This window comes from Cervus canadensis, chromosome 5 (genome assembly GCF_019320065.1).
Source record: "Cervus canadensis isolate Bull #8, Minnesota chromosome 5, ASM1932006v1, whole genome shotgun sequence".
NCBI lineage: Eukaryota > Metazoa > Chordata > Mammalia > Artiodactyla > Cervidae > Cervus > Cervus canadensis.
This window is the reverse complement of record NC_057390.1, coordinates 54,350,559-54,422,647: the sequence shown is the minus strand read 5'-3', so window position 1 is coordinate 54,422,647 and position 72,089 is coordinate 54,350,559. Positions and strand designations below refer to the sequence as shown.

Genomic DNA, 72,089 nt, shown 5'->3' with positions numbered 1-72,089 from the left:
TTCTAAGTCATCATAAAACTGATCACTTTCAGCTTCTTAGGCATTGGTGGTTGGGGCATAGACTTGGATTACTGTGATATTGAATGGTTTACCTTGGAAATGAACCAAGGTCATTCTGTCATTTTTGAGGTTGCACCCAAGTACTGCATTTCAGACTCTTTTGTTGATTATGAGGGCTACTCCATTTCATCCAAGGAATTCTTGCCCACAGTGGTAGACATAATGGTCATCTGAACTAAAGTCACCCATTCCCATCCATTTTAGTTCACTGATTCCTAAGATGTTGATGTGTGTTCTAACCATCTCCTGCTTGACCACACCCAAGGAGAAGTAATCTAAGGAGACAGAATCCCTTCTTTGTTTTTGGTGCTATCCAGTTGACAGATTAGTGGACAGGCTTAAAAGTTGCTCAGAAATGTCTCTGTCCTAAACATTTCCAAAAGACTCCAGGCACTACCCTGTCTACAGACATGGGCTTCCAAACAAAAAGAATTCCATTCTCCTTTGGTCATTAGAGCAGAAATTCCCCCAGGTCCAGCCTCAGCTCCTTACCACTTCTGTTCCTTTCTGAGTCAGGGCTGTGGGGCTATACCTTGCTGGCCGTGCAGCTGGACACTCTTTCCAACCACTCTTCCCAGTGTTTGTCTTATGAGATAGGAATGTTCCCAAAGAGGACTGCCATTCAGCCACCTCTCTGGAAGCTGAGCACAACCCAGTACAAGCAGTCTAGGTTGGCCCTAAGCCCAGGCCTGACCCTGCAGCCAGGATTCGATCCAAGGGCCAGTTTCAGAGCATGAGCCTCTGCATCCCTAAAGCAGATTCCTGCGTCCTGTGGTTTCTAAGACTTTCCACTGTTCTGTTCTGTTCCCCAAGGCTGGCATTTAGGTGGTGACCAGGAGCAAATTCCACAGCTGGGTACCACCTGCTGCAGAAGCTCCGTGCACATATCCCAGAAGTATGTGTGGCAGGGTCTCACCATAACACCCAGAAACCCAGGGTCCAGGCCCGTGATAGCCCCTTATTGCCTTGTGAGCCTACTTTGCTGTTGTCAGTCTCTCTAGGCCTGTTCTCTTCTGGCCTCTGAGATGACCAAGTCTGTGACCTAAATAAAAAGTGAGGTCCTAGAGAAGAGATCAGGCTTCCCAGGTGGCACCAGCATTAAAGAATCCACCTTTCAGTGTAGATGTAAGAGACCCGGGTTCAATCCCTGTGTCGGGAAGATCCCCTGGAGAAGGGCTTGGCCACCCACTCCAGTATTCTTGCCTGGAGAATCCCATGGACAGAGGAGCCTGGTGGGGGTCACAACAGACATGGGGTCGCAGCTGTCCTTGGGGTCACAAAGAGTCAGATCACTGAAGCGACTTAGAACACACACAAGTAGAGAAGAGATCAGCATGGCAGAATAGGAAGACACTGAGTTTACCTCCCGTCACAAACACATCAAAACTACAACTTCATACAGAGTGACTCTCCCTGAAATCTACCTGGGGGCTAGAAGGACAGCTCCTCTCCAGCCAAGATTGTGAAGATTAATCCACATGGAGTCCAATGGGAAGGGAGGAGAAGTTGTTTCTTCAGGACCGCAGCCTTTGCAGCGGACACAGACAAGCAGGAGGTTATCACAGACTAGTGGATCCTCCCCGGAGAGCGTGGAGTTCAAGCCACATTAGGCACCCCAGTGCTGGGGTCTAACACCAGGATGATGGGATCCCTTAGCTGGTTTGAAGACCAGCAGGGCTTACCCAACGCCTATAAGAAACCAAAACTCCACTCTCAAAGAGTGCGGACACAGGCTGGCTTTGCTTATTCCCAGAGTCAGCACACTGACAACAACTTGGGGGTCTGATTGGCTTTCCAAGTGCACCCCAAGTCTGCACCAGGTTCCTGCTCCAGACCCTCTTGATCCCCACTAAGACAAAGGTTGCTGTTGACAATGGGAGTGTGCAAGCTTGCAGGGAACAGAGGCAGCTCCGACCCTAGCCTTGCCTCTGACCAGAGCAGAAGCAGCCATTGCCAGCTCAAGCAACCCTGCAAACACGCTGGGGTGGAATTGCTCCAGGGTGGAGACCACAGTGCAGGGGTACCCTGTGCAAATGAGGGAGGGGGTGGGACCCCTCAGTGGTGGGACACCAGTCAGCCTCTAACCAAGGCATGCACCCTGGAGAGAAAGTGAAACCAGTGCAGCAGGGCAGCCTCAAGCCCTTAGGCTCTGATTGCATCCCAGAATGAGGTGGAAACTACCATCAGATATGGGGAAAATCCAACACTCACAGGCTTCCTGCTCCAGCCCCTCAGACCCTGACCCCATTGCCAACAGGGTGGCGGAGGTCATTGAGCATAGGAGAGGCCTCAGCTCAAGCCTGACTCTGGCTCTAACCCCTCCAACTCCAGCCTTATCTCACACCAAGGTGACTGCTGCCAGCAGACCCTGGGGACAAATACAGCCCCTGCTCACTTCAGATCCAACTGTCCCTCCAGAGACACTGGGCACAGGCCAACTCCATAGGGATGATCCCACCCAAGGACACACACTCTGGACTGAGATAGGTAAATGTGTCCCCTAAATTCAGATGCCGAGGAAGTTAAACAAAATGAGAAGGGAGAGGAAGGTTTTTCAAATGAAAGAACAATAAAAAGTACTGAAAGAACCCTAATGAAACTCAGATAAATATACCTCAGATAAATATACCTCATAAAGAGTTCATTGCAATAATAGGAAGAGTGCTAACTGAACTGGGGAAAATAGACAAACACAGTGAGAGTTTTAGCAAAGAACTAGAAAACTTGAAAAAGAACCAGTCAGACCTGAATAATACAGCAATTGAAATTTAAAATAAAATACACTGGAGGGAATCAACATATTGAGATTCAATCAGTTCAGTTCAGTCGCTCAGTCGTGTCCGACTCTTTGTGATCCCCATGAATCGCAGCACGCCAGGCCTCCCTGTCCATCACCAACTCCCGGAGATTACTCAAACTCATATATTGAGATTAGGTGATACCAAAGAATGTGTAAGCAATCTGGAAGGCAGATTAATAGAAATCACCCAGTCAGAAAAGCAAAAAGAAAAACAGACTTTCAAAAATGAGAATAGCTTAAGGGACCTCACAGACAACCTAATGCATACTAATATCCACGTTATAGGTATTCCAGAAAGAGAAAAGATAGAGAATGGTATACAAAGCACATTTGATAAAATTGTGGCTGAAAACTTGCTGAACATGAAGAAAGAAACAGGTATCCAGGTATAGGACTATAGAGAGACTCAAACAAGATGAACCCAAAGAGACCCACAGCAAGGCATATCATAATTATTAGTTAAAGATAAAAAGAATTATAAAATAACAAGAGAAAAATAAAGAATTACATACAAGTGAACTCCCATTATACTATCAGCTTGTCTTTCTGCAGAAAATTTGCAGATCAGAAGGGAGTGGTATAATAAATTTAAAGAGCTAAAAGGAAAAATTCTACACCCTAGGATATTTTACCCAGAAAAGTTATCACTGAGAAGTGAAGGAGAGTTAGTGAGTTTTTCACACAAGCAAAAACTAAAATAGTTCATCAGTACTATACCAACATTACAAGAAGTATTAAAGAATCTTCTTTGTTTTTAATGTGTCATTTTGCTTTATTGTTGTAAACCCACAAGGTAAATCTTTTCAGATGCTGTAAAACTTTAACAACCATTAGAGACCCAAAGCCAAACAAGAAGGAATCAGACATGCCCACATAGGATTCCATTAAGAACAAAGAGAAGGGAAGAAACTCTTTGATGCAGGGTCCTAATCTCCTATCTGTTAACCCATAAAACTCCAAGTTAAATATTGACTCTCTTTAACCATGATAATGGCTGTGATCCACAGCCAGAGCCAACATATCCCTCCAGATGGCCCATGTACAGGGTGAATGGGTAGACAAGTGCAGATAAGCCACTAACTCTTGTCTCAGAGCAAGGACTTCAGAAACTCTCTCTTTCTTCTAACGTTTTCATTTCCCTTCTGCCTTCTCAATAGAAAGGTCTAGCAGGGCATCCAGAGAGAAGTCAGAGCTAAAGTGCCATAAAGGTCAAACGGAACAGAGGCTTCATGGTTTGTGGAGGAATCTGGTCCCATAGGCACGCACCTGTCCAAACAAAGAGACCTCTGCTTCCTACAAAGCCTCATCCTGGCAGGCTCTAGGAATATCACACTCAGTCTGTTTACTGGACCCACAGAAGGGCATGGCCTCCTTATTCTGCCCCTCACTGGAACAGGACAGATGGCAACTCTGCTTTCCATCTTGGATCAGACCTGGGGGCCATTCAAGTTCCACATGGCTCTTCTCATGAGCTTTCATAATATCCTTCTGCTCCTCCAAAGATGGAACACAAATATCTCTTTGCTGCACCTCTACTCAGCTCATCTCCAGGCTGAAATTTCACTGAACAGAGTATATTCAGTCATGAAGGACCATCCAGAAATCCTCAGGAAAAGTGTCCAACTCTCATCCTCCCCAAATGGTCCAGGCTTGCCTGCAGGCTGCACATGGTGAGTGCACAGGTATCCATAAACATATCAACTGACAATAAGCATATTGTTCTTTGCAGAGTCTTAGCAATAAGAGGGAGCGATGATGCTCACCCCACATTTGGGCTCTCTGCTACACTCATCAGAGCACAACAAGGAGGAAGACAAGGCTGCCATGTCACCCAGAGAAAGTTCTGGATTCTGAGAAGTACTGCAGCATTGTGGTTGACCAGCCACTCCCGTGTTTTGTCTGCAGGGTTTGCTTAGTAAGCCACTCTACACAGTGAGTCACCTCCTGTCCCTGGCTGGGTCACCTCTGTTCTTCCTTCAATTTGGGGTCACTGTGGTGAGCTCTGGCCCAAGGGCAGTGACACGGCTGTGGGTGCAGAGCTGAACCTTTTCCAGGGCTAGCTTTCCTCAGCACCTCCCATCTTCAGCCCGCTGACAGTCAGGCCCAGTCCTCTGAGGCCTGACAGCTCCATTCATCTCACTTTATGAGATGAGGAAGGAAGGACACTTGGGTACGGTCATAGCTCCAAAGGGTTTTCCTTAGGTTGAAAAAAAAAAAGGCTACAATAAGAAATACGAAATCAGAGGAAAAGGGTAATCTTACTGGTAAAAGAAAATAAATACTACACTGTGGAACAAACACATAAGCTAATGCACGCGTGCATGTACATGATTGGTCACTCAATCATGTCTGACTCTTTGCGACCCCATGGACTGTAGCCCACCATGGGATTTTCCCATCAAGAATGCTTTAGTGGGTTGCCATTTCCTCCTCCAAAGAATCTTTCTGACCCAGGGATTGAACCTGTGTCTCCTGCATCTCCAACATTGGCAGGTAGATTCTTTACCACTGAGCCTAAAAGATAATTACATTGAAAAGTCAATTATAAATAAAATAAAGACTTAAGTGACATACATGAAGACCTAAAATATGATACAGAAAATTCAAAAAATAGGGTTGGGGAGACCTTTTAGAATGATTTTAAACTTAAATGACTATCAGTTTAAATCAGGTAGATATACTTAAAGGTCAACATATATGGACTTCATGGTAATGGCAAATATTTCATTGGCCAAAAAGTTTGTTCAAGTTTTCTGTAAGTTCTTTTTTTTTTTTTTTTTTTGCCACTTTGCTAAACTATTTATTTTATCTTACTAAGTGTACTATTTTCCTCTTTGACAGTCTTACTGAAAAACCTGAATGACTTTCCAACCCAATTAAAAAAAAAAAAAAACCTATCATGGATATACAAAAGCTAAAGAAAAAAGGAACACAAATACAACACTAAATAAAATCACCAAGTCACAAGAAAAGAGACTAAAATAAGGAGAAAAGCAAAGACATACAAAAAAGGTGGAAAACAAATAACAAAAGGGAACTAAGTACGTTATCTATCAATAATCACTTTAAATGTCAATGAACTGAATGCTCCAATCAAAAGATATAGGGTGGCTGATTGTATTAGAAAAACAAGACCTATAGATAGGCTGCCTACAGGAGACTCCCTTCAGAGCTAAAGGCACTCATGTACTAAAAGTGAGGGGATGGAAAAAGATATTCCATGCAAATGCAAACAAAAGAAAGCTGGAGTGGCCTTACTCATATCAGACCAAGTAGATTTTAAAACAAAGTCTATAATGAAGGACAAAGACAGACGTTATATAATCATAAAGGAATTAATAAGAGATATAGTGTTCATAAACATATACACCCAGTATAGGACCATGAGGGCTTCCCAGGTGGTGCTAGTGGTAAAGAACATGCCTGTCAATTTAGGAGACATTTAGGTTTGATCCTTGGGTTGTGAAGATCACCTGGAAGAGGGCATGGCAACCCACTCCAATATTCTTGCCTGCAGAATCCCCTGGACAGAGGAGCCTGGTGGGCTATGGTCCATAGGGTTACAGAGTTCATTAGAAGGACTAATGCTAAAGCTGAAGCTCCAATATTTTGGCCACCTTATGTGAAGAGCTGACTCATTGGAAAAGACCCTGATGCCATGAATCAAATGGGCTGGGATGTTATTTGTCGAGAGAGAAACACTTGTAATCAAATGGGCAGCTTTTTTTTTTTTTTTTTAATTTGAGGACTGGAAAAGTACTGCCTCGGTCGAGAGAATAAGCCATTTCAAAATGAAAAAAAAAGATAAAAGAAGAAGAAAATTCAGTGATGACTTTTCCTCTGAAACTTGACTTTAGAAAGATGTTTTTCCTCTACTGGAAAACTTTGATGGTAAATGAAACTCCCTCCACTGTGGAGGGATCATATTAATCAGGAGGAAGAATCTGCAGGTAGTGCTAGTGGTAAAGAACTGGCTGTTAATTCAGGAGACATAAGAGACCCAGGTCCGATCCCTGGGTTGGGAAGATCCCCTCGAGGAGGGCATGGCAACCCACTCCAGTATTCTTGCCTGGAGAATCCCATGGACAGAGGAACCTGGCCATCTACAGTCCATTGAGTTGCAAAGAATCAGACAGGACTAAGGCAACTTAACATACATGAATCAAATGAGCTTTGCTTTTTTTGGTCTCCCTTCTTGCTTTTTTCTTCATTGTAGGAAACAAATTATGAAAATGTATAATTTAGCTACTTTGTTCATCATGCTTAATTGATTTTCAGCATGAATTTAAAAAAAAAAAAAAGCATAAATTAGGAAAAGGAAACCTCAAGCCTCATGAGTATCCTCTTAATAACCATTTAATCTGAAGTTGTGTTCACAAGTGCTAATTATAAGCATCTCTAATTGTGCATGTCACCCACCATGGCTGAGTGCACATCCATTTCTTGGGCTTTGACATAATGCTCTATTACTACCCAGCCTGCCAAGGAGCTGGCAGGAATTAAACCTTTTTACTTTCTACTTGGGAAAGCAAACTTGGTCAGCCGTTCAAGCCTTATTAATCAGCATTCATCAGTGAGGAACGTGTGTTTGGATGCTTGAGCTCTTGCCAGAGCATAGGATAGAACCCCTGCAGCTGTAGCTCAATATTAATTAATAAATCCATGGAATTAATTAATTCAATTACCATCTACAAAGAGCTGCATGTAGTTTTAGAGACTCAGAGATGAGTTAAGATAAAGTTCCTGAGTTTTGAGTCAGTTTTTTCACTCTCCTCTTTTACCTTCATCAAGAGGCTCTTTAGCTCCTCTTCACTTTCTGCCATCAGACTGGTGCATATCTGAGGCTGTTGCTTGTTCTCACAGCAGTCTTGATTCCAGCTTCTGATTCATCCAGTCTGCCATTTCATGTGATGGAATCTGCATGCAAGTTAAATAGTCAGGGTGACAATATACAGCTTTGCATACTCCTTTCCCAATTTTGAACCAGTCAGTTTTTCCATGTAAAGTTCTAACTCTTGCTTCTTGACCTGCATACATGTTTCTCAGGAGATGGGTAAGATGATCTGGTATTATCATCTCTTTAAGAATTTTCCACACTTTGTTGTGATCTGCACAGTCAAAGCCTTTTGTGCAGTCAATGAAGCAGAAGTAGATGTTTTCCTGGAATTTCCTTGCTTTCTCTATGATCCAAGGAGAGTTGGCAATATGATCTCCAGTTCCTCTGCCTTTCCAGCTTGTACATCTGGAAGTTCTTGATTCACGTACTACTGAAACCTAGCTTGAAGGATTTTGAACATTATTTTACCAGCATACAAAATGAGTGCAATTGTCAGGTAGCTTGAAAAAACTGGCTTAAAACTCGACATTCAAAAAATTAAGATCATGGCATCTGGTCCCATCACTTCATGGCAATTAGAAGGGGGAAAAGTGGAAACAGTGATGAATTTTATTCTTTTGGGCTCCCAAATCACTGTAAATGTTGACTGAAGTGATGAAATTAAGATGACTGCTCCTTGGAAGGAAAGCTATGGTAAACCTAGACAGCTTATTAAAAAATAAAGACATCACTTTGCTGAAAAACATCCATATAGTCAAAGCTATAGGTTTTTCCAGCAGTCGTGTATGGATATGAGAGTTAGACCATAAATAAAGCTAAGCACCAAAGAATTGATGCTTTTGAACTGTGGTGTTGGAGAAGGCTCTTGAGCATCCCTTGGACAGCTGGGAGATCAAACTAGTCAATCTTAAAGGAAATCAGTCCTGAATATTCGTTGGAAGGACTCATGCTGAGGCTGAAGCTCCAATACTTTGATGACCTGATGTGAAGAGCTGCCTCATTGGAAAAGACCCTGATGCTGGGAAAGATCAAAGACAAAAGGAGAAGAGGGCAGCAGAGAAAGAGATTGTTAGATAGTATCACTGACTCAATGGCCATGAATTTGAGCAAACTCCAAGAGACAGCAAACAACAGGGAAGCCTAGTGTGCTGCAGTCCACGGGGTTGCAAAGAGTTGGACATGACTTAGCCACTGAACACAGCACACATAGTTCCTGACATCAGAGACAGTTCACATTAGAAAGAGAGACACTTTTCCCAACTTAACAAGGCAAACTTTGTGAACAGTTGTGATGCTGGCTTAAGCAATGCAGAGAATTCTTCAGGCAGTAAATAATCAGATGGAGAGGGAGAGGCTGTTTGAGGCAGAGGGATGTCCAGAATCTTGGAAGTGACAACTGGTTCAGGGTAGATCTATACCAGCTTATGATGGGGTTACATCTTGATAAACTGGCTCATCATAAACTGAAAATATGATAAATTGAAAATGCAGTTGATGCACCAAACATCATAGCTTAGCCTAACCCACCTTCAACATGCTCAGAACACTTATGTCAGCCTACAGTTGGGCAAAGTCACCTAGGACAAAGAATATTGTATGATAAAGTGTTGGATATCTCATGTAATCTTTTGACTACTGTGCTGAAAATGAAAAATAGAATCATTGTCTGAATAAAGAATGGTTGCTAGTGTATTGGTCATTCACTCTCTTGATCACATGGCAGACTGGGAGCCGTGGTCATTGCTGCTGCCCAGTATCATAAGAAAATATCATACCACATGTCACCAATTTGAGAAGTGATCAAAATTCAAAGTGTAATTTCTTGAATTATATCACTTTCACACCATCATAAAGTTGAAAAATCATAAGTTGAACCATCCTAAGTCAGGGACAGTCTGTATCCCTGTGAGGGTGAACATAGGGCTATGCCAGGGAGGGTCCCAGCAAAGTCAGGGTAAGATCCAGGTAGAGAAGGCCAGAGGTGTTTCCCTTTCGGGTCTGGAGTTCATCCACTAAGGAGGGAGTCACTAAAGTATCCTGGAGATGAGAATTAATCTTACCTGAAATTTGATGAAATCACACTCCCATTCACAGAAGCTTCAGACTGCCCTGTGGCTCAGCTGTGTAGGTGATGCTTGCCACTGAAGCCTCAAGGCCCTTGTTCACATCTCTCCTCCCTGTTCTCCTCAGACCTGACACCCCTGCCTCTTTGTGGGAGTCCAGCTGGGGCCCATTTCAGAATATGCAGATTCTCAGCAGACCCTGGCTCATCATCACCCAGAACAGCTATAGAACACAGTTCAGGGGCTCTTAACCTTCTTTGTTCACAGAATGCTTTAGTTTTGAACTTACCTAGTGGCTCAGATGGTGAAGAACCTGCCTGCAGTGCAGGAGACCCGGGTTCAATCCCTGGGTTGGGAAGATTTCCTGGAGAAGGGAATGGCTACTCCCTCCAGTATTCTTGCCCGAAGAATTCCATGGACAGAGGAGCCTGGCAGGTTACAGTCCATGGGGTTGCAAAGAGTTGGACATGATTGAACAACTTTAAATAACTTTCTATTTTGGAAATGAAATGGGTGTAAGTCAACAGCATGGGGAGCTGTTTGTGTGAAATCAGAGGGACATAGTCCACCCTCCATCCCCAAGGAAGAGTCAGAATTGAAGCCAGAACTGCTGAGGTCCTGGAGCACGTGCTATCTGTCACCAGCACAGCAAGGGAGAGAGAATGATGCAGGAGATTGAACACAAACCGAGTCCCAAACTCTAAGAGACAAGGGCCCTCAGAGAAGGAGAGGTGCATAAAAATAGGTCATGGAACAGAGTGATCAATTTCCTAGACACCGTTCTGCTTGCAACGTGTTCTGGTGACATTCTATGAACTAGAGCTCAGAAGTAGAAAATCAAGTAGTTTTCTTTGTCTGTAAATCTTCTCATCTTGCTCTTGAACTCTCATTCCTAATGAAGGCAGAAAAGAAAAATAAAGGAAAGCTTAAATGTCACAAAGATATTGCATTTATTCCTAGTTTGTTTGAGGTAAATAGACAACCAACTTGTAATGATGTAAAAACACATTTGTTTTTAGAGAATGTTCATTCCTTTTTTTATTGAAATATAGTTGATTTACAATACTGGGTAAGTTTCCGGTGTACAGCAAAGGGATTCAGGTTTTTTGTAGATTATATTCATTTCTATTATTGAAGATAAATTTCTGTAAGACATTCATCTTTGATAATAGAAATAGTTTTGCTAAATATACTAATATTAATGGACATGAGTTTGAGCAAGCTTCAGGAGTTGGTGATGGACAGGGAAGCCTGGTGTGCTGCAATCCATTGAGTCACAAAGAGTTGGACACCACTGAGTGACTGAACTGAACTGAATATTAATAGAGAAAGTAGAGCATGTGTGTGTTAAGCATGGATAGGAAGAGATGGGAAAAGCAAAAGATACCTAGCAGTCATGAAGCACCTGAGTAATAATGACTGTTGCACACTAAGTATGCATCGGATTTACAAGGTACTGAGTGCATTTATAAGGTGAATGTGTTGAGAGCCTAAGTATACATGAGTTTTTGATTCAGTTGCCCACTGGAGACCTCCATTCTGGTTCTATGTGTCCTGTTCCCAAGAAACAAACAAGAAACTGTTCATCTGGCTAATTGCCAAGCTGCAGTGGTCAGTCAGGTATATTGTCCCTGAGTCTTTTACTAGAGCTAGTCTGTGTTGTTGGCCTAGCGCCACGTCTGATCATGGGCCTCTGACTTGAATGTCAACTTTGATCCTTGTAATGATGTCATCAGTGGGGGAGGCTGAAGGCCGTAGAAAAAGACAGGAGATGCAGACTTCCCGGATCCCAGGATTCGGGTAGTGTGGTTGGTCCTTCTATCCTGCCTGCAGCATCTCTAAACTGTATTAATTTGCTGCATATTTCCCCCTTGCTTCATTTTCATTGGCAGTTTCCATTGACTTAATGAAGACTGTGATTCAAGCATTTCAATTTGGTCTTTGAGTTCCTATGTTCCGTGGGTTTGGGGATAGCCTGGTACCATATGAAGTTAACGCAGCATCAAGTTGACTGCCCACGTGGTACAAGTCAAAGTTTAAATTGCGTTTTTTTAAATACTGTCTGAAGAAGTCATTCTTTATCCTCCTCAGGTGGAAGCAAAGATTAAGCAGCACCATGGCTGCAAGTAAGGACTACTTGTTCATACATGCCTTTGGATCTGTCCTGCCCACCTTTCCTGGGCACTGAGGATCCTTTCCCCGGGACTGAGCAGGTGTGGCTGCCTCTGCTGGGTTCCCCTACAGTTAGCATGGTTCCTGCTGATAAAGACCGCGTTCTGGATTTGTCATTTGCCTTCAGCCACCAGACTGTCACACACGTCCTCATCCCAACCCCAGGCCTCTCACACACCCTGTTCCTCCCACAGACATACAGAGTAGCACCCCATGAGCTCCCTTGGTGCCAACACATGCTGAGAGCCTCAGGAGAACCACATGAGGTCACCGGGGGCAGAGACTGGTGCCAAGAGGAGAAAAGTCCAAGTGGACATCATTGAACAAGCCACATTTAAGTGTAAATCAGAAGAGTCAGAAGGAAAAAGTCATGCTAAGAGCAAGGGGAGGGCAGGACAGCCCAGGAGCAAAAGGTGGCAAAGCCTAGACATGGGATCCTGACTTTCTCAGGACCCAAAGCTGAGATATGATCAGGAGCAAGGTGATGTGAGGTGAAGTTGGAAACTCAGGTTAGGAACAAGCTAATTCAGGCAGAGAGTTGTTTTTGGTTTTCTATTTTCCTCAAGTGCAGGGAGAAGCCAAAGAAATGAGGTAGTTAGTGGGATGATTTAGTTTAAATCTTTCAGAGGTCATCTCAGCTTCTGCATAAAGAACAGAGGAGTATGAGTAGAACTAAATGACCTGATTGGGGGTGGAGGGGGTGTTACAGTCCAGGTTCCAGTGATACTGGTCCTGACCGGGATGGTAGCATTAGAAATGGGAGCAGCAGTCTGATTCTAGATCTACTGCTGGGAGGAGGGTGTAGTTGACTTTGAGTGATGGAAATAAGGGCCTTGGGAGAGCTCTCAGGTCTTGATTTGGCAGCTAGGTAGACGATGATGTCACGGAGATGAGGAAGACTCACTGGAAAGTACTGCAGTGGTGGGGGATCAAGGTGTTTTGGAATGACATCTTAAAGATGACCTTTGTACATCATGTTCTGGGGAGACACTGTGTGAGGAGACTTTCTCACATGGAACTCCACAGGCCCCTGCACACAAGCAATGGCCCCGGCCCTCCCGGAGTTGCTCAGACATACTGTTCTCTCCTTCCTCTGAGGGCAAGTCAGTTGGCAGTTTGCACAGACAGCCCTTCCTCCTGTGGCTTCTCCTGAACTTGCCCACCATGTCTTCATTATCTTAGACATTTTTCCTTCATCTCCATAAAAGTGGACCATGACCCATCTGCCAGCCTGGGAGGGGGAAGGCCCCTTGTCTTCAGGTCTTAAACTGAAAGCAAAGGCAAGCAGCAGCAATCTGAATTGTAATCCATTCCTCTCCATCTGCAAGCTGGTCACCCGCCCTATCTTGCCTGGCCTTGCCCAGGACAAGCTCCCGGTGGAGGACTGAGGGTATATTTTAAACCTAAGCCTGTTTTCCCAGTTTCTTTCCAGGATCCGGGAAAGGGAGTGAATGATTCCGTGATGGAAATTGATAAAGAAATTGATTACTACACACACTGTATTTACTAGCTTCCTTCTGCCAGGAATTCCCACAGAAGGCTCTCACCTCCTCTTAGGTGACCCCTTATGATCTCAATGACCCGATGGGGCCACTCACCTGTGTCAGGAAATGTGTTATTAATTACTCTTTGATTATTTTCCAGGTGGATGCTTTCATTTACTTAAATATATTTACTGAGTGTCAGCAGGTTCAAGGCAAACATTTCAGGCCAATGACACAGCACTGAACTCGCAAGGCCAGGCCCTAATCTCTTGGGGTTCTCATTCTGCCAGGGGTCAGGCCATAGAGAAATGAACAAGCAAACAAACCAGCAAATAAAGGTAATCTCAGATAGTGATAAGAGCTGCCAGGAAAGCAAGGCAGCAAAATGTGAAGTGGACAGAAGGTTAGAGCAGGTGAGGGTCATACAGGGAGGATGAGGAAGGGTTGCTGAGGAGGTGAACTCTGAATCAAGAATGATTTAGCCTGCACAACTCTGAGCAAACTATGTTCCAAGTCATATATAAGCAAGGGCAAAACCCATCAGAAGAGGTTCAAATCAGAATGATGGTGGTCCACGCAGCCTGCTGAGGTCTGGTCACAGCCCTGGCCAGCCATCACCCTGGACTCTGCATGTGCTCGGGATACCCTAAAGCAGAAATCACATCTCACGTATTAGCTCTTTTCCCCATAGAACTGAGCATGGGGTTAGGCTTAGAGGAAGTAAAAGACACAGTTTGGGGGGAAATCAAGCAGGTCAAATGGAATTGTAGAGGACTGACTTAGGGTATAATAGCAAGTTACACTGGTTGTTTCTCCTGGCATCACATTATCCTGAAGCTTCACCAGGCAGCTTGTCAACCCCTGCACACACCCACTTTACTCTTACACCCCTGTTTCAAGTATTTCCCTCCTCATCCCTTGTGGGTGGCTAGCTCGTCTTCACTCTTTAAAGCTTCTCTCAATGTCACCTCCTCCAGAAGGTGTCAACATCACTGCTTCTTCAGTTGTGACCAAAACGTCTCCAAACATGGCCAAAAGTTTGTAATGGGGGTTTGTGGGGAGAGTCTCCACTCCATTCTTCCTCCTTCCCTCATATTCCTGCGTCTCTCCTTAGGGAGAGAAGTAAAGCAGGAAGAAGCAAGGTGTTGGGGCACAAGCAGCTGTCCCACATCAAGTTTTGCAGTTCTGGGTTAAAACCCCCCACAGCCTGCAACATTTTCAGAGCACAAAAGACACCACTGATTTAAAAAAAAAAAAAAAATTCAGAGAAAAATGGAGCAGTTTACTCAGAGCTACTGAGATGCTCTCTCCTGGGCTCAGAGTCCTAAACATTCCCACCAAATAAAATAATACTACTTTCAGATTGTGACTATATTTTTCAGTAGACAGTTTTGGTGACCAACATGAAGGGACACAGAGCAGAATTCTCTCCTTCACCTGAACTTTACAGGAAACTGGATGGGGGTACCAGCAGAGGCCCTTGTGCCCATCTGCTTCGTCAGGAGTTCAGGACAGATTTGTTGTTCTACTCTGTTGCTTTTGCAAAAGTGAAATTCACAAAAGGACCCTGCTAAGTACTCTTGATCTCTGACCTGACTGCCAAAGCACAAGCTGAAAAACCTCCAGTGCATATTTCACTAGTGAACAAGACTTCACCTGACATCTAATCCCAGGCAAACACCGTAGTCTCAAAATCAAATGGACTAGGAAGAGAAGTAACTGACATGAAGATTATCTCTTGACTAAACAAGGATGTGTCTGTGCTATAGTCAATACCACTTGTACTTGAATTAACATTTCTGCAACGTCATGTTTCAAATATATAACTTCTAAGAAGAAGCCTGTTGGCTACAACAAATGTAAACTGCTTCATCTTGGAATTTTGATTTATTTAGCTGGTTATCGACAGGATTGGACTCAGGGTTTAGATGTATACTTCAATTTGTGTTGTGGTGTTTAACGTATTCAGTTTTTGTTTATCTGGTCTTTGTAAAAATAACAAGTCTGACACCCTGATGCCTGCACCCATGCTTTGAAATGATATCTAAACCCTGTATCTCTGACAAAGTCTTCCTGCTTTGACCCTCCACTTTGACTCAATATAAGAAATTGTTCAACTGTGGCCTTTTGGTTGCTACTAACTTCAAAAGCTTCTCTCACTCTGAAGAAAGATGTCCAATTGTGTCAAGATGTAGAAAAACAAACAAAAAAGATGATCAGTCAAATAATGAAGTCTATACAGAAGAAACACTTAGCAATATGTTGGGTTATCAAACCCCCTAATGAGTACTTGCCCAAAAAGGGGAAATATGGAACCAAACTGGAGTGGAGTTATGTATGGCAGGAAAAAAAAAAAATGAAGATGGTCAAGGCAAGCTCATAAAGGAGCTTACCCAGAGCTACTGAGATGCTCTCTAATTCTACTTTAAGATTGTGACTATATTTTTCAGTAGACAGTTTTGGTGACCAACATGAAGGGACACAGAGCAGAATTCTCTCCTTCACCTGAACTTTACAAGAAACTGGATGGGGGTACCAGCAGAGGCCCTTGTGCCCATCCGTTTCGTCAGGAGTTCAGGACAGATTTATCATTCTACTCTGTTGCTTTTGCAAAAGTGAAATTCATAAAAGGACCTAGTCTTACAGGAATTTGCAGCTCTTCTCAGAAAATAGCAAAGGATACCAACCAACCCCCAACGGCCAAGTCTGTCCATGCCACCTCTAGACTTCCTTGTTTCTCTGATTCAGCTATCCTGATTCAAGTTGATGTTTAAATTTGTTGTTTAAAGGAAATCAATAAAATTCAGTTGTCCTTTCCCTCCATGGTGGGACAGGGCAACTGAAATAGGTCCTCCTCATTCCCAAGGGACATGTACTCCAGATAAGAATGTCTTTGATAAAAACAAACAAGTTAACAAAGAAGAAAGGAAAACAATGTCTACACTATACATTTGATCAGCAATACCTTCTGTGAAAGCTCTTGATCCAATAGGGAAAATGTAGAAGGATTTCAGCCTAGAATGGAACTTGAGAATATGAAATGGTAGAACTTCATGTATCTGCCCTCAGAAGAACAGAACATGAGACTGATCTCTGTTAAATACCTAATTTACAGAAGATCAAGCATTATTTCCTGATCCATGAACATCCACCATGAGTCTCTCCATCTTCAAGCCCAAGAACTTACTGCCTGAACTCTGGTCAGACTCCTCACTCTTTGCACTCCTTGCCTATAAATACAGTCCAATCCAAACCCTAAAAAGACTTAAATGCAGCTTGTGTTTCCCAACTTTCAACCCCTCTGCTATTCCCGAATGGTCTCAATTTCAAGTAATTAGAGCTTGCCTCAGTTTACTACTACCTAACTGCAGGAAGAGCTCTGAGATACTCATTCCCTAAGGAATTAAGCACTACTATTGGCATAACATACTGTCTGACTCAAATGAACTCACAAATTAATATTCCATAGTGTAAGCTGGGGAGAGGAGAAACAAGTTCCCTTTCATTTTTTTTTTAACAACCTAAATGTCCATTGGCAGATGAATAAATAAAGAAGTTGTGATACATATGCGCAATAGAATATTAGTCATAAAAAGGAACAAATCTGAGTCAGTATAACTGAAGTGGATGAACCTAGAGTCTGTGAGTTAAGTGAGTCAGAGTGAGAAAAACCTAGAAAAACACTACTGATGAACCTATTTGCAGGGCAGGACTAGAGACACAGACACAGAGAATGTACTTGTGGACACAGTGGGGGAAGGAGGGGAGGGGGAAAAGTTGACAGTGTAGCACTGACATGTATACACTACCGTGTATAAAATAGATAGTTAGTGGGTAGCTGCTATATAACACAGGGAGTCCAGCCAAGGTGCTCTGTGATGACCTAGAGGGGTGGGAGGGAGGCTCACAAGGGAGAAGAAATTACTTCCACATGGTTGTATAGCAGAAACCAACACAACATTGTAGATCAATCATCCTCCAGCTAAAATTCTTTTTTAATCTACATAATATTGTCAATGTTTCCTCCATTTGTAAGCCCCCACTGTGTTTTCTTTTAAAGCACTATTAATAATTATATACACATAGCTGTTCGCATCCACATTGTAGCCCCTAGTCCCTAGTGAGTCACTGAAGTCTGAACCGAGACATACTGTCAGTATAAAGTGCAACTGAGGTCTTGAAGATTTACTGTGAAAAGCTAGAAAATAACTCATTAATAATTTTATGTTGATTACATGTTGAAAGGATATTTTGGATATATTAAAGTAAAATATATAATAAAAATTATTTTCACCCATTTCTTTCTGCTTTTTATGTAGTCACTGGAGAATTTTAAACTATGTATGTGGTTTACATTTAATTTCTATTGGAAAGTGGTTATATGCAGATGTGTGCCTCATTAAAGTACTTTTGTCCTCATTTAATCTGTAAGAGACTGATCATTCACCCCCAAATATTGAAACTAAGGTTAACAATTGGCTCTTGATCACACTAGCAGCAAAAACAGATCCAGAGTTTGCTACCTACAAGAAGTATCCTCTATGTAAAAATTCAAGGACAACATCAATCCCTTTTGATAAACAATGGACTTTGGTCTCAAGCAGGCAAACTTCAACACAAAGGTCTTTTTTTTCTAAAACTTTATATTCCTCTTAAAGCAATTTTTCAATTTTTAAGTCAGAACAGTGAAGACAGATGGAAAGATAAGGAGATCTCACTGCTCAGAAGGCTCAGTGGGGCCCATGCCTAGGAAATAAATGGTGCTGCAGGAGAGTGAAACAAAAAGCACTGCGAGAGAAGCTGTATTGCAACAAACCAAAGAGGGAAAAAAAGAGAAAAAAAAAATTAAGTCCTTTCCTTTGAAGAAAATAAAGTACTTGAACTGATTGCCTGGTAATTTGCCTCAAACCCTCCTTCCCTTCCCGAGCTTGGCAGAGACTAATTACTCACATTTTGCATTTTGCTATGACAAACTGAGGGGAGATAAGCTTTGCTTTTCTTCCCCAAACACCTGCCACATCCTTCTTGCATCAGCAGTGATAAAGTAAGATTAGGCTGTTGTCATCCTACCCCAAAGTCATCCTCCTGTGTCCTTCATTCCTGGCCAGAACCCCTGATGTCCTGTCTCATTGTCCTGGGTGAACCCAGAATGTGGGGCAGGCAAAAGACGGGCTGGGATCAAAATGCTTGGCTCAGGAGACTGAGTTTTCCCACAGAAGGTACTTAGATTTTACACAGAGTTGCTTTGGATCAAATTTAGTGTATCTTCCAATTCTCTGTGTGTGTGTGTGTGTGTGTGTGTGTTAGTTGCTCAGTCGTGTCTGACTCTTTGTGACCCTATGAATTGTAACCCACTGGGATCCTCTGTCCATAGGATTCTCCAGGCAAGAATACTGGAGTGTGTTGCCATACCCTCCTCCAAGGAATCTTTCCAACCCAGGAATCAAACCAGCATCTCCTGCATTGCAGGCTGATTCTTAACCCACTGAGCTACCTGGAAAGCCCTAAGCTAAGACTCAATAAATTTATGGCAAGGAAATTCTGCAGAGGAAAAACAACCTTTCAAACTTCCAGATGGTGGGCCTATCCATCTCCCACTCCTTCTGCCTCTGGCCATCGCTGCTGAGATGACTATTCCACTGCTGATGAGGTGTCCTTTCCTGGTTCTGAGATAATAGAGTCTCAAAGGCTGAAGATAAAACAGCAAACTCAGGCTGTAGAAAAGCAGCCGTGATAATGGAGCCCAATGGAGATAGCTGTGCCAGGAAATATTTAGGTGTTGAATGTGATTTCAAAGGTCAATAAATATGCCACATGGATGCATCCTGACACCGAACCCACAATGATAGCAAGATGAGGAACCAGACTGTTTTCCCGTCTCCTTGCTAAAAGAGTTTAATAGTGTCCCTTTGAGTTATCCTTGTATTTGGACATTTTTGCAGTAAGTTAACATTCTTTAAACTTTTGCTTCTTTTTTTAAAATAATTGAAGATTTTCTCTGAAGCATGACAAGGAGTAATAAATCACACAGTCTTAATATTTACTTACATTATTTTGCTTGTCATAGACATTTGGGGCTAGAGAATTCCAAAGACCAAGTTGTTATCTGGAGGCCTATTTTCCTCTCATTTTGAAGTCCTCTGTGCCCAGCCCAGTGCTAAGTACTATGATATATAAAAAGTAAGAAAAAGACACAGTTCCTGCCCTTGAAGAGCCTTGATATGGTTGAAGAGACTTGTGCAGGTGGATTCACAAATAGCTCAGCATTTTGCCCACAAGGCAAAGAGGGTTATCTGCCCTGTCTTGGCCTGCTTTGCTATCTTCCTTGTCATCTCATAGACCCTCGGGCTCTGACCATTTCAGCACTATAGGTTAGCTCTTTCCTTCAGTCACCCACACCAATGGATTCAGGAATCGTATCAGTAGATGCTTCACTGTGAAATCTAAACCTAACCTTGTTTCTGACCTTTAGTATCACATATCCTCCTGGAATTCCTACCAACACATCTTACACTAGCAAATCCATAATCAAAGTTCTCTCCATTTTTAATCATAATTGTCTTCTGTTGTTGTGCAGTCACTAAGTTATGTCCAACTCTTTGCAACCCCATGGACTGCAGCACACCAGGCTCCTCTGTCCTCCACTGTCTCCTACAGTTTGCTCAAATTCATGTCCATTAAGTTTGTGATGCTATCTAACCATCTCATCCTCTGCCATCCCCTTCTCCTTTGCCTTTAGTCTTTCCCAGCATCAAGGTCTCTTTCAATGAGTCAGCTCTTTACATAAGGTGGCCAAAGTATTGGAGCTTCAGCTTTAGCATCAGTCCTTCCAATGAATATTCAGGGTTGATTTCCTTTAGGATTGACTGGTTTGATCTCCTTTCTGGCCAAGGACTCTCAAGTGTCTTCTCCAGCACCACAGTGCAAAAGCATCAATTCTTTAGCTCTCAGCCTTCTTTACGGTCCAACTCTCACATCTGTACATGACTACTGGAAAAACCATAGCTATGACTATTCAGACTTTTGTTGGTGAAGTGCTAGGTGCATATATTACTGTTACCAAGCTTCTGAGTGGGCTTTATATCTCATCAGATATGTACACTTGGACACGTCATGTCTCCTTTTTAAAGTTCAGATTTGTCACATGAAATTTGGATTACTAGCATCCATCTGACCCTATCCCTCCTTTAATCCATTTTCTAGGAAACCAATGGAAAATAATAAGACAGTGAAGTCAGGCACAAGCATCACTACTATTATTGTGATGATAGGTACACATTTGTCTATAGAGCATTTTTCAGCTCCTAACTGGTCTCCCATCTCTAGAAGATCTGACACATTTTAACTCCTATTCATATCACTCCTCTACCAAGGTAAGTACACAGAATTTATCCTAGACTTTTGATTTCAGCTTTATCTCCCAAGTATCAGACTGAGCCTAAATTGTACCTACAGCTTGGCTTCAGATGTGTCTCAGCATCTATATGGAAATGCTCAGGCCAAACAATCTTATTTATTTATAGTAGGATAAGGAGTGTTTTGGACTGTGGCATTGGAGAAGACTCTTGAGAGTCCCTTGGACTGGGAGGAGATCCAACCTGTCCATCCTGAAGGAGATCAGTCCTGGGTGTTCATTGGAAGGACTGATGCTGAAGTTGAAACTCCAATACTTTGGCCACCTCATGAGAAGAATTGACTCATTGGAAAAGACCCTGATGCTGGGAGGGATTGGGGGCAGGAGGAGAAGGGGACAACAGAAGATGAGATGCCTGGATAGCACCACTGACTCGATGGACATGAGATTGAGTAAACTCCTGCAGTTGGTGATGGACAGGGAGGCCTGGCATGCTGCAATTAATGGGGTCACAAAGAGTCAGATGCGACTGAGCGACTGAACTGAACTGAACTGAAGGAGTGTTTTAAGAAAGACTTACCAAAAAAAAAAAAGACTTACCAAGAAGAGAGGATCAGGCAGACACATCTGACTCTCACAATGCCTTCACCATGAGAGCAAAGGAGGGACGCTGAATACAGCATCATGATCATCACACAAAACTTGCCCCAACCCTGTCACTCAGATTCAGAGAAAGAGAAAGCTGTCTAGTCACAGAAACTTCTTGTTCAGTAGAAAAACATTGGAATAGTAGGTCTCAAGCAGGGGTCATCCCAATGAAGAGGTGCCTTGGCACACCTTTGGAAATCCTCTCACAGGATGTAAGATGGAGTAGGGAGATCCATCTTTCTCTCATGCTCCCTGCACGTGCTTCTACATAGTCCACATCCAGGTCTAGAGGGCTGCCATATGAGCACTGTTGACCTTGCCCATTTGCAAGCTACATATCAGTGGTAATGTCCAGTGGGAGACTTCAGCGGACTCCCTACTGGAGATTGGAATTACAGCATCAGAATGCCTACCCACAGGCCCTCATGAGGTACCCCTTAAACTTGCAGAAGCTCTTGAGGTGGCAGGAAAGATAGGGAGTCTGCAGAAAGCCCTACATCTGCAGAGGTGGTCAGAAATAAGTGAGATGCAAATTTTTTTTCTAAAGGGAATCCACAATTATAATTCAAATGCATGATTAGAGATATCCAGGTTGCAGTTACAGGTCCTCCAGTCACATCCAGAAATTCCCATGTACAAAAACACAATTTAAATATGATGAGCTACACATGTATTAGCCAAATAAGTGTTGAATGAACTCCAGGTTTCTGATGTCATATCAGCATCCTGTGTGGCCCATTTTAAAGGCCCATGGAAAACCATCCTCTTCATGAATACCTAAAGTCTAAATATGTATACACAGAGAGAGAGAAAGAAAAAAAATCCCCGGATAGTTTGCCATGGAGGATAAAATGAGCACACTTTGAGACTGTTAGTCTTGCATAAAGAATGATGTCTCCATAGAGAACTTTTGATTTTTTTTTTTTAGTCTTATAATATCTTTTTAACATTTAGTCTAAAAGAATACTTAATTTTTACCTCAAAGAAACAAAAAAGGGTCTATAATTGGGACCAAGAATAAACAAATTCTGGTCCCAGAGATAGATTTCGGCTGGAGAAGTTTGGACGAGATGGTGGGATGTGACAGATGGCCATGGGCCTCAATGAGGCAACACAAGCACCTAAGGCTGATGGTCCAAAGGGGTATGGGAGGAAAGAGTGGGCAGAGCATGCTGGAAGATGAATTATGATTCCAAAGCTGTTAGGTAGCAGCAAATGTTTGTTCGTCCTAAAAAGAAGCTTGCATGGTAGATGTTATCATCACCATTTTGTGGAGAGAAAAAAAAATTAAAAATGAAAACTGAGATGACATGAACAGCACTCAGACATGCAGTCGGCAGGGGAGTGAACTAGCATGTGAACATCAGAATAATTTGATCCAAAGGACTGTGCCACCTCACTGCCCTCATGCTGTGCCGAGAAAGTCAATGTTTCTCTTTAATTCTCAGAGGAATCCTGAGGTATTGACTCTATTTTATCGCTGATGAAACAGATGCAGAGACATCAAGTTACTTGCTTTATCTCACATAACCAGAAACTGGCAAAGCTTACATTGAAACCTATCCTTGACCTGAAAAATCTCAGTTCTTTATTCTTCCTCAAAACTTTCTCTAGGTAAAACCTAGTGTGCAATAGACTGCTCCCCTAACACCACATGCATGCCTATTGCTTGCTGGCGGGAAAAGTTTACTAAATAAACTTTCCACTAAAATTAACTCCATCCAATAACTTCCCCCATGGCTGCTTTTTGCTGCATTCCTGATTTTATGAGGTGAATAAAAGAACCTTAATACTTTATTTAAAGCATATATAAAGTGTATACCCAGAGGGACAAAGCTTCTTAGTTTATCACCAACTATCTCCCTGTGAGAAGGTTAAAATACATTTTAGAGTATCATTGAGACATTGCTTATATGTGAGAAGAAGGGTGATTAATAGCTATAATCACTGGCTGGAGGATCTCTGCTTTTGCCTTGAGCTTAAGCCAAGAACACCAAGGTAAGCATGTTCTGCTATATAATTCAAACACTTGGAGGTTTTCCTGCTGCCTTCTCCATTTGAAAGCAATGTCCCTGACCACTCGTTAGTACCCATTAATAGTGCTGAACTGTGAGTCATCTCCTTGGCAGAGGAGAAAGTTTCACTGATGCCCATTCATGCAGCTTGAGGACCCGCATTTATGAGCTGCTGGTGAAATTCAATGTCAAATTCTTGACTTTCCCCAAACCAGATGTTAAGACACAGGAGGCTAGAGAATAAATATCCAGAACTCAAGTTCCTCTTAATAAAATAGAGTAAGTGGAGCTATCCACCTCTTTTAGTTAGTAGAAAAATATAAATGCTCACCACAATGAGTAAGACTAAAATTTTATAATATGTAAAATAGAGAGCCAGTGGGAATTTGCTATATGATGCAGAGAACTCAAACTCGGTGCTCTGTGACAACCTAGAGCAGTGGCATGGGGCGGGAGGAAGGTTCAAGAGGGAGCGGGCATACATATATCTACGGTTGGTTCATGTTGATGCATGGCAGAAACCAACACACGTTTGTAAAGAAATTATCCTCCAATTAAAAATAAACAAATTAAAATTTCTATATAGGAAACATTGTTTTGAAGAAATTAGAATTTAATTAGAAATTTCATTTTAAAATTTAATCAGAAACTTAATTCCAGTTCTGCCACTGAACTTGAGTGAGTCATGAGTTGTTTGGACTGCAACTTTTATGTGTACATATATATATGTATATATATTCATATTTATATGTTGTTGCTAGGTCATGTCAGTTGTGTCCAACTCTGTGAAACCCTAAGGACTGCAGCCTGCCAGGCTTCTCTGTCCATGGGATATGGGATTCTCTAGGCAAGAGTACTAGAGTGGGTTTCCATTTCCTCCTCCAGGGGATATTCCTGACCCAGGGATTGAACTTTGGTGTCTTGTATTGCAGGCATATTCTTTACCACTGAGCCACCAAGGAGTATATATATATATATACAGATAGATAGATAGATACACACACACACACACACACACACACACACACACACACAATTGACCTTATAAAATGCAGTTGAAACCAGATGTAAAGAACTTTGTAAAGGATATTGTTAATGACATCCATATGCTCCTCAAAGCATTTTTGCAGCATTGATCTCACTAGACTTTCATATCAGTCCTCTGAACTAGAAAGGGTCATGAGAAACTATATCTCAAGAAGATAACTTCTCAGTTACCAGAGAAGTTAAGTCTGAATTCATTGCTTGTCCATGCAAGCCAAATGCTATTATGGATTTAGAACACCAGTCTTCTGCTGGAGAATTCCTTTTGCTATCCAGACTGAAACTCAAGTAGGTAAGAAGTCAGAAAACCTGGGTTCTAGCCCCAGCTCTGATAATTATAGCCACATAGCATTAGAAAAATCTCTTAACTTATGGCTGTCAGGTTGCTCAGACTCAGGCCAGACCCAGTGCTAAGGATTGAGGCACAGCAGTAAGCAAGAAAACTGTAGTCTCTTCCTTCACTGATCCCATAGCCCAGAGGGAAAGATATTAATAGGTATAGAGTAAATACTCTAATACTCTGGCCACCTGATGTAAAGAACTGAATCGCCGAGAAAGACCCTGATGCTGGGAAACATTGAAGGCAGGAGGAGAACGGGACAACCAAGGATGAGATGGCTGGATGGCATCACAGACTCGATGGAAATGAGTTTTAGTAAGCTCCAGGAGTTGGTGATAGACAGGTAAGCCTGGTATGCTGCAGTCCATGGGGCCACCAAGACTGGGACATGACTGAGAGACTGAACTGAACTGATAGAGTAAATAATTGCAATAAAGTACAAAGAGTCTATATGCTATGGGAATGCACAGAAGAAGAGCACCATTTAGACAGGACTTCAGGAAAGATCTTCTGAGAAAGTGATGTTTAAGGTAGATTTTAATGATAACTGGAAACAAGCTGGGGGAAAGAATGAAGGAAGAAGCAAATGAGTGTTTCATAAGGAATGAAAGACCTGTGTCAAGTGCTTGAAGCTGGAGAGAACATGGCAGTTCCAAAATACCATTTTCTCCACACTGATTCTTTCCATCTCAGACTCAAGACCAATCTTAACAAAGGTATCCAGTGTTTTAGTAGCTCTATACACTATCTTAAGCAATCCGAATGTACTCTTCCAGCTTTGAGCCTAAAAGAACTTGTAATAAATCTTCAGATTGCCCTTAAGACAAATTACCCTTGCTTGGACCACTGGAATATTGTTAGGATCGCCTGAATTTCAATTTTTGCTTCATGATTTGCATCTGAATTCAGTAGAGATTCTTATTTCAGTTTTGAAGGTCTATCCCTTATGACTGATAACCCTTTTCCCCAAGACCGCTGACATTTCCTTGCATTATTTCAGATCCTCTGAATTCAGTACAAATTCCTTGGGCCTAAAACCACTGCAGCTCCCAGTGTATTGTGTTAGTCGCTCAGTTGTGTCTGACCCTTTGTGACCCCATGGACTGTAGCCTGCCAGGCTCCTCCGTCCATGGAATTCTCCAAGCAAGAATACTGGAGTGGCTAGCCATTCCCTTCTTCAGGGTATCTTCCCAACCCAGGGATCGAATCCAGGTCTCCTGCATCACAGGCAGATTTTTTGCCATCTGAGCCACCAAAGAAGCCTGAATTGACATTTATACTCAACCTATCCTCTTGAATGAAGAAAGTGAAAGTCGCTCAGTCATGTCCGATTCTTTGTGACCCATAGACTATACAGTGCGTGGAGTTCTCCAGGCCAGAATACTGGAGTGGGTAGACTTTCCCTTCTCCAGAGGATCTTCCCAACCCAGGAATAGCACTGGGGTCTGCTGCACTGCAAGGGGATTCTTTACCAACTGAGCTATCAGGGAAGCCCTGGATGAAGAAAGTTGCATCTAATGGATCTCTGTTTGCACCTATCCCTTGGATGTACTGTCCTGGATTTGAAAGCCTGGCCTGTGTGAACTTTTCTATGTGTTCTTTAGACATGCTTCTTCTCATATTTCCCCACTCCAGGATTCCCCTAGATCCCCACCCCTAGATACACTGTAATTGAGCTCTTGTACAATGGTACCTAGAAAGTGAAAGAAAGTGAAAGTTAGTTGCACAGTCATGTCTGACGTTGGGATCCCATGGACTGTAGCCTGCCAGGCTCCTCTGTCCCTGGAGTTTGAGCAACAATACTGGAGTAGGTTGTCATTTCCTTCTCCAAGGGACCTTCCCAACCCAGGGATTGAACCTGGGTCTCCTGCATTGCAGGCAGATTCTTTATCAAGTGCGCTACTAGGGAAGCCCAATAGTACCTAAAGCTGGAACAATTATAGAGAAATGTATCACTTGAAAAAAAATTGAAACACATGCCTTAATTTCAACAAAGCAAATCCAGTATTCTGAACCTATGTCTGGATACTATGCACCTAAATTCACACATGTGGGCACCTATAGTTACAAAATATCTGAAGGACATTGTTAAAGCTTATACTGTAACTACAGACAAAAATAACTTAGAGCAATTCCTAGTTGCTCTCAAGAATTAATTAGACCAATATTCCATGCAGTAAATATCTTTACATAAAATGACACTTAAACTATGCATGAGGCTTAGAAAAGTTAACTAACCTGCTGAAAATTCCATTAGCAGAAAGCAAATAAGATGTTCTAAAAGTAATGAATCCATCAACCAAGGTGAAACCCTTCAAAAATGTATCATGTATCAGAGAGCAGCTAATTGGATCTTTTCAGCATTTCAGTCATTGCTGCTGAATGCTTAAATATTTCAATTCAAGTGAAATAGTGTGGGGTCTAGTACTGAGAAAGAAGAATCCAGGGTAGAATTCAATTCTCAACCTGACTTGGTCACTAATGTGCAGTGTGACATAAACTAACTTGGGCTCCCTCCCTGTTCCTGAATTTCCTCATTGTTATGTGGAGTTTATTAAGAGCCACCCTACCTAATGTACATGGTACATTTTAGGATAAAAGAAAATAATGGATGCTTTGGCAATTTTGACAATTGTCTAAATTAGAGAGAAGTTGGGACTGCAGCATTTGGATGACTTATTGTAGGGAGAACAGGAATAGTAGCAGGCTTTTTCTAGATCTAGGAATTGATGGTATTGTGTCTGAGTAAGTAAAGAGACTGTGGTAACTCTCCTGAAAGCATTCTTTCTCTTAGTGTCCATTGGGTTAATGTAGCTTTTAGCAAAGAACACACGCAGCCCTTAGTCACAGATTTTCCCTTGTGTTTTCAGCCCTCTTTATGTTTATCAGAAATAAGATTTTCTGGGCTTAGCTCTTCTAATTGTCAAGTTCATTACAATGGTAAATTAAATATCTTAGAAAAAAATATCTCCTCTCCCTTGGTACAGAAGTCAGTGGCTTTGCAGCAAAGACCAATACACTAGGGAAAAAAATCTCTGCACAGAAGTGGGTAACAGTGATAAAGAGCAGAACTTTGGCTTTGGGGATTTTAATCCTCATATGGTTACTTTTGAGAAACCATGAACAAGTTATTCAAACTTTCCAAAGTTTCATTTTCTTCTGTGAAAATGAGGGTAAGCATAGCTGTTTCATAATGATGATCTGATATTACATTGATCATCTGCATAGAGCTCTTAAGTCCAGTCCCAGGCACAAAATTACTGCTGAATAAATGGTAGTTAGATGAGGGCTTCTCAGGTGACTCAGTGGTAAAGAATCCACCTGCCCAGCAGGAAACCCAGGTTCAATCTCTGGGTTAGAAAGATCCCCTAGAGAAGGGAATGGCCATCCTCTCCAGTATTCTTGCCTGGGAAATTCCATGGACAGAGGAGACTGACAGGCTACAGTCCATGGGGTCACAAAAAGTTGGACATGACTTAGAGACTAAACCACCACCCACCAGAATCAGATGAGCTTCTGTATTAAATAGTTTAGTAATTCTCTGATAACACTGAATTTATGAGTAAAGTGCTTTCCTGAGCTAGTAACTTCTGACTACTTCTACAAAACAAGTATTGGTTCATTGTATTTAAGGATATAAAGAAACTACAAAGGCTGGAAAAGCATTGGTAGGTTGATGTCCTCTAGAGAACATTCTTGAAAGTTAAAGAATAAATCAACTAACTGGTAAGCTACAGAAATGATCCAGTGGAGTCACTTCATAACCTGTACCTGTAGATCATATGCATGCATTTGCATCATTCCACTGAAAATTATTGGGCATCTATTATGACACTACCAGGCACTGAAGATAACATTATAATTAGCTGCCATTTATTATGTGATTGTAAGTGCTAGGCACCGTGCTTAAGGATTGCTGTACATTATTTTATTTAATTCCTATCTCAACTCTATGAGATGGGTCTGTCTGATTTGAGAGCCCAACTAACTGTCTAACTGATTAGTCCACTATCTGGGCTGGCGTGGCAGCAAACATGCATGGGGATGGGTATCTGGATGCCCAGACAACATTATGAGGTAGGAATGACAGCTCCACAGACTTAAAGCATTCATACTGTCTCAGATAGCTTCCAGCCTAGGAGTCTTATTGGAGTCTCATGTTCCCTCCTGGGCCACTCCACACACCCAGGTTCCCTGCTCTGGTGGAGTCATGTAATTCCAAGTACTGCCTGAGGGCAGGGGCTGGCTTTTCTCAACACAGCATGGAAATATTGTCCACTTGAACTTGTCTCAGGAGTTTTCTGCCCAGAATGAAACAACTGCTTTCCCCTGACACTCCTCAGTTGTCTTGGATCCATCCCAGATTTGAGACATGTTATTCCTTTTCTGTCTACAACTTAGTTTAGGGTGCCTGTGTGTGTGCTAAATTACCTCAGTCCTGTCTGACTCTTTGCAACCCTATGAACTGTAGCCCACCAGGCTCCTCTGTCCATGGGATTCTCCAGGCAAAAATACTGGAGTGGGTTGCCGTGCCCTCCTTCAGGGGATCTTCTCAACCCAGGGATAGAACCCATGTCTCTTATGACTCCTGAACTGGCAGACGGGTTGTTTACCACTAGTGCTACCTTGGAAGCCCCTTACCTTATTTACTTCATCTTAACCTAGACCTCAGGTTGGTGTCTCCTTTTTGTTTCTGATCTAATTCTGGATCCTTCCTTCAAGTACAGTAGAAGCTTATGTCTCCATTCTCCCCTAAGCAACTAAGGTGGATCTATGAAACACAAAGAAGCAGGAAGTGAGGGAAAAAGAGAGCCTTGAACATTAGGCACTGTGTTTTGAGTGGAATTTTCTATGAAATGACATTTTTCTCTATTCTTCCCACTTCACACCATGAAATATGAAGCTAAGGAACAAATCTTTCCTCTAGTCTGAGTTTTTAACTCCAACCAATCCACAAAATCAGATATCTTGAGGGATTTCAGGTTATCTGAACTGTGTTCTTTCTGTTCTTAATCCTTCTTTGTTACTTTCTTTTTTTTTTCTTTTAATAAAATAATCTCTGAAAATTAGAGCAGTCTCTTCCATAGAACAATTTATGCATTGACCTATAGTGCCTCTTCTGTTCTTGATTTAGCTCAAATCCTAGTGTCTTGATGTGTATATACATATGTATGTATACACACACACACACACACACACACATATATATATATAATCACCCTCCTTATTGGACTCAAATTAACTCTTAGAACAGGAAAGAATTAGAAACATACAGAAGTTATCAAGCTCTACTAATTTTTGAAATATATCCTGAAAGAATGTGTCCTTTGATACTCAGATTTTTCCCTGCTATTTTTTCATATATACATGTCAAGTTCCCATGTAAACTACTTCAGGCAAAGTGCTCTTTCTTCTAAAACTCCAAGGAGGTTGAGCTTGCAAAATTTAACAAATTACTACACTTTGAATAAAATTCAGTTCAGTTCATCAGTTGCTCAGTCGTGTCTGACTCTTTGCGACCCCATGAATCATGGCACGCCAGGCCTCCCTGTCCATCCCCAACTCCCGGAGTTTACTCAAACTCATGTCCATTGAGTCAGTGATGCCATCCAGCCATCTCATCTTCTGTTGTCTCCTTCTCCTCCTGCCCCCAATCCCTCCCAGCATCAGGGTCTTTTCCAATGAGTCAACTCTTCGCATGAGGTGGCCAAAGTATTGGAGTTTCAGCTTCAGCATCAGTCCTTCCAACGAACACCCAGGACATATCTCCTTTAGGATGGACTGGTTGGATCTCCTTGCAGTCCAAGGGACTCTCAAGAGTCTTCTCCAACATCACAGTTCAAAAGCATTAATTCTTCAGCTCTCAGCTTTCCTCACAGTCCAACTCTCACATCCATACATGACCACTAGAAAACCCATAGCCTTGACCAGATGGACTTTGTTGGCAAAGTAATGTCTCTGCTTTTCAATATGCTATCTAGGTTGGTCATAATTTCCCTTCCAAGGAGTAAGCGTCTTTTAATTTCATGGCTGCAATCACCACCTGCAGTGATTTTGGAGCCCACAAAAATAAAGTCTGACACTGTTTCCACTGTTTCCCCATTTATCTGCCATGAAGTGATGGGACCAGATGCCATGATCTTTGTTTTCTGAATGTTGAATTGTAAGCCAACTTTTTCACTCTCCTCTTTCACTTTCATCAAGAGGATTTTTAGTTCCTCTTCACTTTCTGCCATAAGGGTGGTACCATCTGCCTACCTGAGGTTATTGATATTTCTCCCGGGAGTCTTGATTCCAGCTTGTGCTTCTTCCAGTCCAGCGTTTCTCATGATGTACTCTGCATATAAGTTAAACACACAAGGTGACAATATACAGCCTTGACATACTCCTTTTCCTAGTTAGAACCAGTCTGTCGTCCCATGTCCAGTTCTAACTGTTGCTTCCTGACCTGCATACAGGTTTCTCAAGAGGCAGGTCAGAAAAAAAAAAAAAAAGAGGCAGGTCAGGTGGTCTGGTATTCCCATCTTGTTCAGAATTTTCCACAGTTTATTGTGATTCACACAGTCGAAGGCTTTGGCATAGTCAATAAAGCAGAAGTAGATGTTTTTCTGCAACTCTTGCTTTTTCAATGATCCAGCAGATGTTGGCAATTTGATCTCTGGTTCCTCTGCCTTTTCTAAAACCAGCTTGAACATCTGTAAGTTCACTGTTCACGTATTGCTGCAGCCTGTCTTGGAGAATTTTGAGCATTACTTTACTAGCGTGTGAGATGAGTGTAATTCTGCAATAGTTTGAGCATACCTTAGGATTGCCTTTCTTTGGATCGGAATGAAAACTGACCTTTTCCAGTCCTGTGGCCACTGCTGAGTTTTCCAAATTTGCTGGCATATTGAGTGCAGCACTTTCACAGCATCATCTTTCAGGATTTGATATAGCTAAACTGCAATTTCATCACCTCCACTAGCTTTGTTTGTAGTGATGCTTTCTAAAGACCACTTGACTTCACATTTTGTTGAAAATATTATGTAATGATTCTGTAAATACATTCCATTTATGCAAATTTGCAAGGAGAGCCCACTTCCAGTTTGGAATTAAGTTGTTTGTAGCAGCTAGTACTAAATATCAGAGTGAAAATAATCTGCAATGTCTCCATTTCCAGACTGGTTTCATGATATTATATTTTTCCCAAAGCTTGCTCAAAAATGATTCCTCTGGAGCAATAAGGCAAGAAGACAGCCACCCTAAAGAGTCCCTAAGGTTTTAATATGAGAACAGTAAGCATTTTTCAGTGGGTCTTTTGACCCACTTTCATGCTATTACAGTATATCAACCAACAACAGAATTATATAATGTACATTAAAGTCCTCTTCATACAAAATCCTCACTAGAAAATTGAGAAACAGAGATCCAAGGAGGGGAGAATAAAATTGCTTCCTTAAAATAAAATATTAAAGATGTAAAATTAAAATCCAAGTCTTCTGCACCTGTAAGGTATTATTATGAAATTAAATGCAGCTGCTATATTTATCAAAATCTTTAGGAATAAATATACTAGCATATTCAACAAGCGTTATTGAGTGCTTAATGTTCCAGATGCTGGGAATGCAAATCCATGCTTGACCAATAGAATATGGTATAAATGGCATGATATCATTCCTCAACCTGTTCTAAGACAAACTAGTCACTTTTTTTTTTTTGCCCTTTAGGAGTTCTGATCATCAATGAAAGTCCTTCTAACCTGGTATTTTCAGGCTATAAGAGGGCCAAGCCATGTAGAAAGGCCCTGTGTTGACATGCTAGTTAACAGAACCAACTAAGGTCTCAGCCAATAATAGCTTCAAGTATATTCATATATGTGGTCATCTTTGAGGTCCAGTCCTCCATGTGACTGACACTGATCCTTCATATGACTCCAGCTCCAGTTGTTATCTGCATGAGAAACCCCCAGGAAGAACTGTATAACTAAGCCTAGTTAACTTTCAAAACCACGAGAAATAATAATAAATTGTTTTATTAGTTAGTGCTTTAAGTCACTAAATTGGGTTAGTTTGCTGTGCCATGATAGCTAGTCACAAAAAGAGATAATGGAGAAATTATTGAAAGGTTTTAAGCAGGAGAGGGATTATAAATTCAGTTTATAACTGAATATTTTGAATAGGTAGGTCCTTGGGCATCAGATTCTGTAGCTGGCACAGATAAACACTATCTCTCCTGCTCTCACACTCATCCAAGTTTATTTGAAGCTTGAGGAATATTGGATGGAATTGAGTGAAGTTCCTCCTCCCATATAAAAATGGTCTGCATTACATATATTCAGCAGTGTCTTCTAAAGGAAAAAAAAAAAAAAAAAGGAAAGGACCAGACCTCTTTTATAGGACTTCTGACTGATAAAGTACCAAGTCCCACCTAGGTTGGCAATCTACTATGATAAGACCTAATGATCTCCTAGTATTTATACCCTTCTATTATCCCATACCATATGGGACTGGACTAACCCATGAAGCCAAAAAGACACTGTAGAAATGACCACATGCAACATCAGAAGCTATGTTTTAAATGACATTACAGCTTTTTCATTTCTCTCCCTTGGATCACTTGTGCTGGTGGAGGCTAATCACCACATTGCAAGGACCCTCCAGAAACTCTATGTAAAGATACAAGTGTGGAGGAACTGAAGCCTTCTGCCAAGAGCCAGCACAAATTTAGCAAGTTAACGAACCATCTTGGAAGTGGATAGTCCATCCCCACTCAAGTCTGCAGATGACTATAACTTGGCCAATATCTTGATGAAACCTTTATTTGAAATTCAACAATCATTTTAGATTGATTTTATGGACTAACTCCAATAATTTAAAAACCATTTAAAATCATTTCTGGTCTTCTTACATTACTTAATTCCATTTTCTTTCATTTTCAATATCACATGTTTTATAGAGAAGACAATAAAAATATCATATATATGATTAAAAGAACAATTTTAAAAAATTAAACTACTATATTTTTCTTTCTTTTTTTATTTTTTAAATTACAGTAACACATTTTTTAAATTTAATTTACATTTTTTAAATTATGGTAACACATTTATAGGAGACTGAAAAATACAGAACAAAGTTACACATAAACTACTACTATATTTTAAAAGTACAACACTGCTAATATACTTAAAGCTTCCTGTGTCCAGTTCCAACAATTTTCTTCTCCCTTCATTCAGAAGTAACAATTCAGAATTTTGAGTTTATCATTTCCTTCCTCTTAAAATATTTTAATATGTGTAAGTATGCCTAAATCACACATAATCCTTTTTTAATTTTTGTTTTTGATGTTTAAAACAACAAAATTACACAGCTTGCAAACTTCTATATTTTTATATCTTTTTCTCAACCTATTATATATCTTTGAGGTTAAACCATGCTGATGCCTGTAACTGGTTCACTCAGTTTCACTCAGATATCTTGCTTATTTAAACCACAAACTATTCATCCAGCTTCCTGTTAATGGACATTTGGCACTTTTTTTTTTTGCCATTATAAATAATGATGCTATTAACAGACTGTGTATTACATTCTACCTGGCATTTATATGCAAGTTGTATATTCCTAAAAATGGATAATCTGGGTGTAAGAAAATGCCAATGCAGGAGACTCAAGAGATGCTGCCTCCATCCCTGGGTCCAGAAGATCCTCTGGACTAGGAAATGGCAAGCCGCGCCATTATTCTGGCCTGGAAAACCCCATGGACAGAAACCTGGTGAGATACAGTCCATGGGATCACAAAGAGTTGAAAATGACTGAGCAACTAAGCATGCAAGAAAATTCCAGTTTTCCCAAAGGGTTCTATCAATTTACACTACCACCAGCAACAATTTGGTAGGCATGAAATTATATTTCATTTTGATTTTAATTTAATTGATTGCTAATGAGGTTGACATACTTTCATATATGTATTAATCACTTTGCTTCTTCTTTAGTGAAACGCATACTTATTTTTTGACATATTAACTTTGCTATTTTATTTTTATTTTAAAGAGGTGATATTTAGCAATATTTTATTTTATAATTTGTGCTTTTTAACACATGCTTTCTTAAATCAAAAGCACATTTTTAAAATATTCTCTTCTAAAGTTTTAAAATGCTGGTTTTTACATTTCACATCAGTTCTTCTGGAATGATTTTGTTTTATTTTGGTTGTTGTTGTTATTTTTTATATTTTAAGGGGTATGAATCTGATTTATTTCTGTCCACATAGCTAACCACTAAAACCAAATCCTTCAGCTTATACTTTCTGATCGGCAATGACCCTCCAGATTTCCTATTTCCACTTATAATAAGTATATTTCTGGGCTCTCTCTTTCATTAGACTACTCAAGTTTGCTCTCCCTGCAGTTGTACTCCTTTATAGTAAGTTTTGAATCATGGCCAAATAAAAGTTTTCACTGTTTTTTTCTTCAGAAATGTGTTAACTATTCTTATTTTTCCTTTGAATTTTTAGTTTATCAGATTATCAGAAAAATTCTGTTAGTATTCCAGTTGCACTCCCATTAATCAATACAGGAACAAAGTACATCCTGAGGGTATTGAAACTTTCTTTCTAAATATGATTAATTTCAGCATGTATTTAGTTCTTCTTTATAGCTTGAAAAAATTGTTACGAGTTCTTGACTACCATTATCAGATGTATTCTTATATATTTTATATTTTTTTCCTATTTAAAATAGTAACTTTCTTAAAATTACCTTTGTTGGAATATAACAATTCTACGAGAATTTCTGTATTGAGCTCATATTCTTCATGCTTACTAAATTCCCCCATTGTTATTGTTGTTTATAAGTCACTAAGTCATGTCCAACTCCTTGCAAACCCATGGTCTACAGCACGCCAGACTTCCCTGTCTTTCACTCTCTCCCTGAGATTCCCCAAACTCATGTACGTTGAGCCGGTGATGCCATCCAACCATCTCATCCTCTGCCTCCCCTCTCCCCTTGCTCTCCATCTTTCCCAGTGTCAGTCTTTTCAGTGAGTTGGCTCTTTGCATCAGGTGGCCAAAGGACTAGAGCTTCAGCTCCAGTATCAGTCCTTCCAGTGAATATTCGGGGTTGATTTCCTTTAGGATTGACTTGTTTGATCTGTTCAAGGGACTCTCAAGAGTCTTCTCCAGCACCACAGTTTGAAAGCATCATTTCTTCAGCACTCAGCCTTCTTTATGGTCCAACTCTCACACTCCATACATGACTATTGGAAAAACCATAGCTTTGACTAGACGGACAGACTTTTTTCAGCAGTTATGTCTCTTCTTTTTAACATACTGTCTAGGTTTTTCATAACTTTCATTTCAAGGAGGAAGCATCTTTTAATTTTATGGCTGTAATCATTGTCCTCAGTGACTTTGGAGCCCAAGAAAATAAAATCTGCCACAGTTCCCATTCTTTCCCCATCTATTTGCCATGAAATGATGGGACAAGATGCCATTGTATTTGTTTTCTGAACATTGTCTTTAAGCCAGCTTTTTCACTCTCCTCTTTTATGTTCATCAAGAAGCTCTTTATTTCCTCTTCACTTTCTTTTATTAAAGTGGTATTATCTGCATATCTGAGGTTATTGTTATTTCTCCTGGCAATCTTGATTCCAGCTTGTGATTCATCCAGTCTGGCATTTCACACGATGGACTTACTTTACATAGAAGTTAAATAAGCACGGTGACAACATACAGTCTTGACATATTCCTTTCCCAATTTTGAACCAGCCCATTGCTCCATGTTGGGTTCTAACTGTTGCTTCTTGACCTGCATATAAGTTTCTTGGGAGACAGATAAGGTAGTCTGGTAGTCCCATCTCTTTACAAATTTTCCAGTTTGTTGTGATCCCCACAAAGACTGATTAGTTCAAATAATTTTTTTCAAAGTTATACTCCCCCAACTTTTACTTCATAATTTGTTTTTCTTTAATCTTAAAAGACAAGGATTAATGAAACTCATATATATGCCAACAAGAGTCAGTTCTTGGCAGATTGAACTCTCCAATGTCACATACTTTCTAAACTATTAAACATCAGAATTCATGCCACCAGGTTTCCTTCATTCCTGTAAGTTTTTCAGACCAAGATAACTGGGCAAGGATGAAAAAAGCACAAACATCACCTGTTTCTGAGAAATTACTGGTCTGATGAAGAAAAAGAAGCAACAGCTGTGACAATTCCCAGCCTTTGGAAGGATCTCCTGCCCGTGGTGGAAATCTCCACAAATCAAAGCCAGACACGTCCCCCTGACCCCTGTCCTGGCTCCTTTTCCCCCTTATTCATTTCAGTGCCCCTCCCTCAAACCCTCTTATAAAAGCCCAATCTTTTCTGCCCTGACAAGCCAGTGCAGATCCCTGCAAGAGAGGTAAGTGGGAGCCGAGACTAGATGAGACCAGTGACAGGGATTTCACCTTGCACATTTCAGGGGAGGTGTACAAGGATCCTTGTCCTCAGAGAACATGGGAGCTCTGAGACCAGGGGAAGCCAGACTTGGAGATCTCAGGTGCACTAGGATGTGTAGATTTTCTAATTTTTTTCCAGCACCATGGAAGGGGAGGGATGCCACCAAGATGGATTTATTCCTTGGGGACTAGATGGAGGAAAAGACAAGAGGTACAATACGGGATCTCTCACGCCCTCTCTCTGACCACCCTCCCTTTAGTTCTCTAGCTGCCTCCACACTTCATGGACACTATGCTGCCTTCCCTGGGCCTCCCCAGACTGTCCTGGATGCTGCTCTCCTGCCTGATGCTCCTGTCTCAGGTCCAAGGTGAGATTTCTCTGCCTCTAGCACTGGGTTCCCAGTGTATGCTCAGGGCCAAGAAGAGGAGGAAAGCTCCTGTGCCTCCCCTGGTAATGGGATATCCCCACACAGCATAACTGCCTGGATTCCTGAGTCATCACTCCGTCCTTCAGGTAACCAGTGGTGGGAAGCACCCCAGTGGTTCAGTAACGATGGGATGAGGTGATTTCTATTTTCTCAGTAATTTATGTGCATAGATGAAGGAGGAAACTGTAGAGTGTCATTAACGAGATGAGTAGAAGGAAAATGATTGATCAACTCAGAGGAGAAGAAGGACTGGACTTTTGAATAAAGACAATGAATAAAAAGAAGAGAGATCATCATCCAATTAGTAGGTCTAGTTCATGATTTATAAAAAATCCTGGAGTGTTGGCAATGGTGAGAGGCAGTCAGAAGTTTGGTATCACCACCCCAAGCCCTGACCTCATAAATATTCCCCAAGGTCATCTTCCCCCTCCAATTCCCTCTCTCCATTTCACCCCATTCCTCTCCCTTATTTCTTCCTCTCTAGGGGAAAATTCCCAAAAGGAACTGCCCTCTGCACGGATCAGCTGTCCCACAGGTTCCATGGCCTATAGATCTTACTGCTATGCCTTGTTTAAAACACCCAAAACCTGGATGGATGCAGATGTGAGTGTTGGGATCTGCAGTTAGGGGAGATAAGCAGAAACAAATCAGAGACTGGGTTTGAGCACCAGGAGGTCTCCATTCTCAAGAGTTTCCTGAGGATGAGTATGATGAGCTCATGTTTTGCAAACATACCCCTTCTCACCTGCATTGGCCCTTCCCTTCCCCTAGTGGTGTCTCAAGGTCCTCCTATGTATTCCCCTTCCCCACACAGATTGCCTGCCAGAAGAGGCCCTCAGGACATCTTGTGTCTGTGCTCAGTGGGGCTGAGGACTCCTTCGTGGCCTCCTTGGTTAAGAACAACTTGAATACCCAATCAGACATCTGGATTGGGCTCTATGACCCCACAGAGGTACACTTCCATCTCTCTGATCTGTTACTTCCAAAGGTGCCGTAGCCACCCAGGTCCCTCTTTGTTCCCTTTTGCCAGCCCAGAAAATACCTGAGAGATCCCTGGAGCTCACAGGATAACTAGGGAAAGTGAGAGCCTAGTCCCCAGCTAAAGTTAATCTGCCTTTCGTCAAGCTTTTACACAGTTCACACAGCATACCTTGTAATTCAGTTCATTGCACTTGCCTGAGTCCACACATGCTGTGCTTATCACGTCAATGAAGATTTAGGATTGATGCAGTTTTCCCTTTTATAAAACAGACACTGTCTTGGAGGTTCAGAGGGTAAACATAAATGCACCCCGAGTGTAGTTCAGATAGGGCCATGTTCCTCTGAGATATTTAATTGATCTTTGTGATTATTGGCTATGAAATTAGCCAATAGAGTTAGGGAGAGTTTCCCAGAGGAGAGCTGTGGGGCCTCATCTTGAACAGCAGAGCTAATTCCATGATGCTGGGGAGGGGAATCAATCATTCCAACAGACAGCATCAGGCCAGGAGAATTTTAAAGGCCTTTCTATCTCACCCAACTCCGTCCTCTGCTCCATAGGGCTCTGAGCCCAATGCTGGCGGATGGGAATGGATTAGCACTGACGTGCTCAATTATGTTGCCTGGGAGACAGATCCTGCTGCCATCTCAAGCCCTGGCTACTGTGGGAGTCTCTCAAGCAGCTCAGGTAAGAGACATAGAAGGTCATTTTTGTCCAGTCTTTTCCATCCCCTCACCTGCCATTTCTGGGTCTGATCTTCTCAGGGAATCCTCCTGGGCTGGAACCATAATATTGGCTTGTCTTCTCCCATTCCTTCTCATCTCTTCTTTCTTTCGGTCCTCTTCCCAGGGAGTGGGAGACTGGTGAAGATGAGGGAGGGCCTTTGAAGCCTAAAGCAGAATCTGGGATTCCTCTCCATTGGGTTCTCAAGCTCCACCAGCCCCACTGACTTGAGCTCTTCTGTCTCTCCAGGATATCTCAAGTGGATAGATCATAACTGTTATTTGAAATTACCCTATGTCTGCAAGTTCAAGGACTAGATCAGATGAGAAGTCAGCAGCCTGACTGGCGTGCAACTGGTGTGCAACTCATTATGAACTTGGAACTAGGATTTAAGACCCACAATGGAAGGGGATATTCTCCTCACACCCCCAACCCAACCACCTCATTCTGACCTTCCCTCCTCCCCAGACTCAATTCAGGCTCTTTTGTGTGTTCCCTAACCTGACCCTGCAAAGTTCACAATAAAAATTTTAGTCTTCAATTGCCTGTCTTCTTTGCCTCGTTCTCATAGACAAATTGAGGAAGATGAAGTGGGAGGTCAAGAATTTTTGGTCAGTCTCTGCCTCATTTCACCCAGGTTCCTGGGGAAATAACCATATATACATATTTGTGTATTTGTGGTTAAGTACATCACCATTACTTCTGTAGCATGTGGGCTGTAGATACATAAAGACATCACTCTTCCATTCACAGTACTGCTCACACATTCCCCCAAGACACGTTTCTGATGGTGTAAGGAAACCAGTCTTAAGGTGTGTGATGATGTTTAGAACTGTGCTTCCTAAAGTATTAGTGTGAAACATAAATAGACTTTATTAATATTCATAAAATGTATGCAAACAAATTAATAATCTAATTAAATAGATAAAACATATAATCAGAATGAAAACCTGTTTTGGTTGTTGGTGGTTTTGGCAGATGTAAATGTAACCTGTCAAACTGAGTACAGTTTTCTAATACCTATCAAATTCTGTACTTATACCTCACCATGTTCAGCCAGCTCTGGTCCATCTAACTACATGTTGGCTTATTTCTATAGGGCACTTTATTAAAAAGGACCCAGTATGTCCTCTATCCTTGAATCTTAAAACACTGTGACCTCAGTCATGACTGGAGTTTGTGTGACTTTAATGTCTAGCAGGATTTTTCTTAACATTTTTTTGAATGGAAACTAATGTCCCTCCTAACTGAAGGCAAGATCCAGACTCTGTGTATCTGCGTGTTTTAAAACCACTAATCTGTCATTCACCTTGTCACCACCCACCCTTGTCACAAGCTTCCATTGTGGAAAAAAATATTTGGACCAGTTCCCTAATTTGGAAAAAAAACATTTATCATATGAGACCACTGATGAAATTTTCCATATGGACCAAGAACACTATGAAAGTTTCATGAGAGGATATTGCTTCTCAAATAAAGAGATAAAAATGAATGATCATTGTCTTTTTTTATGTTTCTTAAATTTCATTTCCTATTTCTGAGATAAACTGTGCGTGCATGCTAAGCCACTTCAGTCATGTCCAATTCTTTGCGACCCTATGTACTGTAACCCACCAGACTCCCTGTCCATGGGATTCTCCAGGCAAGAATACTGGAGGGGGTTGCCATGCCCTCCTCCAGGGGATCTTCCCAACCCAGGGATGGAACCCACATCTCTATGTCACCTGCATTGGTGGGTTCTTTAACACTAGCACCACCTGGGAAGCCCTAAAATAGATTACCTTAACTAAATATTCCTTTAGCAATTTTTGTTGAAATCTTCTCCATCAGTTTAAATGAATTAAGGATTGCACAATGCTAAGGGTCTTGATTTTCCGCCCTAATTAAAGTAACAACACAGGTTTGAAAAGTTCACAGCGATTGGTCTTGCGCCAGTTTTCATTTTAGTTGAGTTCCCCCTTCAATGGCAGGTGAGCCCCTACAGCTGTGGGGACCAGATCCTCTTCCTCTTGTTGGAGGACTCATTATATCAGATAAAACATTTGTCATGGAAAGTAATAAAACTCTCAACATAATCTGGCTCATAAAAATAAAGGTATTTCCTGGACATAAAACTGAAATGTAACAGTGAGGAAGACCTTGAGGTCTGTTTGTCCAGGGCTCAAGGGTCATTTCTCTGGGACTCTATTGTCTGCATCCTCTTTTATTTACATCCTTTATCTTTCAACTGCCTTCCTTAGTTACAGCACAGGAAAGTTGCCAGCAGCAACTTGGGCTACTGAATCCTCCTCAGTATCAAAAGGGGGCTTCCCAGGTGGTGCTAGTGATAAAGAACCTGTCTGCCAATACAGCCAGATATAAGAGACACAAGCTCGATCCCTGGGTTAGGAAGATCCCCTGGAAGAAGCCATGGCAACTCACTCCAGCATTCTTGCCTGGAGAATCCCATGGACAGAAAAGTCTGGCTGTCTACAGTCTGTGGGATCACAGAGAGTCAGACACCACTGATCAACTAACGCTTTCACTTTTCAGGTCTCCAGAAATTGTCACTACACACACATTCAGAGAATTGGAAGTAGGTTAAACTTAAGGTTATAACCAATTGGGGTTAGGGGATGTGAAAAATTATTAAATTTTCTTTTTTTCCCCTTAATAATGAACAACTGCCATATCACTACCATCAAAAGAATAAAAATACAGGTCTCTCCAGTAAAGAGGCGCATCCTAACTTTACAGATTCCAAGCCACAGATTACTCACTTTCTCATGGTCGGTTTGCTGTTGATGCCCAACATCATAAAATATCACTCTTTCAATTTTTTCAGTTCTTCTGCAAACTCATTTAGTGAATGTTCCTTTGTAGTTTTCCTCAGCACAGATTATTATGTAAATGTAAAAGTGAAAGTGATAATCGCTCAGTTGTCCTACTCTTTGCATCCCATGGACTGTAGCCTGCCAGGCTCCTTTGTCTGTGGAATTCTTCAGGCAAGAATACTGGAGAGGATAGCCATTCCCTTCTTCAGGAGATCTTCCTGACACGGTGATCAAACCTTGGTCTCCTGCACTGCAGGCAGATTCTTTACCTTCTGAGCAACCAGGGAAGCTCTATTACATAGACAGTTCATAGCTATTCTCAGTCTTCCTTTGAATGGAAACAGCTCCAGTGAGACCTTAAAATTTAGATGGCGTGATTTTTTTAAACTTATTTTCATCGCATATATTTTCAAAAGACAGTCACATGATTAAGATAAAATCAAAATATTGCCCTCCCCAAAGAGCAATGAAAGAATAGAGAATTAGAAGGACACTTGGAAAAATTTTTGATGTTGTGCTTCTTAAGTCTTTTGAAATGTTTATTTCTAAATCAAGTTTAGACTGGATATTGCCATTCTCTCAAGGATATGTTAAACATTATGATATCTAGATTACTTGAAACTTCAGCAAGTCCTCTTGCATATCCATATTCTTGGTTTATAAACCAAGTGACTGCTTAGTGCTTCCTTACATATACCAGAAATTCACAACCAGTTCTTTGTAGGCAGCCACTGTTACAGAAAGAAGTACCTTCTGATTTTTTCTTAAAATGAGGGAAAAAATCATTTAAAATAGTCATGAACATTTTTAATCCTTGATTTAAGAGATTATTTATTCTTATCTTGTCTAAAATGAAAATAAAAAAGACAGTCAATAAATGAAATTAGTTTAATAAACTGTGGTACCTCTATTGAATTGAATATGAACTATTATAAATTGCAATGAAATGCTTAATTTTATAAGATTATCAAATGTGTATGTGGAAGAAGGTAGAGGCAATGAAGGATCTCCTTTTTCATTTCCCCAATTGCTATCCAGCTTGGGTGGCTCCTCTGTCCATTGAATTCCCCAGGCAAGAATACTGGAGTGGATAGCCATTTCCTTCTCCAGGGGATCTTCCCTACCCAGGGATTGAACTCCCATCTCCTGCGTTTCAGGCATATTCTTTACCATCTGAGCCACCAGGCAGCCCACCAGAGTAAATGAGGAAGATTTATTACAACAGGACATGAGCAAAAGATAGAGGTAAAATCAAAGCCTCCCAAGTGAGCAGAACAAAACCAGGTCCTGAGAAGGGACACAGGTGATATAGGCTCAGAGAGATTCCCAGAATGGGTAGAGGCCCTTCCCGGCATGGGCTGGAACTGTCCAATGTAAGGAGTCCTCCCCACAATCAGTCCCACTTTCCTTCAGGCAAAGACGGAGTTTTTTTCATTCTCTGAGTGCTCCCAGGTGCCCAATTCCCATGTCCCTGAAAGGCAGGGAGAGCAAGAAAAGATGTTCCAGGAAGGCTGCAAAAAGGAAGCAAAGAAAGCCCAGAAGCGATGCAGGAGATCAGGCCTCCTGGGAAGATTTGGGAAGATATTTGGAAAAATATTCATGGAAGAGAGAAGCAGGGAAGTGTGGAGAGACTGTCAGCCTATCTCATTTCTTGATTTTGTCCTTTGCCTCAAGTTTAGGAAAGTGATCAACACTTGCATATGTAGAATCTGATGGTAGCACCTGAAATGATTAATTCTTCCAACTGAATTCAGTTGCAAATATCCCTGAAAATTAACTTTAGTCAAAAAATTGTATTTGTGAGCTTATATCTCACCATTTTAAATGAAAAAACAAAACAAAACATAGTACAGTAGGTTTCTACCCCAATCCCCCAAACAGTGCTCTAAAACCCATGAACACCCAGGTTTAAGGAGCAAATTATCATGTTAAAATAGAAAATTCTTTAAAACTTCATTTCCTGATTAGCACACAATTAATGTGTTGTTAAAACTTTTTTCTCTTATTGTATGACATACATGACCCAGTGATGCCTCTTTTTTGCACCTGCAACATCTGTGACCTGCGCTCTCTTTGAGAAAAATATGCAATTCTCATCTTTTACCAACCATGCTTAGTATGTCACTAGACTTAGCTCATGCATATTTTTATTAATGGATTCATACTGAGATTTGGGCATGCATATATCAATTTTTCTTATACAAAATTTGGCTGGAAAATGTTGCACCAATTGATGCACATATTTTCTGGAGATTGGATCATTAAAACCGAAGAATTATTCTATTAAGAAAATGTTAACCAGAGACCAAATCTTCAGGATTTACCTGCAATACCTTAGGTACTATTCAGAAAAATTCATAGAGATAATAAAATGTTGCTAGTTGTATAATACAGTGCTTTATGCAAATTCATTGCTCAATCCCATCCTTTTAAAGACTTTGAAATGCTCAGCATCTCTCTGCAGCCAACTTCCCAGGGAACTTACCCCAGACTTTTAAACCCATACACATGATCTTTTTCTGAAAGTCATTGACTACCACAAGTGGAAAGAACACTATTTTTTCATTGAGGAAGCAAAGAATCTTTTCAGAGCAGACTTGGGAAACAGTTCTGTGTGGGGCTCTGGCATTTCTTAACTTCATGTAAGCAGAGACACTCACTGCCCTCTCTTCTGGATGACCTTTGCAAGGAAGTCTGTGTAGTGAAGAGCCTTTAAAAACAGAAAGGCCATCTCTCTCCAAAGCAATGACAGGTTTGCTTACAGTTTTGAAAAACAGAGACAGTGCTTCCATCCAGAGCAAAGTAAGTCAGGCCTGATCACTCTCCAATGCAAGAAAGATGTCTCTTTCTGAAGTAAGGAGTAGGCTAGCTTATGGCCCATCAGAAAGACTCAGGTTATTCATGCTCCTGTAGCATAATTATAGGGGATATTCCTCTGCTGTAATATAACCCGCTATGTGTGAAAGCACCTGTTTGGGTCCATCTATGTCCACATCATGGGACCAGGGTTTAAGGGGAATTGAGCTGAATATTGTGAGACTCATAATGCCACAAGTATTATACTAAAGTCCTTTGCCTTCTTCCTATGCAATGGCAGGGAGGCAACAAGGCTACTAGGGAAAATTTGAGAGAGCTCGTGGTCCTTGACATGAAATTAAGTAACTTTTGTAACACATTGGAAGAAAATAACTTTATCTGAAGGGTCTTGAGTCTTATTTGCTGATTTCTTTCTATTGTTGTTTCCATTCTATTTTCTTTTCAAGAAATAGATTCCTTGTTCTTTTCAAAATTACACCTGTCAGACTTGCTATCCTGCCCTTTTCCTCTAGAAGTCCTCCCCTCCCATCATTCCCTTCATCTCATGCAGTGTCTTTCTCTTTCCCTCTCCCTGCCCTTAAAGGTCTACAGACTGCAGCTTGACATTCTGTCTATCTACATTGTACCAGGGAGAGTCCCATCATTCTTACCTTTGGAAAAGTTGAGCTTTCCAAGAGGCTCTAACAGAAAAATAAATTTTAGCCAGATTCTACTGCAATATATGTTAACGTGAAATACTGTGGACTTCAAGAGGTCATAGATTAGGAAATCCTGTAAGAAAATACATCTGGAAAAAAAATCAACCAGAACACTTAAACTGTGTGGGTTTGGTACACATATACAATGAAATATGTGTATGCTTATTTGCTCACTCACGTCTAACTCTTTATGACTCCATGGACTATAGCCTGCCAAGCTCTGCTGTCCATGGAACTTTCTAGGCAAGAATGCTGGAGCAGGTTGCCATTTCCTCCTCTGGGGGATCTTCCTAATCCAGGGGTCAAATCCATGTCTTTTGTGTTTCCTGCACTGACCCAGGCAAATTCTTTACTGCTATACCACCATACTAAGCCATAGAAAAAGAAAGAAAGAATGCCATTTGAAGCAACATGATGGAACTAGAGATTATCATACTAAGTGAAATTAGCCAGAGAAAGATAAATATTATATGAAATCATTTATATGTGGACTCTAAAAAAAAATGATACAAATAAACTTATTTACAAAACAGAAACAGACTCACAGACAAAACACCCTTATGGTTACCAAAGATGGGGAGGAAGTATAAATTAGGAGTATGGGTTTAAAGTATACAAATTACTACATATAAAATAGATAATCAACAAAGGTCTATTTTATAGCATGAGGAACTCTACTCAATAAGCTGTAATAACCATTTGGGAAAATAATCTGAAATAGAACGGATACTAAGATCATGGCATCCGGTCCCATCACTGCATGTCAAATAGATGGGGAAACAGTGGAAACAGTGGCAGACTTTATTTTTGGGGGCTCCAAAATCAGTGCAGATGATGACTGCAGCCATGAAATTAAAACACGCTTGCTCCTTGGAAGAAATGCTATGACCAACCTAGACAGCATATTAAAAAGCAGAGATATTACTTTGCCAGCAAAAGTCCATCTAGTCAAAGCTTTGGTTTTTCCAGCAAGAGTTAGGCTATAGAGAAAGCTGAGCACTGAAGAATTGATGCTTTTGAACTGTGGTGTTGGAGAAGACTCTTGAGAGTCCCTTGGACTGCAAGGAGATTCAACCAGTCCATCCTAAAGGAAATCAGTCCTGAATATTCATTGGAAGGTGTGGTGCTGAAGCTGAAACTCCAATACTTTGGCCACCTGATGCGAAGAACTGACTCATTTGAAAAGACCCTGATGCTGGGAAAGATTTAAGGCAGGAGGAGAAGGGGATGACAGAGAATGAGATGGTTGGATGACATCACCAAAGCAATGGAAATGAACTTAGGCAAGCTTGAGGAGATGGTGAGTGATGGGGAAGCCTGACAGGCTGCAGTCCATGGGGTCACAAAGAGTCAGACATGACTGGGCAACTGAACAACAAGACTGCAGTATGCCAGGCTCCTCTGTCCATGGGATTCTCCAGGCAGGAATACTGGAGCGGGTTACCATGCCCTCCCCCAGGGGATATTCCCAACCCAGTGATAGCACCTGAGTCTCCTGCGACTCTTGCATTTCAAGGGCAGATTCCTTACATGCTGAGCCATTAGGAAAGCCTGACCTACCAGACATTTTAGAACTATCACCAAAAAAAGATATCCTTTTCATCATAGGAGATTCGAATGTAAAAGTAGGAAGTCAAGAAATACCTGGAGTAACAGGCGAGTTTGACCTTGGATTACAAAATGAAGCAGGCAAAAGCTAACAAAATTTTGCCAAGAGAATACACTACTCAATGCAAACACTCTCTTCCAACAACACAAGAGATGACTCTACACATGGACATCACCAGATGGTCAGGAACATAATCAGATTGATTATATTCTTTGTAGCCAAAGATGGAGAAGCTCTATACAGTCAGCAAAAACAAGACTGGGAGCTGACTGTGGCTCAAATCATGAATTCCTTATTGCAAAATTCAGACTTAAATTGGAGAACATAGGGAAAACCACTAGACCATTCAGATAGGACCTAAATCAAATCCCTTATGATTATACAGTGGAAGTGACAGATAGATTGAAGAGTTAGATCTGATAGACAGAGTGCCTGAAGAATTACGGACAAATGTTTGTAATATGGTACAGGAGGCAGTGACAAAAACCATTCCCAAGAAAAAGAAGGCAAAATGGTTTTCTCAGGAGGCCTTACAAATAGCTAAGAGAAGTGAAAAGCAAAGGATGAAAGGAAAGATATACCCATCTGAATGCAGAATTCCAAAAAGAGCAAGGAGACATAAGAAAGCCTTCTTAAGTGGACAATGCAAAGAAATAGAGGAAAACAACAGAATGGGAAAGATTAGGGATATATTCAAGAAAATTAGAGATACCAAGGGAATATTTCATGCAAAGATGGTCACAATGAAGAATAGAAATGCTATGGCCCTAACAGAAGCAGAAGATATTAAGAAGTGGCAAGAATATACAGGAGAACTGTACAAAAGAGGTCTAATGACCCAGATAACCACAATGATGTGACCGCTCACTTAAAGCCAGACACCCTGGAGTGTGGAGCCAAGTGGGCCTTAGGAAGCATCAGGATGAACAAAGCTAGTGGAGGTAATAGAATTCTAGCTGAGCTATTTCAAATCCTAAAAGATGATGCTGTTAAAGTGCTGCACTCAATATGCCAGCAAATTTGGAAAACACAGCAGGAGTCATGTATGGGTGTGAGAGTTGGACCAGAAAGAAAGCGAGGGCCAAAAAATTGATGCTTTCAAACTGTGGTGCTGGAGCAGTTACTTTAGAGTCCCTCAGACAGCGAGGAGATCAAACCAGTCAATGGAAATCAACCCTGAATATTCATTGGAAGGACTGATGCTGAAGCTCCAATCTTTGGCCACCTGATGCAAGGAGCTGACTCATTGGAAAAGACCCTAATGCTGGGGTAGAATGAGGGCAGGAGGAGAAGGGGACAGCACAGGATAAGATGGTTGGATGGCATCATTAATTCAATGGACATGAGTTTGAGCAAACTCCAGGAGATGGTGAAGGATAGGGAAGCCTGGTGTGCTGCATCCCATTGGGCCACAAAGCATTGCACAGGACTGAGTGACTGAGCTACAGTAAAGTCTGTATCAGATCATGCTTAAGGAAAATATTATGAAAAGGAATTCTTTGTCTGGACCTGTTGTACTCTATAGTTAGAAAAATAAGAAAAACACCAGAGTTGAAAATATTCACTAGAAAGCAGGGTCTGAGAATCACGCCATCAGGGTCCCATCAGGAAGATGTTTAAAGGTTCTGGGAAGTCTATTTGCAAGGGATATTTTGTGATCCTGATTGATCTTAAAGTGTGCTGAATGGTGGAAGTGCAGTGTGGACTTTCAGTCCACTGGTGAGACAGTTACCATCAAATAAAGGAGTGATTTGGTCAATCCACTGAAATCATATCAGGGCAAGGTAGGCAGAGGACATGTCATCAAATTGATGGCAGGGGAGAACCAACAAAATATGTACCTAGGAGGAATCCACATGTGTATGGGAGGTGTTCAGGGACAAAAGAAAAAAAAAAAAAAAACACATGAATTTAGAAAGAAAGCAAAAGAAAGGAAAAATACTGGAAGATAGAAGAGGTAAATTTTAGCTTCATCTTTCTTTGATAGTACAATACTGGACACATCAGTTAAGTCCTGGGATTTCAGTATGTTTTCGCACTTGCCCCAAGTTGAGTTGTTCCATATGTTGCCCACTGCCTCCCCTTCTCTGTGTCCTCAGACTACCCCATTACAGCTCACACTGTCTGTCTGACTCCTGCTGCCGTCCCCTCAAGCCAGCCATCAATATTCTTGGAAAAATTCACTTTCTTCTCCTTGTGCTCAGGATCATGGGAACAGAGCATCTGGTCACTGCTGGGGAGTGGCAAACCCCACCTTTGACTTCAACAGTTTGCCAACCTGCTGGCGGGAAGGGGACCTTGTCTGTGACAATTCCCAGGGTGTTACAGGAACAGGCTATCCCCAATGCCCCAATGCCTCTGTAGGGCCTCAGCTTCTGCCTTTTCCCTCCTCCTTGTACCTAAGATTCAAGGTTTTATTGAGGAGGAATCTAGAAGAAAGAATTGTTTCTGAATGTGAGGAATTTATAACATTTTTAGACACTTCATCCTCAAATAATTGGTGGTTTGCTAGAGAGTGTGTTTCTGATCATTCAAATGTAATATGATTTAGAGGAGGGAGAAACCATGGATGCTTTTCTGAAATACCTGGTTCTTTTCCTAATGCTTTCATGTCCTTTATTTCCATGGACACATGCAGAGACATGAGAGAATCTGGGGGCTCTGTCTGTGATTTTAATTTATCTGACCCCATGTGTTTGTGACCATGGGTGGGGCTTGCTTACACCTATGTTGGATAGGAAAATACAATACCCCTCCCCTCCCCACTTGTTGTGAAACTGCTATATGTAAATCTGTCAAGTGTGAAAGTGTTAGTTGCAGAGTCAGATATGGAAATATGTAAAAGACAAATTAAAGTGTGGGCCAAAAGACTGAGTACTTGATGTCTCACAATTATTCACTTTTTAAGCTCATCTCATGGGGTCTGTAACTATAGCCATGATCAGTGGGTGGATATTTATTAAAATCAGCTGGCCCTCAGACAGTTGGTGGTATTGACTATAATGGTACTAAAGAGAAGGGAAAGGGAAAATGTTATTAATACAAAAAAGTGACCCTGAAGAAAAACTTCTTGGGTTCAAATCATCCAACTCTAACACTTAGTAGCTATTTGAACTTAAGTTTATTAGCCTCTGTGATCTTCATCTGTTATATATGCTTATAATAGCACCTGTTTTATCAGACTGTTACGTGATGGGGATTAGCTAGGCCATTATTTGTAAAGCACTTAAGAGAGCAGGTACCAATAGAACATGCCTTAAAAGTGTGTGTTAAATACACTAGCCTTTTCCTTTAAAGTAAAAAAACAAAACAAACAAAAAAAAAAAAACCTTGCATTATAAGCAGACAAGGAATGGGTCAGTTCACTGCATGTTTTTTTAGCCTCTTTTCTCTTCAGCCTAATTTTTGAAGATACATTCTTACTCACAGGACTGCCAAGAATTAAAGAATTTGGAGACAATCTCTCAGTAGAAAGTCTTCAATATCTAGTCCAAGAGTGGAACACTGAGGCTCCTGAGGACAAGGACATATTGAAGGGATGAGATTAAGGCTTCACTGAAAAAGCCATCGCTCTGGACACAGAAAAGTCCTCAATTTTATTACTTGCATGCGGAATTTGGTCAACCATATATGTAAGCAACAAGGATAACTATCTCAATAAGTATGCGGCTGTTCGAGGCTTTATGAGACAACTGTGTCAACTGTCATTTTAAATCTCTTTGTATCTCACAGCTTCTCCCTCTCAATATCACATTAGCTACAATATATTTATCATGTGTTTTAAATTATTATATCTTTTATATCTGGAAAGTCATTGTGTGTTTAAGGTCTTCTTTTAAAGTATAGTATCCCATTTAAAAAAATCCTATAAGTATTAATATTCAAAAATTGATTGCTAACTTACTTTCATCAAGAGATACCAACCTGGTACTGTTGGGGATGGGGAAATTTCCCCCTCTACAATTCTTGATTCTTGTGGCTGAAATAAAGCTGAAACAAAACAGATTAACTGGAGGAAAACAGACAAATTTTAATTCATGTACATGGAGGTTTCAGAGAAATGGAACCGAAGAAGTGGTCAAAGCAGGCAGCTTTTATACTTTTAGACAAATAAAGAATAAATTTGTGAGGAATTGACAGAACAAAACAAAACAAAAAAATAAATAGAGGAAGACCTTGGGTGCTTACTTAGTGAAGTACCTAAATAAAGTTTGGTCGTGGAGTAGGAAATATAAGAAGGAAAAGGTTTGTTTACATGGGTTTCTCAGCCCAAATTCCCTACTTTGGGTGATAGGAGGGTCTTTCTACCTCCAGAAGCAGATAATGTACCTTCACCTGGGAGATATATGTCCTGCTTCCAAAGAGAAAGAAAGGAGGGTCAGTGTCTCTCTCCTGTTGGCCACTTAGGTAACTTTAATTCAACGCGATCAGTCTACTGAGGCACGTCTAGGGGCAACCTGTTCTGGACCCCAACAGCTCCTTTCTCTGAAACAGAAAAGTTTCTCATATTAAAAGCTGAGCTATTAACTCTATAGAGAGATAACAGGTTAGCAGAATCCTCCGTTTCCCTGAAGCAACTTTTTGTTTCTAAGAACAGATCAGTTAAACAGTTGTATTTAATTTAGGAGACTGTTGCAGATGGGCTCCCCAAGCCAGACATATGTATAAGGAATCAAGTATTTAATAAGAGACACTTCTGTGGGAACAAAATGAAAGCAAAGATTAATGATACAGTAGATTATAATCCAGTTTCTGATCCTAGGGTTCAGTCAGTCAAGCCGATTTTTAGATGTTGGGACAAAGTACATTCCTCAGTTTGAAATATCTCTAGTGAAGCAATTGGGTATTTAGATAAACTTTCTGAATGGTTCATACATAGACAGGCACAAGGATTATTTAAGCTTGAACTGATGTGGTGATTTCTCTGAAATTTATATCAAGTCAACAAACTTCAATCTTCAGGGCTTTAAAAAATAGCAATTTGAATTTTCAGTGATTCCAAGACTAAAGGATGAGAATAAAATTGGAAACATTAGTTTAGAGAATTGTGGTTTGATACTGGAGAAAACTAGAGAAATTCAGCATCCAGTCTAATTTTCAGGTAAATAACAAAGGTTCAAGGAAAAATAATAGCACTAGAATTTAATATCTGTAAGTGGGTATTAAAATTTAACTGAAGCATATTTTGTCCTCTCTAAAATCACCTTCATTTTTATCAAAGACAGCCAAGTTAATACCAATCTGTTTGCAAAACAAGTTTTAATTTAATAAACTTGGCCTGATTATTTTCATAAGTCCAGCAAGAATAGCAATTGATTATATTGGCTCTTTTAAGCATGTTTTGCTAGAACTTGTTATAAGATTAAACTTGTAATAGCCTCTCAGGGACAGTAAACCACACCTGAGACCTGTCACAAGGCTTGCCTGTAATACTTATAGATTTTGGTTAATTTCTCTTCTCTTATAGTACCCAAAGTATCCTGAAATTCCTGGGCCATCCAGGAAGGAATTTCCTTATTTACCAGGTAAGGCTGCTGAGAATCCTGTTGACAAGGTACAATGATGTTTTTTCCAAGGGGCTTTATTTATTGGCCCCAAGAAGTCGACCTTAGTTTCTTCAAACTCCCTGGTCATATTTGCCTATAAATATCTCTTTCAAATATAACATTTCAGTGAAAGCTTTGGTGATATAATCAATGTTTCTAATTGTATCCTATTACAAGGAGAACAAATTCTTATTGAACTTATGCAAATGAAGTCTAGGGCCCTGAGAACAAAATTATTTTTTTTTTCCCAAGAGTATAAACCCAACAGGTCAGACATTGCAGGTAGACCACTTTTTTCATTTTATAGAACTCTTCCCGCCAATGTCTATTTACAATTTGCATCATCTTAACTGCACTATGGAGGGTGAAGAAATGCAAAAAAAAAACAAAAAGAAAAGGTATTCTAGAGAGCCAGGAAAAGCCAAGCCGTTTGTTTTCCCATTGCCCTGGCTTTTTGCTTAATCTACAGCTACTGTTTATTCATCTTAATTTCTTTCATTCAGGCACAGTCTGTTGCCTTTTCACAAGCACCTTCAATTCAGTTCAGTCGCTCAGTCGTGTCTGACTCTTTGCGACCCCATGAATCATAGCATGCCAGGCCTCCCTGTCCCTCACCAACTCCCAGAGTTTACTCAAACTCATGTCCATCGAGTTGGTGATGCCATCCAGCCATCTCATCCTCTGTCGTCCCCTTCTCCTCCTGCCCCCAATCCCTCCCAGCATCAGGGTCTTTTCCAATGAGTCAACTCTTCGCATGAAGTGGCCAAAGTACTGGAGTTTCAGCTTCAGCATCAGTCCTTCCAATGAACACCCAGGACTGATCTCCTTTAGGAAGAACTGGTTGGATCTCCTTGCAGTCCAAGGGACTCTCAAGAGTCTTCTCCAACACCACAGTTCAAAAGCATTAATACTTCGGCGCTCAGCTTTCTTCACAGTCCAACTCTCACATCCATACATGACCACTGGAAAAACCATAACCTTGACTAGACAGACCTTTGTTGGCAATGTAATGTCTCTGCTTTTTAATATGCTATCTAGGTTGTTCATAACTTTCCTTCCAAGGAGTAAGCGTCTTTTAATTTCATGGCTGCAGTCACCACCTGCAGTGATTTTGGGGCCCAAAAAAACAAAGTCTGACACTGTTTCCACTGTCTCCCCATCTATTTCCCATGAAGTGATGGGACCAGATGCCATGATCTTAGATTTATGAATGTTAAGCTTTAGCCAACTTTTTCACTCTCTTCTTTCACTTTCATCAAGAGGATTTTTAGTTCCTCTTCATTTTCTGCCATAAGGGTGGTGTCATCTGCCTACCTGAGGTTATTGATATTTCTCCCGGCAATCTTGAATCTTGATTCCAGCTTGTGCTTCTTCCAGCCCAGGGTTTCTCATGATGTACTCTGCATATAAGTTAAATAAGCACCTTAGGAAGGCAAAAGTCTGCCAAGAAACGTTCTTTGTTTGTTTGTTCGGCTTGGTTTTGATTTTTTTGCAGGAGCAGGATGGACTTCAACCACATGTACTGCAAAGTTTACATATTCTATTGTTGCTGAATTTTCCTGGTACTTAAGATCAGGCCCTTTAGTGTAAAGAAAGTGTTAGTAGCTCAGTCATGTCCAACTCTTTACAACCACACAGACTGTAGCCTGCCAGGCTCCTCTGTCCCTGGGATTCTCCAGACAAGAATACTGGAGTTGGTTGCCATTTCCTTCTACAGGGGATCTTCCTGACGCAGAGATCAAACCCAGGTCTCCTGCATGGCAGGCAGATTCTTTACTGTCTGAGCCCAGTTTTAATGACAGATAACACCTTAGGTCAGGACATATATGCCTTCCAGGAATTTTACATACTTTCTGGGAACACATAATGCATATCTATACAGACACAGCATGATATAATGTTACTTATTTGACAATGCGGTCTTTGTAATTTAGCATATCAAATATACTTAGTTTATTATTTATTTTCAAAAAGAGAAAACAAATTTTTGAGATACTTCAGGCACCCTCTAAAGTATTTCATGTCTCAAAGTTAATTCCAACTCAAAAAGACTTTGTGTTGAATTTGACTTCAAATCCTTATAGCCACATTCAGACTTAAGTTAAAGAAAGTAGGAAAAACCACTAGACCATTCAAATATGACCGAAATCAATCCCTTATGATTATAAAGTAGAAGTGACAAATAGATTCAAGGGCTTAGATCTGATAGACAGAGTGCCTGAAGAACTATGGAAGGAGGTTCATGACATTGTACAGGAGGCAGGGATCAAGACCATCCCCATGGAAAAGAAATGCAAAAAGTCAAAATGGTTGTCTGAACAGGCCTTACAAATAGCTAAGAAAAGAAGAGAAGCTAAAGACAACAGAAAAATGGAAAGATATACCCATTTGAATGCAGAGTTTGAAAGAATAGCAAGGAGAGATAAGAAAGACTTCCTCGGCGATCAGTGCAAAGAAATAGAGGAAAACTATAGAATGGGAAAGACTAGAGATCTCTTCAAGAAAATTAGAGATACCAAGGGAAAATTTCATGAACAGATGGACACAATAAAAGACAAAAATGGTATGGACCAAACAGAAGCAGAAGATATGAAGAAGAGGTGGCAAGAAAACACAGAAGAACTATACAAAAAAGATCTTCATGACCCAGATTACCATGATGGTGTGATCACTCACCAAAAGCCAGACATCCTGGAATGTGAAGTCAAGTGAACTTTAAGAAGCATCACTATGAATAAAGGTAGTGGAGGTGATGGAATTCCAGCTGAGCTATTTCAAATCCTAAAAGAAGATGCTGTGAAAGATTAAAGATAATGCACTTAATATGCCAGCAAATCTGGAAAACTCAGCTGTGGTCACAGGACTGGAAAAGGTCAGTTTTCCTTCCAATCCCAAAGAAAGGCAATGCCAAAGAATGTTCAAACTACCACACAATTGCACTCATCTCACACGCTAGCAAAGTAATGCTCAAAATCCTCCAAGCCAGGCTTCAGCAGTATGTGAATCGTGGACTTCTAAATGTTCAAGCTGGATTTAGAAAAGTTAAAGAAACCAGAGATCAAATTGCCAACATCCATTGGATCATCAAAAAAGTGAGAGAGTTCCAGAAAAACATTCTGCTTTATTGATTATGCCAAAGCCTTTGACTGTGTGGATCACAACAAACTATGGAAAATGCTTTCAGAGATAGGAATACCAGACCACCTGACCTGCCTCCTGAGAAATCTGTATGCAGGTCAAGAAGCAACAGTTAGAACTGCACATGGAGCAACAGACTGGTTCCAAATTGGGAAAGGAGTATGTCAAGGCTGTATATTCTCACCGTGATTATGTGATTTATATGCAGAGTACATCATGCGAAATGCCAGTCCAGATGAAGTGCAAGCTGTAATCAAGATTGCTGGGAGAAATATCAATAACCTCAGATATGCAGATGACACCACACTTATGGCAGAAGGTGAAGAAATAAAGAGCCTCTTGATGAAAGTAAAAGAGGAGAGTGAAAAAGTTGGCTTAAAACTTAATAGTCAGAAAACTAAGATCATGGCATCTGGTCCCATCACTTCATGGAAAACAGATGGGGAAACAGTGGAAACAGTGAGAGACTATTTTTGGGAGCTCTAAAATCACTGCAGGTGGTGACTGCAACCATGAAATTAAAAGACACTTGCTCCTTGGAAGAAATGTTACAACCAACCTAGACAGCATATTAAAAAGCAGAGACATTACTTTGCCAACAAAATTTCATCTAGTCAAAGCTATGGTTTTTCCAGTTGTCATGTATGGATGTGAGAGTCTGAGTATAAAGAAATCTCAGCACCAAAGAATTGATGCTTTTGAACTGTGGTGTTGGAGAAGACTCTTGCGAGTTCCTTGGACTGCAAGCAGATCCAACCAGTCAATTCTAAAGGAAATCAGTCCTGAATGTTGATTGGAATGAGTGATGCTGAAGTTGAAGCTCCAATACTTTGGCCACCTAACACAAAAAAACTGACTCATTGGAACAGACCCTGCTGCTGGGAAAGATTGAAGGCAGGAGGAGAAGGGGACAACAGAGGATGAGATGGTTGGATGGCATCACCGAATTAATGGACATGAGTTTGAGTAAGCTGTGGGAGTTGGTGATGGACAGGGAAGCCTGGAGTGCTGCAGTCCATGGGGTTGCAAAGAGTCGGACACGGTGAGTGACTGAACTGAACTGAACTGTCTAAAATGTCAAAAACACTTCAAACATTTAGTCAAATAGGCAACTGTGGAACAAATCATAGTCATTCATTTAACTAAAACAACAATTAAAGATTTCATAGTCAAATATAGATGGTTATATAGTTCTGAATTAAACTTAGCTCTTTGTTATTGAAAGGACTAGACTTATTTAAGCAAAGACCTAATAAAGATAGCATATAATGTGATTATTGCGACAAGACACGAGATATTTTTTCTAACAGATTGCTTAAATATAAAGAAAAAGCTTTCATAACCTCATATAATCAAAAGCAGACCAATAGAAAGAAAAAAGAAACTTTGTACTTTAAACAAACAAACAAAAAAATCCTAATTTTCTACTAGTTTAATGTTGATATTAAAAATCACCTACTTCATTTAATTCATTCTAGTCCTGTCCAGTCCTAACCAGACATAAAATTTCTTTCCTAAGATTCCTTCATTTATAAACATTTTACAGTTTTCTATATCCATTTTAGCTTGTCCCTGATTTTCTATCCTATTTAGAAATAGCCAACTTTGGGACATTTCCTAAACAAAAAACACCTCCATTCCTTATATTTCTTCTTACCCCCAAAAGACATCCATTTTTATCATTATATCTGGTAGTTTTAACCACATATCTTAAACCTTTGAAATCTTAATTTCATTAGTGAAAATAAAGGAGTAAAAAAAAATTGTGAACTATATTAATATTTTGTGTTAGAAACACAAATACATTTGATAATTTTTAGAAATATATGCTATTTCATAGTACAATCTTTCAGTAAAGCACAAGATATAATTACTAACAGATTGAAACGTATTTATTGTTTCTCTGTACTAAGAGATCAAAAGGAGGTATTCACTTCAGTTCAGTTCAGTCACTCAGTCGTGTCCGAGTCTTTGTGACCCCATGAACCACAGCACGTCAGGCCTCCCTGTCCATCACCAACTCCCAGAGTTTACCCAAACTCATGTCCATTGAGTCGGTGATGCCATCCAACCATCTCATCCTCTGTCGTCCCTTTCTCTTCCTGCCCTTAATGTTTCCCAGCATCAGGGTCTTTTCAAATGAGTCAGCTCTTCTCATCAGGTGGCCAAAGTATTGGAGTTTCAGCTTCAGCATCAGTCCTTCAAATGAACACCCAGGACTGATCTCCTTTGGGATGGACTGGTTGGATCTCTTTGCAGTCCAAGGGACTCTCAAGAGTCTTCTCCAACACCACAGTTCAAAAGCATCAATTCTTCAGTGCTCAGCTTTCTTTATAGTCCAACCTCACATCCAATACATACCACTAAAAAAACCAAGCCTTGCTAGATTGGAACCTTTGGTTGAAAAGTAAATGTCTCTTTCTTTTTAATTTTTCTCCATCTAGGTAGGTCATACTTTCCCTTTCCAAGGAGTAAGCATCTTTTAATTTCATGGCTGCAATCACCATCTGCAGTGATTTTGAGCCCAAAAAAATAAAGTCTGACACTGTTTCCACTGTCTCCCCATCTATTTCCCATGAGGTGATGGGACCAGATGCCATGATCTTAGTTTCTGAATGTTGAGCTTTAAGCCAACTTTTTCACTCTCCTCTTTCACTTTCATCAAGAGGCTTTTTAGTTTCTCTTCACTTTCTGCCATGGGTATAAACTTAACACTTCTTTAACAGTTAAATTTCAGAAAGTCTAAGGATGTAAATTACCAAAGAGACTAAGAAACTATTTAAGTAGATGTTTTTAAAACAATGATTGCTAAGTTCATCTAAAAACTCTTATTTGCATCTGTTTAATCAATTTGTTCTTAATAATCATACATAGATTACTTATAAACATTTCCTGAGACATTAATGCAGTTAGATATTATGTTTTTTCATTTGTTTATTTGTTTTTATAACAAAGTTTGTAGCACAGACAGCATTGGCCCATTTGATAAATAAACTTAGATGGAATAAAAGTTATTTGCATTATATTTAATGCTAACTCTGAAGACATGCCTGTATTTATTGAACCAACAAATTTAAAATTAGCTTTTATTTCTAAGATTTTCTTAGATGATGTGAATGTGAAAAGCATTCAATTTAGTCTTTAATATCTTTTTGATAATTTTTATATAGGCACTTGTTAGTTAAAGCCAACTAAGTAATGCTCTTTGCCAAATTAAATTTGGCAATGCTATCCAGAGTTAACATACACACATAGACATATGGCCAGTCACAGAAAGAGAAGCAACAGTTTTCAATTAAAATTTTATTCCTTACACAGATCCAATAAAAATCTCATTAATTTGTAAAAAAATAGTTATTCATTCAGATGGCTAAAGTCCTTAATTATTTCAGAGAAGCTGTTTAATATCTATAAGTGCCAAAGACTTGCAATTTTAAGTAGGTTGTGAGTTAAAAGAGTTTGGTAATAGGAGTCTTTTTAGCAGTTTGTGTTGAAAAAAGACCCTTTATCTCTCTCTCTTCTTTTTTTTTTTTTTTTTTGGTTTCATGAGATACCTTTGCATTTCAAAGACATAATAAGATTTACAATTTTAAGAGACAGAGAAGGAGAATGTAAGTTTTCTCTTAAGAGTTTTGGAATATATATGTCTATTATAAATCTTAGGGTAATTATTGTTAAAATTTTTTTTCTTAAATACACGACAGTTTTCATCTAATACCCTTATCTTTTATAATACCTGGAAGAACTTTGAGAGAAATAGATGAGACCTTGGGACTAGTAAAGATAGATGGGCCTTGATTTGTTTCCAGAGGTGTACTTCTGGTTTTATATAAATCTGTAAGAAACAGACAGTTGTTTCTGTTAGCCATTGATTATTGTCCTCCAGCTGAATTATTTCCTGACTTTTTGTAGGAGGGTCAGGTAAATTACTGAGGTGTTGGAGCAACTTTTAAGAAGAGGAGCTTATATATTAGCTTTTGTTTAAGTGGGATTTCTGTTGTTTTAATAAAAGGTTCTTTAAGACCAGTCATAATATATTTTCCCCTTATGATTTGATCTCTCATATGTACCAATGGGGCAGCTGTTTATGATGAGAGCTTTCAAAAAATAGGTTCCCTTTTAAATATAGCCAGTTTAAAAGATCCATCATTAGGACATTGATGAGAAGGCTAATATGTTGATTTCAACTTGGAACTCAAACCAATAAGCATTTTAGTATGGCCTGACCAAAGAAGCAAGACAAGTCTCACAAGCTAGTACTCTTACAAGATTTAGAAAGTTCACGTCCAATGTTAGTCTAAGAAAGTAGGAGTCCTTTATTGATGGAGGTGGTGAGAATGCTGCAGTGAACACAGTGTCTCTGGTGTCAAACAAAAACATGGGGAGCCTCCAGGGATGAAGTTGCTAGTTAATGTCATCATGGAAGTGCAAGAGGAATTGGACTATTCTAGCACTAACAAGCAACAAATGTTGAGATAACAAAAGCCCCTTAAGAACTGGAACCCCTTATGACAAACTCCCCTAATAATTGGCACAGTCAGACAAAAAGAGTGCTGCTTATGACTTCATGTATTGGAACTCCAGTCAATTTCTTTGGGCAACACATGCACCCCAGTAAATATACCTTCTGTAATGCAGAGACCAGAGAGAATATTTTCACTAGACATAAAACCAAGCCTTCAGAGCGTAGAATAACATTGAAGAAAAAAAACTTTATCTAGCTTTTCATAAAGGACCCACAGTTAAGTGTGTTTAATTGATGCCTGTTTGTTGAGACCATTAATTCAACAGTTGGTGTGATCAGCTCCAAAGGCAGACTTAGAGGGCCTCTGCCCGTGTTCTGCCCTATGATTCTTGCTCCTTATGAAAAACATGTAGAGAGATAGACAAAGAAAAACTGTGACCATCTCTGGTAGATGATTCAAAAGAGTCACTCATAAAAGGATCTGGCTCCACTTAAATTTTCTCATGCCTGTCTAAATTGAGAGTAAGAGAAAACGGACCGTCACCTTCTTCCCTCCCATCAGATCCTGCAGGCAGAGATCTGGGAGGCTGACAGGATAAAAAATCGCACCTTCTGCACGGCTTTGTCAGGAGAAGGCAATGGCAACCCACTCCAGTGCTCTTGCCTGGAGAAGCCCAGGGATGGCAGAGCCTGGTGGGCTGCCGTCTATGGGGTCGCACAGAGTCGGACACGACTGAAGCGACTTAGCAGCAGCAGCAGGGCTTTGTCAGATGTGCCAGGATCTCTCATTTGTAGCAGAATGAGGGGGGAAGCAGGGTCCAGCCAGCCTGCTGCCTGGCTCAACAAGTATCTGGGAGGAGCACATTTTTCCTTCTACCACTTTGGAATTCTTGCACCTGGACTAGTAATAAAATTGACATAAAACAGATTAACAGGAGAAAATGAAACAAACTTTAATTCAAGTATATAGAGGTCTGACAAAAGACATAAAAAGAGGCTGAAGCAGGCAGCTTTTATACTTTTTGGCAAAGAAATAAATTTTGAAGAGCTGACAGAATAAAGAAACTTACATTAGGAGTGCCCAATTAGTGAAGAACCAAAACAGAGTACATTAAAGAAGTAACAAGGTTCATCTACACAGGCTTCTCATTCTGAATTCCCTGCCTTCGCCATCGGGGTGTCCCTCTACCTTCAGATACTGGGAGGGCACTTTTCATATGAGATTTATTTCCTGCTTTCAGCAAATCACAAAGGAGAGTCAGAGTGTCCCTTGTGCAGCATTAGTTCAAAATAATCAGCATTCACTGATGCACATTTTGAGGTAGCCTATTCTGAACCCCAATGGTACCAAGTACTGGACATCACCCTCTGATAATGCTGAAGAATACGACTGAATTCTTATTTGTTGAAAAAATAAAAAGCTTTCTTCTTCTGGTTATAAGCTCTTTAGAGAGTATTAATACAACTATTTTTACTAAATGTGGAAATAAATATATTAATTAAATGAACACATATAAATCTACTATTCAGGGGAAAAATTATCATTTTATTCCTTGTTTTAAATCTTCAGTCTCTATAAAAAAAAAACTCATCATAAATTCTCCAAGTAAAAATAACATTAAGTTTCCCTGTATACTCTTACATTTTATGTATTCTTCTATTATTTTTTAAGCTACATGGGAATCAATCAATACATAATACATTGTATTAATCTATCTTCTATAAAAGCATATATACATTTTATCAAGTAGTTTATACTCTTTCTGCAGCTGGCATTTTATTATTAAGGTTTAATTTATTTGATTGAACTTCTTTTTGTTTAGCAATCCATTATGTTTTATTTATCCTTTTATCTCAGTATACAAACACCTCTTTTGGCACACATTTAGTTGAATTATTTACTCTCTAAATTTTCATTCAGTAGTGACTTGTGTTTCTTAGACTCCAAATGGATATTTCTCAGTGATTGTTGTAAGTATTCTATGTCTCTGCACCATCTCAGAGGCATTTGACATCAAACCAACAGCTTCCATGAACCTAAAAACCCAGCCTCATATCTAACTATTCTAACATGGCATAGCCTCCAATAGTTGGCCACCTGCTGCAAAGAGCTGACTCATTAGAAAAGACCATGATGCTGAGAAAAATTGAAGGCAGGAGGAGAAGGGGATGACAGAGGACGAGATAGTGGGATGACATCACTCACTCAAAGGATGTGAATTTGAGCAAGCTCCAGGAGATGGTGAAGGACAGGGAAGCCTGACATGCTGCAGTCCATGGGGTTGCAAAGAGTCGGACATGACTGAGAGTCTGAAAAACAACAAATAAGCTCCCTACAGTTCCCATCTGTTTGGAGGTTTTTTGTAATACCAGTCCAAGTGGCACAATGGTAAAGAAACTGCCTGCCTATGCAGGAGACTCAAGAGACATGGGTTTGATCCCATGTGGGTCAGGAAACCTCTGGAGCAGGAAATGACAACCTGTTCCAGTATTCTTGTTTGGAAAATTACACGGACAGAGGAGCCTGTTGGGCTACAGTCCATGGAGTCACAAAAAGTCATACACAACTGAGTACACATGCAGCTACTTATTTAGCATGTTGAAATGAATGGAAGTCTAACCTTTGGTTCCTGAAGTGGGTCTTGAGAGGTTACTGAGCCTGAAACGAAATGGAGGAACCATCTAAAGCCACCAGAAGTGGTCCTTAGTCATTTGGCTTTGGCCATCTCCTCATCACCCCTAACCATGCCTGGCACCAGACAGGACTTCATATTTACAGAGAGTAGAATAAACCTACCAATCTATTATACTATTGGAAGAAATAAGTGGGATTTTAGGAGGCTGACATCTTTGAATGAAATGCTTGTATCATCTGGGTCTATGCTGCAATCAATGCACTGAATCATAAGCAACCAATCCTTGATAGACTCACCTTACTATGATTCAACCACTTTCTTTTTGCATAAACAATTCAAGTTGGGTGTGGTTTACACTGGAATGCTATTGGTAGTAAAGAATTCTAAAATGGTATAGTGTCCTATGATACTTGTAATAAATTTCCACAGTCCAGGCACCTTAACATATGACAAATTTATTTTCATATAATTCTGGAGCCAGAAATCTAATATTAGTATCACTAGGACAAAACCAAGCTGTTGGCAGGGCTGAGTGCCAGTAGATGCTCTAAAGAAGCCCCATTTTGCATATTTTATGCACATTGGGATAGTTAACAGCAATTCATTGATAGAGTTGGAAATGATGATAAGTTAATACAAATAGAAGCTATATAAAATGCTGACACGTGGGAAACACTTAATAAATGTTGATTATTATTATTTGGATAAGAAAAATATCCATTCTTAAGCATTATTCAAAGGAATACACTTCTCATAAATTATTGTCAAGTGTGTCCAAAGTCAAAAGCAATGTGAGGGACATTCAGTTCTGAGGATAACTGAAAAAAAGAGTGAAAGTGTTAGTCACTCAGTTGTGTCCAAATCTTTGGGACCCCGAGGACTGGCGCCTACCAGGCTCCTCTGTCCATGGAGTTCTCCAGGCAAGAATACTGGAATGGGTAGCCATTCCCTTCTCCAGGGGATCTTCCCAACTCAGGGATCAAACCCCAGTCTCCTGCACTGCAGGCAGATTCTTTACCATCTGAGCCACCAGCCCGCAAGGATAAGTGCTTCATAGCAAAAGAACTATTGAGGCAGAATTAAAAAATTACACTGGTTGTGCTCTGTCCATAGGAGAAGCCTCAGGATACTCTTTGTGAATAAATTACCCAAGTGGCTTTCTTTAGTCATGTTGATTCAGGGAATGTAGTCACACTGAGGAAGGAAAGAAAAATAAAAAGGAGAGGAGAATATAAAATACCAGTATTACAAGTCCTAAATACTCCTTTGATTGAGCAATTCTTGTCCTGAAAGACAGAATTTAGGGGAGAAATTGAGCCAATGTGGATTTAGGATTTGGTAACCTTCTGGAGGAGAGAGTCTCAAGAGCCCCAAAACTTCTTCCCTGAGAGTGAATCAGAAGTAGTTTGTGAAACACTATCTGAACGGCAGGCTCTACTGGCTGGAGGGTCTCACAGTAACCAGATCAAGGTTGCTATTTTCCTAAAAGATGGGTTGTAGTAATATCTTTGAATCTCATGTTTTAAATCCTCTGGATTCAGTGAAATTGGGGGGATGCTTCTCCAAGTTCAGCCCACTCCCTGATTCCTTCTAGGAATTCATTATTGCTTAGACTTCTGTTGCCAGAGATAAGATGTTTGGATGTTTCCTCCAAGCTGCTGCTGCTGCTGCTAAATTGCATCAGTCGTATCTGACTCTGTGCGACCCCATAGAGGGCAGCCCACCAGGCTCCTCTGTCCCTGGGATTCTCCAGGCAAGAATACTGGAGTGGGTTGCCATTTCCTTCTCCAGTGCATGAAAGTGAAAAGTGAAAGTGAAGTTGCTCAGTCGTGTCCGACTCTTCGCAACCTCATAGACTGCAGGCCACAAGGCTCCTCCATCCATGGGGTTCTCCAGGCAAGAGTACTGGAGTGGGTTGTCATTGCCTTCTCCGGTTTCCTATAATAGAGGAAGTTTAAGCTGAAGGCTGTGATAGTGGGAGGAGCATAGCAAGCAAAGGAGAGGAGAACAAGATCCTGGAAACCCTGGAACCTTTATAGAATCATGAAGGGGCAAAGCAGTCAATGACTTTTGTTCAGTAGGGGAACCAGTTTATAGTCCAAGAGAATCTGCAGGTTTCCTCAGGTCTAGAAACTTGGCAGTTGGATGTAGATGTATTTAGATCTGGGATAGAAAAATCAGCCTGTGTCGAATTTGAAATATTTCCAATGGTTGCTTCTTCCCTGTCAGAGGACAGCTTATTTGGAGACCAAGGGTGTGGGGAGAAGTCAGCCTGAAGCTGGCAAGACTTTGCTACCAGCTGTTTGCACTTCATACAAAGATCCAGAGAGTGGCTAGAATCTACTAAAAAGATCTCCCACTTCTCTTTCTTGGTGAACATTCCTGAGTTTCTCTTCAGGGGACAGCTGGCACTGCTGAGATGGAAAAACAAGTGAACTGTGTGCTATGCAGAACTCAGATAATGTTGGTGGGTGAGGTATAAGGGGGTCCAGGGTGCTAGAAATCTGAGTGGTGACAGGCCACATTTTGTAAGCTGCCAGCATGTGCATATTGTGTTTAATTAGCAGTTTTGTAAGTCACAAGCATATGCTTTGTCGCTTCTTGATGTTTTAGTGGTAAGCTACTATGTTCTTTTGTGAAATCTTAAGCCTTCGCTGAGTGAGAATTGCTTATCATCAGCAGCTCAGCACCACATGTCATGCCCAGACTTCCCTGCACATGCCCCAGGACTTCTCTCTCCAACACCCTACCTCTTGCATCCTTCAAATATGCATCCTGGGAATACACAAAGGACAGGTGTGTATGGATTCTACTTTGAACTTCTCTATGGGAATGGAGTAGATAATGGGTTAGAGAAAGCTCAAGTCCAAGAGTTAACAGTGATCTAAAATCAGGAATGCATCCTGTTAAATTCTGGTTAAAAAAGGGAATGGAAGCCAGAGGATCACAATGGAGTGGGTAACAAAGACTTAGAGAATTGTGGGATCCAAATGCAGATAGAGACAGTGAACAGACCAAGGATGCCACCAGTAAAAACAGTACCTGATGCTGAATTGAAAAGTTTCTGAGGTAGAGGTTCCTTGTCTGTACTTCTAGACTGTCAGGCTCCAAGTAGTATGTAAAAATCAGTTCACCAAGATGAGCTGTCATCTCACTTAACTCTTCAAAGAGGCAAGTCTTTATAATTTTCCCTACTTGGCTTATTCTGGGATTTCCCAAGAACATTCCTGCATGTTCCCCAGGAGGGATCACCCAGATCTGCAGGAATTTTCCATTCAGTTCAGAGCTTTACTCTGGAGTCAGAGCTATGAGCAAAGGTTTTCTAGGTTTTTATCTTCTGAAAAATTTAGACTGAGATTAGCTTAATCTGCAGGTTCTCATTGGGAGAAGCACAAATGAATTAGACAGAAGCATGGCATTTTTCTAACCTACACTACAATGAAAGACTTAACTGTATTACAACACTATCTCTTGATATCTCTGAAGAGACTCACTTACCTTTCCCCTATCCCTAAACCTTTGGTATCACTGACCTTTTTCCTATCCCTATAACTGGGTTATTTCATAATATGTACCTTTTCAATATTGGGTTTTTCATTTGCATCATTTCCTGGTGGTTTTCCAAAATATTGTATTTTCTAATAGTTTATTCTTTCAGAGAGAAACTTGTAGACCTTGACTGTAGTAACAATACACACATGCATGCATGCTAGGTCGCTTCAGTCATGTCCAACCCTGTGCAACCCTATGGACTGTAACCTTCCAGGCTCCTCTGTCCATGGGGATTCTCCAGGAAAGAGTATTGGAGTAGGTTGCCATGACCTCCTCTAGGGGATCTTCCCTACCCAAGAATCGAACCCATGTCTCTTGTCTCCTGCATTGGCAGGCAGGTTCTTTACCACTAGTGCCAGATGGAAGCCCAATACACACATATATATTTAAAATAGTAATTTAATAGTAATTATTATATAAAATAATGTAAAATAATACTCATATACACATGCTATATCATCACAATTTTTCTTTTTTATTCTAGTAATATAGGGAACTTTATTGATAATTTTTAGTAAATACTCCTTGGTCATGATGTTTTATTATTTAATATATTGCTTTATTCAATTTATTAAATTTTGATATGAAGTTTGCTATCTTTGTCAATAAGGATTATTTTTGCTTGGTTAAGTATATTTTCTGGTTTTCATATCAGGATAATGTTAGCCTTATTAAATGGCTAGAAAATCTTCTTTTATCCTTCAGTTTATGAAAACATTTGCATGGAATTCACATTGATTCTTCCTTAAATATTTGGTAGCCTTCACTAGTGAAGTAAATTGGTCACAATGTTTTCCTCACGGGAATTTTCAATGAGTTTTTTAGTTGTGTTTTTCAGAGAACTTGACATTGGCACATATATGTTTGTACTTGAATGTGTATCCCTCTCTTGAAGGATATCAGTTCAGTTCAGTTCAGTCACTCAGTCGTGTCTGACTCTGCAACCCCATGAACTGCAGCATGCCAGGCTTCCCTGTCCATCACCAACTCCCAGAGTTTACCCAAACTCATGTCCATTGAGTCGGTGATGCCATCCAGCCATCTCATCTTCTGTCGTCCCCTTCTCCTCCTACCTTCAATCTTTCCCAGCATCAAGGACTTTTCAAATGAGTCAGTTCTTTGCATCATGTGGCCAAAGTACTGGAGTTTCAGCTTCAGCATCAGTCCTCCCAATGACTATTCAGGACTGATTTCCTTTGAGATGGACTGGTTGGATCTCCTTGCAGCCCAAGGAACTCGCAAGAGTCTTCTCCAACACCACAGTTCAAAAGCATCAATTCTTCTGTGCTCAGCTTTCCTTATAGTCCGACTCTCACATCCATGCATGACTACCTGAAAAACCATAGCTTTGACTAGATGGACCTTTGTTGGCAAAGCAGTGTCTCTGCTTTTTAATATGCTGTCTAGGTCGATCAAAGTTTTTCTTTCAAGGAGCAAGTGTCTTTTAATTTCATGGCTGTGGTCCTCATCTCAGTGATTTTGGAGTCCAAAAAATAAAGTCTGACACTGTTTCCATTGTTCCCCATCTATTTGCCATGAAGTGATGGGATCAGATGCCATGATCTTAGTTTTCTGAATGTTAAATTTTAAGCCAACTTTTTCACTCTCCTCTTTCACTTTCATCAAGAAGCTCTTTAGTTCTTCTTCACTTTCTGCCATAAGGGTGGTGTCACCTGCATATCTCAGGTTATTGATATTTCTCCTGGAAATCTTGATTCCAGCTTGTGCTTCATCCAGCCCAGCATTTCTCATGATGTACTCTGCATATAAGTTAAATAAGCAGGGTGACAACACATGGCTTTAACATACTTCTATCCCGATTTGGATCCAGTCTGTTTTTCCATGTCCAGTTCTAACTGTTGCTTTATGACCTGCATACAGATTTCTCAGGAGTCAGGTCAGGTGGTCTGGTATTCCCATCTCTTTAAGAATTTTCCAGAGTTTGTTTTGATCCACACAGTCAAAGGCTTTGGCATAGTCAATAAAGCAAAAGTAGATGTTTTTTTTTCTGGAAATCTCTTGCCTTTTACATGATCTAGTGGATGCTGGCAATTGATCTCTGGCTACTCTGCCTTTTCTAATTCCAGCTTGAACATCTGGAAATTCACAGTTCACATGCTTTTGAAGCCTGGCTGGGAAAATTTAGAGCATTACTTTGTAGTGTGTGAGATGAGTGCAATTGTGTAGTAGTTGGAACATTCTTTGGCATGCCTTTTTTTGAGTTGGAATGAAAACTGACCTTTTCCAGTCCTGTAACCACTGCTGAGTTTTCCAAATTTGCTGGCATATTGAGTGCAGCAGTTTCACAGCATCATCTTTTAGGATTTGAAATAGCTCAACTGGAATTCCATCACCTCCACTAGCTTTGTTCGCAGTGATACTTCCTAAGGCCCACGTGACTTTGCATTCCAGGATGTCTAGCTCTAGATCATACCATGAATATCTTTTCTGTATAGTTCTTCTGTGTATTCTTACCACCTCTTCTTCATATCTTCTGCTTCTGTTAGGTCCATACAACTTCTATTCTTTTTTGGTGCCCATTTTTGCATGAAATATTCACTTGGTATCTCTAATTTTCTTGAAGAGATCTCTAATCTTTCCCATTCTATTGTTATCCTCTATTTCTTTACATTGATCACTGAGGAAGGCTTTCTTATCTCTCCATGATATTCTTTGGAACTCTGCATTCAAATAGGTATATCTTTCCTTTTCTCCTTTGCCTTTAGCTTCTCTTCTTTTCTTAGCTATTTGTAAGGTATAGGAGCCATTTGTAAGGTTTAGCTCTTTGATGGGTATAGGAGTTTATAAAAGTGTTATAAGACAAATTTATTTCAAAAAGTTGATTATTGATTTTTGCTCTTCTCTGGATTATTTCTTTTCTTCTCCTGATAGTTTCCAAGGTAACAAACTCAATCATTGATTTTCAACCTCTTCTCTTCTCTAATGTAGGTATTTAATGCTGCATATTCCCCTCTGAGCCCTGCTAAATTTATATTCCAGACAAGTAACACCTTATTTTCACTTAGAAACTTGCACAGAAAGGTTTATAGCAGCTTTATTTGTAATAGCACAAAACTGGATACTATCCAAATGTCCTTCAAAAAGTGAATGGTTAAAAAAAAAAAAGTATAATTTCTTCACAGCAAGAAAAAGGAAAAAACTATTAAAAACATAATAATTTGGATAGAAAATGGACAAGGTTCTGCCTAATTCTTTTATGTTCCTCCACACTATTAGCTACAAGATCTTCTTAGCCTAAATTTTTCAGAAGGGGAAAATCCTGGAGAACCTTCATTCACAACTCAGACTCCAGTAAAGCTTAGAACTGGATGGAAAATTCCTGAAGATCCAGATTACCCTTTATGGTGAACATGACAGTATGTTCTGGGTAATCCCCAGAATAAGCCAAGTTAGGGAACTTTATAAAATTTAAAAAAAAAAAACAACTTAGGTTTTTAATACTCCTTTTCTGAATTGTAATTACTTTCTCCCATAGAGAGAAAACTGTCTCTTCATATCTATAATATGTTAATTTATTTATCAAATCTAGTATATATTTAATATGCTTTCAGATTGCTCTTCTAGATCCCTGTGAGAAACAAATTTATATACTACAGTTCAGTGTGTACAGTTGTTTTTTTATCTCTAGTCTTTATAAGGATCCAGCCAACATAATGTTTACAGGTCATTTTCCCCATCCTCTTTAGTATGATTGTTTGATTCATTGTTAAGAGATTCATTGGTTTTCATCTGCACTCTATCTTGGGTTCTTTGTAATTTTATCGAAACATCACATGGTACATCACAAATATATAAAATTTTTATTTTTGAGAATACCTTAATACAGCTAAAGGACTTCCCAGGTGGTACAGAGGTAAAGAATCCACCTACCAATACAGGAGATGCAGGTTTAATCACTGGTTTAAGAAGGTTGCTTGAGAGGGAAATGGCAATCTACTCTGGTGCTTTTGCCATGAACAGAGGAGCCTGGCAGGTTACAGTCCATAGGGTCGCAAAGAATTGGACACGACTGAGCAACTGAGCAGCAGCAACTCTGTACTTCAACTAATAAAGCTAAGGGGAAAACTGCAAGAACAAAAATTCAGTAATGGATAGTCATAAGAAATGGTGCCAAAACAATCATAGTCCATATGCAAAGTAAATTAACTTTGCCCTATACTCACATCTTATTAAAAAATTAACTCAAAATGGAATGTAGGTCTAAATATAAAGTGTAAACTTATAATATTTGAAAAAGAAAATATAGAAGACAATGTGAAACCTTAAGCCAAAGACAAAACAACTACAAACTACACAAGAACAGAAATAAGTGAGTTGAACTGGATAAAATGAAAAGATTTTGCTCTTTATAAGACCGTATTAAAAATCTCACCAACTGGGAGAAAATATTTTCAAAACGTATACCCATAAAGATATTTTACCTACAATATATAAAGAACTCTTGCAACTTGATGATAACTCTGCCAAATACAAACAACCCAGTACCAAGTGGGAAAGAGACTGAAACATAGTTCTTCCAAAAGATATGTAGATAGAAAATTAAGACATGAAAAATTTCCACTGTCACTCATTATTTAGAGTAGCAGATTTGTGTTTATAAGAATGGCTAAAATTAGAAAGCCTGACCATACTGAGAATGCAAAATAGCTGGAACTCTCATTTGCTGCTGGTGGTGATCTAAATACCATAACTTCAGAAAATGTGTGGCAGTTTTTAAAACATTAGCAATATGCCTATTGTGCAACACAAGTATTCTACTCCTGGCTATTTACTCAAGATAGATGAAAGCATTTATTTCTATATAAATTCATATACTAATATTCACAGCAGCTCTATTTATAATATACAAGACTGAAAACCACCAAACATCTATCAAGAGAAGAATAAATTTTGCCATGCCCACACAATAGAATTTACTCAGCAATGAAAATAAGTGAAGTATTGAAACAAGCAATAATGACTCTTGAAATAAAAATGTTTAGTATAAGAAACCAGGAAGGAAAGAGTACCACGTATTATTCCACTTATATGCAATTAAAGAAAATGTAAGTTAAATGTATCTATACTGTCAGAAAATAGATCAGTGGTTTTCTAGGGTTGCAAAAATTGGAGAAGTTGAGAGTGAGAAGTAGAGGTGAGGGAGGAAATTTTTGTGGTGATGGCTCTGTTTACCTTAGGGATTATTTTGATGATTTCTTTGGGTGCATCTGTATGTCAAGATAGCATTTTTTTTTAACAGCAATATTTATTTTTTTTCCATTTATTTTATTAGCTGGAGGCTAATTACTTTACAATATTGTAGTGGTTTTTGTCATACATTGACATGAATCAGCTATGGATTTACATGTATTCCCCATCCCGATCCCCCCTCCCACCTCCCTCTCCACCCGATTCCTCTGGGTCTTCCCAGTGCACCAGGCCCGAGCACTTGTCT

General features: G+C 40.2%; 1 protein-coding gene across 1 annotated transcript; it reads left to right on the top strand.

Moving 5' to 3' along the window:
• Nucleotides 1-37,159: 37,159 nt before the first annotated feature.
• On the top strand, nt 37,160-39,901 carry LOC122441801 (lithostathine). The gene is made up of 6 exons (XM_043468836.1): nt 37,160-37,193; nt 37,491-37,598; nt 38,143-38,261; nt 38,473-38,610; nt 39,198-39,324; nt 39,610-39,901. Exons 2-6 carry the CDS (start codon nt 37,514-37,516, stop codon nt 39,675-39,677), a joined length of 537 nt encoding a protein of 178 aa, XP_043324771.1. The 5' UTR covers nt 37,160-37,193; nt 37,491-37,513; the 3' UTR covers nt 39,678-39,901.
• The last annotated feature ends 32,188 nt before the right edge of the window (nt 39,902-72,089 follow it).

Excerpts from the sequence above, each read along its gene's own strand:
- LOC122441801 (XM_043468836.1), top strand. The coding sequence starts at position 37,514 with ATGGACACTATGCTGCCTTCCCTGGGCCTCCCCAGACTGTCCTGGATG. Across the intron at positions 38,262-38,472 it reads AAACCTGGATGGATGCAGAT|ATTGCCTGCCAGAAGAGGCC; the intron begins GTGAGTGTTGGG and ends TTCCCCACACAG. Across the intron at positions 39,325-39,609 it reads GAGTCTCTCAAGCAGCTCAG|GATATCTCAAGTGGATAGAT; the intron begins GTAAGAGACATA and ends CTGTCTCTCCAG.